Below are 72,089 nucleotides of genomic sequence, written 5' to 3' on the forward strand. Positions count from 1 at the left end.
TTCAGATTCATCAGGGAATCTCCATGACTGTGACACATGGAAAAACTGGACACACTTCTCAACCTTCCCTATGTAAATATCCACTTGGCCTGTGCAGTTCCCTACTCAAGAGACTGGTCTAGTTCTATATCACCTCATCTGAGCTGCCATTAAGAGTTCTTTGGCCACTAAAATATACAAAGGCAAATATGTATTAGCTCCATGTAGAGCTTGGATTACTGCCTCCATCTGTCCTGCAAGTCTGAATTTGTCATGGGGAGCTGAGTTGAATTGATGCATGCCTCCATGAGAATGAGTAAGTTCAGCTAGGACCATGGGAATCTCCCAAGAGAGACCAGTCTCTGTGAAGCCACGAAGCAAGCATTAAATAAATAATTCAAAGAACCTACCAAGTTTTAAGTTGGCTAATGGTTCAGCAACAACTACCAAATAAAATAACATTTAGAGGGGATGCCCTGTAATATGGTATGCACTACTTTATGATCTGAGTCCAGTTTTGTCTGCTACAGTTTCATGCTTATTTCTCCATGTAGCACTATACATGACAGTAATGTGTACTTATAATTACCCATATGTCCCATGCCCCCACATGTCTATGACATTCCTGGCACACACAGGTCTAGGTGTCATCTGCTCCAAGCTTTTTCTTAGCCTCCCTGTGTTTACTTCTTACTTCTCACCTGCAAAGCATTTACCATGCAATTTTTAAAGTACTAATTCACTTGACTCTACTCTAAATATCCTGAGACTGGGCACTGTAGATCTTTCTGGATTCTCTACATGCTCCCTAATATATAGTAAATGATTATTACTAATTATTTAATGAATAAATAAAACACCTACATAAAATATACCATTTATACTTTTCAATTTTTCATAAATTTGAAAGCCAATCTGCAAAGAAATCCACTATTTTCTAAATTAGCTTCTTCTAGGACTCACATGATCTGGAACAAAAATTAAATGATTAGAAGGAACTTCACTGGAGCACTGTCTCTGGAATAGCTCTGTCCATCTCTTCTCAACACCTTTCTCATTCCAAATATTAATATGTATGCATCCAAATGATGTGGAAATAAGGTTTATCTTTAGTACTGGAGTCTCATATAGATGCCCAGGATTTCACTCTGTGCCACCAACAAACATACACTTGCTTCTCTAGTGAGAATGAATGACTTTTACAGAAGAGTTATTCTGAAACAGGGAAAATTCCCAATGTCATCCATCTCCCCAGAAAGTGTCTGTCTCAAGTTTCTGGGTCACCATCTGTCTAATGAGTCACTTTCCTTCTCTGTGTTTACTTGTCCCATGGTCATACTTACTGATCAGAGCAACAGAGAATAAGGTTGTCAACAGCAGGAAATAGACTGTGAATGAGGTGAGGAGGACCTTGGAGAATCTGTGACAGCTTTCATGAGTTGTGGTCTTCTTTTGAGGAGCTGAAAGACAAACCAAACTCATGTCTTGCGCTCTGTTCCTATTTCCTCTTCTTTCTCCTATTCTTCTCTTTTTGTGCATCATAAACACTAATAACATGATGTTTAAAGTAGTTGGAAAATGCAAATAGGAAATAATTATATTATTTATGTATTACATACTATATTAATAATATAATGTATTATATTGTTAATTATAGAAACAATACAATGTGAATAAAATCACTCATTCCTGACATTGACAATGATTGTTGCCAATATTTTGGTATGTATTTTTCAAACAAGCTTAAAGCTTTTACATATGAATGTTTATTTTATAAAATTGGAACATCATAAATACTGATTAGGAACTATCGTTTTTTGACATTCTATCATAATTTTTCCTTATTATTTTTGTTTTATTTTGGGACAGGGTCTTGGTATGTACCCCAGACAGACCTTGAATGCATTATGTAGTCCAAGCTGGCCTCAAACTCACATACACCCCATGTCTCAACCTCCTGAGTTTTGTGACTACAGGCTTGTGCCAGCACATCTGGATGAACATTATTCTATATCATTATGTCTTCTTTATCAGTTTTATTATGATTGCATAGTATTTTATTATATACTCTTAAAGTCTTCCAGCTTGCTCCAACTTCAAATATGCAATAGTCAAGCACTTACATTTTGTGATACAGTCACCACCTTTCTAGTCACCACTTCTAAAATAGTTACAATACTTCCCAACCATGGGTAAGGTCCTGTGTTGTGTCCCCATCACAGGAGGGAGAGAGTGAAAGAAACTACTCAACACCTGGATGCCAACAGACTATGACATGTCACCAGATAGAGGGGGAAATCAGTATGCCATGGTTTAACTTTGAAACAATTTGTTACACAATTATATGTCTATTTATATGTAGAAAAGATACAATAACATGGGTTGTGGGATTTTTCTCTAAATGGTAAAAGACACCTTCTCTTCTCCATTGTACAATCCCACAATCTTTCACATCTGTCTACAGGCAAGACACTTGGTTGGTGCTCCAGTGACCCACAGGCATGGCCAGAGGTGAACATTATCTTTGTCCTTTACATCATCACTCACTAGGAGCAGCAGAAAATGTTTTCTTACCTGGAGGAGAGTCTGCATTGAGGTCTGAAGAATCAAATTTATTTTTGAAGTTTGTGTTAATATAAATGTTTTCTGAAAACATGTTGAGAAGAAATCTTCCCCTGCCCTCAGAAGATGTATGTCATCCCTTCTTTAAAACAGGTCCTGAACAAGAAACAAACGTGGCAGCAATTGTCCCGATACCAGCTAGAGATGAGAGGCAGTAACAGACAGCTGCCTTGAGCCTACAGCATGAGGTCCAGTCCCGTGACCTGCAAAGGGAGAATCACAGGCAGAGAATGCACCCAGGATCATTATACAATCGTAGAAATACCAAGAATTCAAAGGGCGAGAGAAGAAAACGGGAAGGAATGGAAAAGAGGAACCAGGCCATTAGAGAAGTCAAACTCCTCACAGAGTTGAGATTCGGTCTGAGCTGACGTCTACAATAAAGCCTGTAGTTCCCATCCTTGTGCTGTGATTCCTACTCCTTATCACTACAGAGCCGCCTCTTGGACTCTCTGGGGCTTTAACACCACACTCAAGTCGCCCCCATGGACAGAAGAGTTCTTCAACCCAAAGACACCTAGTATTCACCTTAGACTGTCCCACCTCATGGGCTCAGTGTTTTCACCCTGTTCAGTCTGTGAAAGCCCCGACAGCTCTATCTGAGGCATGGATACTCCCCTAAATCTTCCTGAGCTCTGACACCCAGTTCTTCCACACCCCAGCAAGGATTTCCTCACTCTCTTGAAAGTCACTGAGTTCCACCTGTGTTTTCCACTCCCACACTCTGTACCTTGCCTGGTTCCTAGAAACCTTGTTTACCCTCTGTGAGGAACTTCCCCTCAGTCTGCTGAAGCCCCAGACCCCAACTTGACTTGGAGCTAACACTGTGCACTAGGGCCCACCCTCACCTCCTTCAAGTGCTGAGGTGTCACACCAGGCTGACCTTGAGGACCCTCTGCTCACTCACTCATTCAGGGTTCTGACTTCCCACAAGAAGGGGCCTCAAGCATGGATGCCTTCTCACCCTGCTTCAGCTCAGAGGCTCTGCACCTGCCCATTATCAGACACAGCTGACCTTGTCACCTCTCAGGCTCTGAAGTCTCACATCAGGCTGCTGCTCCTAGCCTCACTCCCCATTCAAGACAAATTTCCCCTCACTGCTCAGGCTCCAATTCTGCTGTCAAGCCAGCCCTCTGCACAGACAGGTCATTGCTTCACCACACCCCACCCTACCATGGACGCCTCCCCTGCCTTGTTCTGTATAATACTTTGCTCAAAATGCATTATTTAATAAGGAAAGGGAAAATAGTATTTTTAAAGGACAGACGAAGAACAAGAGAATTAGTAGTTCTTCATTACATGGTGGAGGGTCCCTGTGATTCATGCACAGACACCCTCTCAACTGTATCCAGGTCAATCATAATTGTAGCTCCCAGGGTTCAGACCTAGACAAGACTGATGATTACCCTTCTTTTCCAGTAGCATAGATAGCACCTTCCAGCATTATGATAGTTAGAGAGTAGGGATGAAGTTTCTAGGTCAATGACAACTTGATTTTTTTTAATGTGGTCTGCAGTAACAGGGTCTTATCATAAAATTCTGGAGCATTGTTCACAAAGGCTGAGTTATAGAACAAACTCCAACAGCAGAGGAATGGATAAACAAAGTGTGGTATATGTGTACAATGGAATTTTCTGTCATAAAGAAATCAAAGTTATAACATTTTCAGGAAAATGTATGCTAGTAGGGATAATTATATTAACCGGATTGAACCAATCTCACCATGAAATACAGCATATGTTTCTCCTTTGTGATTCTAAGATTTTTAGACAGATGTATAAACTCTGGTTGCACACAGGACATTAAAACAGAAGTAAAAATCTTCTAGAGGAAAGAGGGATTGATGGGAGGCACTGGGGAGAGGAAGAGCAAAGTCAGGGAATATGTGGGAAATGAGCTCAGCGTCTATTCTGTAAGTACATGAAAATGTCCTACGTAATTGTACCACTTCAATGGATAGAACAATGAAACATGTCAAAAATGACAAAGTAAATTAAAACTAAGAAAAGCATTCTGCAGAGTAGTCAAGAATGATAGCAAGAACCTATGATGTTTGGGAGTCCACTGGACCTACAACTAAAAAGAAGTCATACATTCCTGCCACTGGACTTTTGTTTACTAGCCCTGTCTAGTGTGGAGATATTTTTCCTTATAGGGTAACTCCATTTTAACTCTGTGTGTGTGTGTGTGTGTGTGTGTGTGTGTGTGTGTGTGTGTCTGTGTCTGTGTGTGTCTGTGTGTGTGTGCATGCATAGGTATATTTAAGAAATCCCCTATGGTAATATGTTTCCATATGACTTTTTCCAAAGGTCTTTAGTATTATTTATCCATTCTATATTACTTCACTTACCTATCCTCCTCTCCCTGACCCCAATATAAACCTTCCTGTTCCATTATTCCCTTTCAACCCTTTAGACCACTGCATTCTATTGCTCTGCCTATGAAAGACCCTTCTCCTGGCCCATTAAAAATTTCCTGACCTTTATAGGTGTTACAAACACAACACATATCTGAAGATTCAAAGCTAACATCCACAACTGAAGAAAAATGTGCAACATTTGTCTTTCTGAGTCTGGCTTTCCTCATTCAGAATGAATGTTTCCACGTCATTCACTTACCTGAAAATTTCATAAGTTGATCTTTCTAAACAGCTGAATAATATTCCAATGTGTAAATATATATTTTCACTATTCATTCATGAGCTGTTGGACATCCTGGCTTCTTCCTTTTGGCTATTGTGAGCAGAGCAGCAATGAACATGGATGAGCATGCATTTCTAGATTAGGATAAGGAGTCGTCTGGGTAAATGCCCAAAGAGGTACAGCTTGATTGTGTGGCAGACATTATTTTTAGCTTTCTGAGGAACTCCACACTGATATTTACAGTCGTTACTCCAGTTTGCACTCCTGCTGGCAATGAATAAGTGTTTCCCTTTCCCACATCCATCTCAGCATTTGTTGATGCTGGGTTTCCTTGTTGATGTTTTGTTTTTGTTTTGCATTAATCACTCTGACTGGGGTGAGAAAAAATATCAAAGAATTTTTAAATTGTCTGGCTAAGGATTTTTCTTAAGTTGTTTTCTTTCTTTTTTATTGGGTTGTTCATTTCCTTTCCTTTTAGGGGAGTACTTTCCTTTTTCTAAAGCTCTTTGTATATTCTAGATAGTAACTCTCTATCAGATGTATAGTTGGTAGAGGTTATTTTCCTCACTCTATGGACAGCCTTTGCTCTTCAGAAGACTTTAGTTTCATGAGGTCCCATTCATTAATTGTTAGTCTTAATGCCTGGATGATTAGAGTGGTTCACAAAGTCTTTTCCTGTGCCATTGAAGTCAAGCATATCCCTAATTTCTGACTCATCAGATTCAGGGTCCAAAGTCTTATGTGAAAGTCCCTGATCCACTTGCAGTTGTGTTTTGTGCAGGATCTGTAATAAGGATCTAGTTTTGTTCTTTTGCATCCAGTGTGATCAGCACTGTGTGTTAGAGATGCTGTCCTTTCTCCAACCTGTGTTGTTGGTCTCTTTGTCAGACTGAGGTGGCTTTTTTAGTCTGCTTTTATTCCAGTATTATATTTTCTTTTTTACTGTAGCTCTGTGGTATAACTTTAAGTCTTAGACAGTGATATCTCCTGCAGGGTTTTGTTTTGTTTTGTTTTTATCTTTGGTGTTCAAGATTGTTTTGGCTATCCTGGGTCTTTTGTATCTGCAGATGAAAGTTAAGATTATTTATTCAACTTCTGAGAAAACTGTGTTAAAACATTAAGGGTTACACATTGACTTGGGAGATTGCTCTTGATAGGCTGACCATTTTCACAACATAAACCCTGCTAATCCTCAAGCAGGAGAGATCTTTCTGTCTTCTGGTTTCTTCCTCTACTTCTTTCTTTGGTGTCTTAAAGTTTTGAAACAGACATTAAGAAACAAGATTTTAAAGGCCAGAGCAGTTCAGCCAGGGCTGGGTTGAGTGCATGGGTGATTTAGTCATAAAGAGGAAAGGGAGAAGTGGTTATGCACATTACCATGTGTTTCCATTTCCTTCCTCAGAGAGGAAGAGATGCACACTGAAGACTGAATCATCTGATTGTGCAGAGAGAGAAAACACTCCCCTCAGCTGCACCAGAGAAGCAGCTTAAGGCTGCCTTTGCTTTTCCTCATCTGTGTGAGCTCTGCCTGTGCTGTCTGCTCTGGCTCACTGGGAACCCTAAACTCCACTGTCAGCTTCCTTCCATCCTTCTGTCCTGTGTTTCTAGATTATGCTCCATATCACCTTGATAAAGCGATGAGGTGATAGAACAAAGTCCAACAGGAGAAAAGCCCCGGATAAAATATAAAATCAAAGATGACAAAGTGATAAGGGAAAATGGAAAGCTCAGTGAACAGGCACAATCATGGATAGGTCCAAGTCAAGTGTGCAGATGAATAGAAAACATTTTAGCCTTTCCAGGGAGCTAGATGTAAAACTGAGTCCTTAGTGCACGATCCCTCTGTAGGACTTTGAAAGCAGATTTATCCTGCTCTTTATAGGAGGATTGGTATAGAAAAGACAGACCTAACATAACAGGAGGAAGAATAGTTTGATGTGTGACCTTGATTGTCCTTCTTTCCCATTCTCAGAGGCTGGAAAATTGTAGCCATGGTGTGGGGAGCTGAAACCAGTCAAGATGATAAGCCTAGGCTGGCAGGGCCGCAGACCCTCTTCATGTTCTAATGTAAGCTCTGAACTTTGATGGATTTTCTTTAATAAATACTTTAAAGCAAAAATTATAAATAGTACTTTTGAAAGATTTAGTTCCTTAATATAAACAGTGTGATTTGGTCTTGCACCTCTCCCAAAATGAATCTCTTTTCTAAGTTTTCTGTAAATATTAAAACCCTTTGTTAAAGAATAGAACAATAATTTTGATCTCAAATCACCTCACTAATCACTATTATTTGTCCTAAGGTTGAATTGGAACCTTACAACCTAGACATAAAGGCCAACCAGAATCAGATGGGCAGTTCCAGATCCAGCAGCTCAACTTGAATCATCTAAGCTTGGTTTAAGTGGCTGAGGAGCACTGGAGCCCTCAGCTGCCTTGGGGGAGCAGAAGTAACTCCCCTCTGAAAAAGATCAGTAGGCATCAAACTCCTCCTGCAAGACTCAAAGTTAGCAGAATGAAACCACAACACAAAGTTTTAAAATATGTGGAGTTTTTTTTTTTTTTTTCAGATCTACAATTTGAAAGAAGTATGTTTAATGTGGCATAAGATAAAATCAATATTGGGAATTTCTGTGAAGTACTGGAAATTCTTTAAAAGCAAATAGTGAAAGTTAAGATTGAAGAATGCGGAGTCTGTTATCTAGTACTCAGTGGCTGGGTCATGCAACCTGCAGTCATCCTGAGATCCTTGGGACACATCTGCCAAGTGTGGAAGGCCAGAGCCCGCAGGCTTTGCAGACTCCGGGTTCTGAGCGGTGCTTTCCTGTGAACACAGCAACAGCGGTGGAAAGCACTGGATCCAGACTCCATGCTCAGACCTAAGCCAGTCAGAGGTTCATGGAGGAAGAGGCTGCACCTTCCTGCACAGGAAGAGCTGTTGGGATGCCAGTACAGACTGCTCAGTCCGCTGCAGCCACCCGATCCAGCGAACCCTGAGCTGGGTGCAGAGGGCTAGCAGGGTGAGGGACAGTGTACACAGTCCCTGAGGCCGCAACAGGTACAAGTGAGAGCAGGCACACATGGCCACAGGATCCTGGCCTGGACAGAGGGAAGGGCTTCAGGCATGCAGATGCCTTTGCCCTCCTCTGCTCAGCATCTCCCTGAGGGCGCTACACCAGCTGTTCTTAATCTTCCTAATGCTGCCACACTTTAATACAGTTCTTCATCTTGTGGTGACGCCAAACTGCAAAATTATTTTGGTTGCTAATTCATAGCTGTAATTTTGCCACTGTTACGAATCGTAACGTAAATGTCTGTATTTTCCAATGTTCTTAGGCGAACCCTGCCAAAGAGTCATTCAAGCCTCCTATTGATCGTGACCCACAAGTTGAGAAGCCATGCCTTACACAGACCAGAAGATCTGAGTTTTGCTGGGGAGGAGGGTGACCACGCCCTTCTCCACCTGGTTCACCACTCTCCCTGCTCCCACCCAGCAGTCCTCTTCAGGACAGAGGTGCTGATGTGGTGGCGGCCTCATACCTGATCTTCACACAGTGCCCTTCCTGAGGTGCCTGGGGAGCTGGAAATGGAGCCCCAGTGGTACAAAGGGAACAGCTCAGGTGCCCAGCAATTTCCCATCTCACTATGCATGCTGCTCATCTCCTCTGTGGTCTGAGCAGCTATTGCTGCTGGATGCCTTTTCAGGCATCAGGTCCAGCTGAGGCTATGCAAGAGACAGAAAGCCAAGTTTCAGTATCTGACCCCAGACACTCACAGGGATGCTTGGAAATACTGGCTATTCTGCAAAATGTGCAAATAGCTGCAAAGGAAGGTCGAGAGATTGCAGAGGCCTCCCCAACGCACAGCAGTTCAACCAATCAGACACCAGTGCACAAGTATTGACAGTAAGCTGAGCAAACATTTCTTAGAACTCTGGTAACAGAAAAGGAAAGCCTGGCCCAGCCTCTCCCACAGATTATTCCAGAGAAGTAGGTCTAGGAGCTAAGACACTCAACAGTGCCACTGTCCTAGCCTTCCTTTGGAGGCTTGTCCTTTCCCCTGGGTTTGTTCTAGCAAGTGTCAGGGCTAAAACAGGACATCATCTGCAGATAAACCCAAGCTCCAAATATTTCAGCCAGGTGTAACAGCTCCCACACACACACCCTGGAAATAGCTACTGTGGGGAGGCAACAGCAACATGTGACAGGAGACTGGGCTCCTGGGATGGGCTCAGGTGATCAGAATCCTCCTGGCTCCTGGCTCTTTGCCTCCGAGAACACAAACAGCTCCTCTCTGGTCCATAGAGAAACTTCCCTGCCCTGGCATTGTGGGAACTGTTTAGGAAAGGCTGGATTAAAAGGGTTCCCTGTTGCCCCAGTGTGGTTTAAATTACAAACCACAGGCAGCTCCTCTCCTGACACCTCTGCTCCACTTCAGAACCAAAAGTGACACTTGTTTCCCATTACTTGGGCAGCACCTGATCCAAGCACTGAAGACCTAGAGCAGGACGATCATGATATTAAGGGGTATTTGGTACATTAGAAATTGATGAACTCTGTAGAAATAGAAGGTGATTGAATGTGCTTTGTAGAATCTTAGTTCAAAGCATGTAATACAATTAAAAACTTGTTTCAGTTGAGGGGGCTGATGAATTATCCAAACCCTGAGGCTTAAAGTAACAGCTGATTCAGTGTTTCTTACTGGTTCATTCATTGACCTGGGCTCATCTGGTAGTTTTCAGTTTAATATCACCCTGCAAACACAGACCTTATTAATTTTGTGACATATCTGTGTATTAAAAAGTGCTCTGATGCTTTGAAAGACCCTTTGTGGATGCAGAGCCTTTCTGCAGTCTTCTGTCAATAGCCTTCCTTCCATTTTGGAGCCTGAGCACCGGCTTCCTGCATCTGGGGAATGAGTCCCGCCAGAAAGCCAGCAGTCATTGTGTAGCACTGGACGGGGATCAGGAGGCCTGACTTCTAACACTGCTCTGTCACTAGCAAGCTCTGTGATCTTTAAAGCTTAAGTGACAATGGTACACGAAACAAGGAAAAATTCTAAAACCCAAGTACCTGAGCAAAAATCTCGAGTTGATTGGTGTCGGACTAAAAGAAGTATCTCACAGTTATATGATAGTGATGAAGAGTTTGATAGTGATGAGGAACTTGAACTTGGTACTGATGAAGAGCTTGATAGTGGTGAAAGTATTGATAGTGATGAAGAGCTTGATAGTAGCAAGAAGCCTGGTATTAATGAAATACCAGAAAAAGAAACAGAGCTTAAATTAACCAAAGTCAAAAGTGAGGGAAGCAACAGTAAACTTCTTATGAACCCTGGCAATAGTTCAACAGATGAAGAAAAAATGAACAAAACCAAACATAATGACTTACCAGATGATGAATATCACCCAGGTCAAGAGGAGGAGGATGTCAACAAGCACACCAAACAAATCACAGAGGAAGATGTGGAAGATGAAGACATCAAGCCAGGAAAAAGAAAAAGGCTGTCTTCTGTAATGTATGACAGTGATGACATCGATGACAGTGATATTCTAGTTAGAAAAGTAGGTGGTAAACGTCCACGCAGGGTGGTCGAGGAGGAGTGTTCTTCACTGGAAATGGAACAAGAAACCCCTGAAAAATCAATAATTGCTCAAAAGCGAGAACACCACCAAAAGCTAAAGGAACTCTCAGAAAAATCACGCCAGAGACAGAGATGCAATAGTGGTAGAAATTTTAAGGACTCTGAAAAGGAATCTTGTTCAAGTACTGATGAAGATGAGGATGAGGATGACTACAAATCTGACGAAAATGGAGATGATTATATGATTGATGATTTTGTAGTGCAAGATGAGGAAGGTGATGAAGACAATAAAAATCAACAAGGAGAAAATTTGACTACATCACAACTGAAATTAGTAAAACAGAATTCTATTTGTAAGTTAAATGTGAAGACAGTGGTTTGTGTCTTGTTCAAATCATTATATAAAGCATCAAAGCCTATCAATATCATCTTCTAAATTATTGGTTAAGAACTATGGTTTTATGTTCAGGTATTTTAAATTTGACAATAAATTTATTCCAGTGGTAAAAAAAAAAGTGCTCTGAGGAAAATTAAAAAGCACATTATATACAGAGTAGCATGAAGCTGTACAACACTGAGTACTAGGGATATGCTGCAGTTCAAGTTCACTCTACTGTGCAGTCAGGAGCTTAGTGAAGTGGACCTTTCTGCCTCCTCCACCCCGTCTCTGTTGTAGAAACAGTAATGGGGAAAGTTCACTTTAAACAAAGTAAAAGTCCCCCAGATGTCAGGCGGTGATGGCCCACACCTTTAATCGCAGCACTTGGAAGACAGATCTCTGAATTTGAGGCCAGTCTGCTCTGCAGAGTAATATCTGGGACAGCCAGGGCTACTCAGAGAAATCTTGTCTAAGGAAGAAAATAAAAAGTCCCCCCAGAATTATTGTGCAACTTCTTCTCTGGGAAGTGAACTTTTAAATCTGAAAACACATGAAACCGAAACCTGCATAGAAAGAACTTGAGTTTGATTGTGGTCAGGAAATGAGCAGCTAATGAAAGGCACAGTTGCAGGAACTCTGGGGGTCACATTGGGATGGCCAGGTGTAGATAAGATCCCACTTATGTGGGATCTTCACAAGTAAATCTCACAGGAAGCAAGTCAATAGCAATTTCAAGGAGCTGGGTGTTGGGAGAAATAGGATGATGATGGTGAACTGAAAATTTAGATCCAAGAGAAGTTCTGGAGACCAGTGTGCACCGTGGTGACAACAGTCAATAGTATTACAGCATGACAGGAATTTGTTTAGGAAGACCTTAAGTGTTCTTTCTGCACAAACACAAATAAATGGCCACTGCCTTCAGTAATGCATGTGTTAGCTAACTGGTAATCATTTCCTAGTATATACGTACATCAGATCAGCACATCGATATCTTAAGCATACAAAAGTTTATTAGTCAGTTATACATCAACAAAGCCAAAGAGGAAAGACAAGCAGCAGATGGGGGCAGAACCACAGCATCCAATCAATGAGTAAAAGCTTAGCATCAGACAGACCTTAGCAGAGAGACACAAGTGCATTCTGTGTGGGCACAAAAGGCTCTCTAGTATAGTGGCTGGCAGGGAAAAAAAAGCTTCTTTTATGAATGAAAATGGATGAATAAGAGCAAATGTGAGCCAATGTTCTCATAAGTAGAAGAATCTCTGACACAGCTGCCTAAAATTCTGCAGACATGGAGAATTTACTAGGGTCTGGGTGCAGGGTCAGATGCTTTTAATCCCAGCACTCAAGAAGGAAAGGGAGGAGGTTCATTGTGAATATGAGACCAGCCTGGTCTACATAGTGAGTTCTAGAACAGCCAGAGCTACATAGTGAGACCCTGACTCCAGAGAGAGAGAGATAAAGGGAGAGAGAGACAGACAGACAGAGACAGAGACAGAGATTATTAAGACACTGGCTTACTGATACAATGCCAAGCACTTACGTTTGATTCCCTAAGAGGACCAAAGAAGGACCTCTATATCTATCTCCATAATTATGGATTCTACTCCAACCATGTCATGTGCCCATAGAGAACATTTGATTCATAAGACAGCTGCATCATCTCTCAAACTGACCTATAATAACCATCATAAGAGATGTCACTCAAGCCCCATCCTTTAACGTTTGGGTGATAATTTAGCACAACACAAAATCCCTTCTTGCCACTGGGTTCCTCTGAGTGCCAGAGTCTAAAAGAGAAAAGGATGAGGGTAATTCTCACAACAATACTTTGAAAAGAGATAGAGGCAATAGGGGTCTGAAAGCAGAGAGTAAACTTTGTGGAAATCAAGGTCATGGGTGCCCAAGTTACCCCTCCCCAACTAAGCATGCAACAGCTTCTCCTCCACTTGAATCTTGGCTTCCCTTGAAAACTGAGCCCACAGCACCTTATTGTATTATGTAATATGCAGGCAAGTATCCCAAAGGCTCACCTTTATTTGATGATTCCTACACCCTTTCTAAGGCTTCCATATCTGATGAAGATACTTCACATCAGTACTATGGACCTATAGTTCTAACCTTTTCTAAATAACACTTTTTATTTACTCTTTGAGACCTTAATACAATATATTTTGATCATATTCTTTCCCGTCCTCACCTTCTTCTGGATCTTCCCGAAGCTCCCTATCCACCCAACTTCATGTTCATTTTCTCTCATTAAAAGAACAAAAACATGGAGCCCATTTGTGTTTGTCGACTGCTCCTGAGCATGGGGCCTGCCCTGGAGTGTGGTTGATGTACCTAGTGACACTCCACTAGGGAAAGCTGGTTTCCCTCTTCCAGAAGCTATCAATTTGGAAGAGCATCTCTGCTAGGGGTGGGACTCTGTGCCCAGGTCCCCTCCCCCATGCTGGGATTTGGTCTGGCTTGAGCTTGTGCAGGTCTAATGTATGCTGTCACAGTCTCTGTGAGCTCATGTGTGCATCTGCCCTTCTTAATAGAATGATTTAGAACCTGAGGAACTAACTAAAATATACACACCTTCTACTTATTATACCTTGGACAACTAATTTAACATCTCTGGTACTCTCAGTTCCTCATCTTAAAATTTGGGACTATAGCACCATGGCAATAATTTGTCATAACAAACAATTGTGTAAGAGATGAGAGATTTCCTGCTGGGATATACCACATGAGAATGAGAAACCACAACACAGAATCACTCAGGTCACATACAGAGATGCAACATCTTAAAACAAGAAAATAAGAATTGTAGGGTTCAAACGTACTCAGCACGATATCTAAGTATTATAAAGAGGGAACTCAAATGGGATGAAAAGTCATAGAAAAGAGGGGGAAGAGGAACCACATTGTGAGAGAACTCTGTCCTAAGACACTCTGCAGCAAACATAAATTCATGTGCTTCTGTATGCAAACATGGTTTCTGGCAAACCGGACAACGTGAGCAACCACTTAAGGCATGACAACATCCATTTTGACTGAACAGGTGAGTTCTGACACCACATTCTAGAGGACCATTGGCCCCTCACCATTGTGTGGGCTCCCACTTCCCACTCAGCTGCCTCCAGCAGGTGGGAAGGCAAATCTCACATCCTGGTCCTTCTGAAGCTGCTCCTCTGAGCTCTCTGCTTCCCACTGTCTTCATAACTCACTCATGGGCACTCTTCACTCACTGGGCCACTGGCCACATCCTGACACAGCTCTGGTTAGCAGCTGTCGGAGGAGGCTGTCTCTCTCCTTATGCCTGTCTTCCCTTGATCCCTGCACTGCTCAGCTGGAGTCTTGTGGGTTCACAGCACTGTGGGAACAGTTGGGAGAATTAATGGAGCACAATATACCAGAGGGGAACTTAAACTAGTTCCTAATAATGGGATCGTTTGAGTCCCTCCTGCAGATGTGTTCCTGCTGACTCCCACATGCTCAGGCTTCAGCTCTTCTTCAGATCTCCTCTTGTTACTCCCATGTTCATACACATAACAAGAAAAACGGCCCGTGGTGTGCTGCCTTGAGGACCAGGCTCCAGCAGCACAGGGCTTGGGGGGGATCCTGCCGAATCAAGGGACTTGGACCTTTTTATCTGAGGTTAAAATTTAACTCTCTGGAGCCTGCTACAGAAGAAAACACACATACACAGAAATAGACACGACACACACACACACACACACACACACACACACACACTTTGTTCGTGTTTCTAGATATTCTCTTGCTTTTGTATTCAAACATACTGAAAACCGAGGGTTCACACTATTACCTTATTTTAATGTAATGCCACCACTGGTCTCATTTCTTTCCCAAATGTCAGCATTTCTAACCTAGTACTGTGGGTGAAAAATCTGTGTTCTTTATCTTATTAAAAGCTCTCAAGTGATAGTAATCTCTTGGGTGCTGCCCATCACTAAGCTGCCTGTCTCTCCAGGATGGGCTCTAGCCCTCAGGTCATACCTGTGTGCCCTGAAGTACTGCCTTCATCCCTTGAGTTGGATATTCCCTCTCAGGGCCAGACACCTTGCTGAAGTACTCATGTCATGAATAAGGAAGGACTCCTACACAAAGCTGGTGCTCTGATTCCTGGTGCTAATCCTTGAGGAGTCTTCACTTACCCTTGAGGCACTGGAACTCCACCAACGTCATCTTCTTGCATAGAAGCCCTCATCCCCCTGGACAGTACTGAGTGGCCACACAGAGCTATCCCACCAGGTAGACAGCATCCTTGCCTTGCCAGTCTCTGAAACCCATACCAGTTCTGCCTTCTGCACAGACACTCTCATCGACCTATTTGACCACTACACCCAATGCCAGGACATCCACAACCAGGCAAGGATGCTCTCCTTACCCTACTAGACACTCAGATCCCATGTTGATGTCCACCATAGAGACACCGTTTACCCATGCCTGGTCTGCCCTCTGCAAGGAAGATCCTTTCAACCTTCTGTGTCTCTGAATCCAACCTAGTATAGAGCCAACACTATACACAGGGGCTCTCCTCACTCTACACAGGTGTGCTCTTCACTCTACACAGGTGCACTCCTCACTATACACAGGTGCACTCCTCACTATACACAGGTGCACTCCTCACTATAAACAGGTGCCCTTCTCACTCTACACAGGTGCTCTCCTCACTCTACACAGGTGCCCTCCTCACTATACACAGGTGCCCTGCTCACCTCTCCAAATACCCAGTTCCTCCATCAGAACCCTCTCCTCTCCTATTTGCAGGTCTGACTCCCCACAGGAAGTGACCTAGTGAGTTCATACTCTCCTCACCATGCTGGAGCACAGACTCCCTACAAGTGACCATTCCATAGCATAGCTGCCCTCCTCACCTCTCAGGCTCTGAGGTCTCACACCAGACTGCTGCTTGGAGACTCTCTCTTGAATCCAGACACTTTCTCACCAGCATGCTGACATTCCCCTCACTGCTTGGGCTCCAGTTCTGCTGTCAAGTCAGCCCTCCTCACACGGTTACCCAGACCCTGAACCAGACCATTGTTGCCCCACACCTGACCCTTCCACAGATACCTGTCTTGCCCTCCCATTCTTTATTTGGTAAGTTACTAAGTAACTGAGGTGCTGCAAGGAAAGAAACCAGATATGACAGAATATGAACTCTTGTGTGATTATTGAACCTATCAAGTATTTCCATGGTAATAAATATGCATACACACCACTTCACTCCAGTCACAGAAGCTCAGGGGTTTTCAACTCTCAGCAAAATATATTTCTAAACTTATCATATCCCCCATATACTAGAATAAGTCATGCACAATATTCATGTATCCAATAACAAGTATTTCTCATTTGCATATGTCCTAAGGGTTTGATTATGGGTCACTGAAATGCTGTTCAGCTTCTTTCCACATTTATCATTTGGGAGCCATGTCAGAGAGAATCACAACTTCTTGTACATGTAGTAGTCTACTGTATTTAGAGAATCAGATTCATTCTCATTCTATGGGCCACTGAAAGTCACCTGGACAAACCAGCCAAATCAATTTGCAAGCATACTCATTATAAAGGAAGATGGATCAAAGGCATTGAAACAATCCTTTTACAGAGGGGTATGAAAGTACTTGTGGGAACCAGCATAACATCTACACCTAATCCCTTTACTGTTTACTCATGAATTGTATGTTATTGGGTTTTAAAATTTAACATTAGTCCCATTGGTAGAAAAGAGGTACCATTGCAACAAAAGTATGAAATACTAAAACTTGCTGGAGAGATGGCTCAGTAGTTACGAGCACTTATTACTCTTCCAAAAGTCCTGATTCAATTCCCAGCAACCTCACTGTGGCTCACAACCATCTCTAGTGGGAACTGATGCAATCTTCTGGCATAAAGTCATGCATGCAGATAGAGCACTTCATACATATTAAAATAAATAAATAAAATACTCAAACTTGTGCTTTACTGATCTCTGATATTGAACTAAATCAGTGTCGTATGGGTTTAGTGTTGGGTGTCTGTCATGTACACTATGGGGTCTGTCAGGAAGCAGTGTGCTTATGTCCGGGATGGTGATAAAGAAAGACTTTCTCTGAACTTCTAACCCAGTCGTGGGAGGTTACCTCTCTAATTTTTTGGAATCCCTGGAGCTATTGGAAAGTCTATTTTATCATGGTAGGCCATGAAACTTTATGCTCCTCAGCTCTTTTATAGTTCATGCTAACAAGATAATTCATGGTGGGAGCTCATCATTTCAGAAACACTGACCATGTGATTAAAGTGTGGAGCTTTGAGCCATGAGAACTCACCCTGGCAGGGAAGTAATGCTGAAGACTGGGTTCACTCTCTTATCAACCAAATGCTCACACCTACATAATGAACCATGGTAATACTCTGAACACCAGAACTCAGATGAGTGCCTCCTGATTGTTTTATTCTGTATACTGCCACTCATAACATTCTGGGAAGGAGATGCTTCCATGAGGGTCAATGGAAGTTCCCTTTATGAGCCCTCCCTGACCTCAAGTGATATGTCCCTCCCTTTAATTCAGATTTGTATCATTCTATATTAAAAAAAAACTATAATTCTAATAGAGCAAAATCATTAGTTCACTGTGTCATCCTAGCAACTCATAAATCTGCAGGTATCATGGGATCCTGGAACTCTGAAGACAGTTGACTTGAAGTAAGGCATTCCTTGGGAACTCCTGAACATGAAGCTTGAGTCTGAAATTATGACAGTCTTGTGGAGGCATGGCCTGAACTTGTAGAATAATTGAATTAGTAATGAAATGGTTTTGTCAATGGCTTAGAAAAATAGCCATAAACATTTTGGAGATGGCTGAGGAAATACAGGCAAGATCACACATCATATCAGAAAAGAATTATTAAATTTTCTAAGAGAGATAGTTGTATTGTTTTGTTGTGCAATGACAATTTCAGATAATATATACTCCCTCCAGTACCCTATCAAGTAACATGTACATATATATGCATACACAAATATATATGTATATATAAATATAATTATCAAAATGTCAACAATTGACATTACCATCTAGTCAAATTCTGTTTCAAAATACTCTTAGGAAGAAGTTGAAAGGGCCTCCAAAGTGTTAAGCAGCATGCAGGCTCCATGGGACATGTGGCTCTCCTCAATGTCATCCACAGGGCACAGGTTGTCCCTAATGTGGCAGGTACAGGGTGGGACACCAAGAACAACAGGTGGTGCCAGTAGAAGGTTGGCTGTCATCTTCTTAGACTTGCTCTGAGGAAGGTCACCCAGACAGGATCAGCCACCATTAGAGGCCCACATCAGCCTCACGGCACCCACAGCACCTGACACACTAGCCATGGGGACCAAGATCCTGAATGGTTCCTGGTAGTGCAGATATTGGGAGACACGAGAAAATGCTGATGGAAGGGCACAAACTGCCAGAGAAAATGTGAGTAAGCACTGAGGATCAAAGTGACAATAGGTAACAATGTCACCCTGTCTGTCTAAATTTGCTAAAGAAGATCTTAAATGTTCTAACACCACACACACAAAAAACAGACAACAATGTTAGATAATAGAGGGTGTTGTTAACCTGATTGTGGTAGCCATTGACCAATACATTTCCATATCAAGTCAAGACAGTATAATGTAAATATACATGACTTATTTGTCAATTATACATCATTAATCTGAAGACAGAGAGATAAGGGGAGAGAAACTGGTAGAGGGTCCACACCATAAAATGCTATCATCAAAAGAGACTTTAGGAATCTCAGAATGGACACAAAGGCTGGAGTGCTTCCACATATGTACAAAAGGATCCTGTAGAGTCTCTGATATATGGGAAATTCTCATTTTGTATATAGGGTTAAGGATGAATAAATAACTATATATGGGAACCAGTATAATCATATGGATAACTTATGGCTGCCTACCTAAATTTCTGTGGTCATCTCTTCTACAATAAGATCTTTGCAGGTGTCTGTGTAATACTGGATAAAAATGCAATCCATGTCCATGGAAAAAGCTTGATTCTTAAATATATCTTCTTCATCTGACAAACTGACTTCCACATAAAACTGCAAGGGTTGTCATTCCAGCCCCAACTAGAAGAAGGATGACGTATTACAACCCATTCTTCATTGTTGTTGCTATTGTTGGGTTCACCTGGGTGGCAGGACCTGGAAGGGAAAAGAGAGCATCAGAGCATTTCCCAGAGTGATGCTGGGAAAGAGAAAACAAGAGTAAACAAGCCTCAGGATGTGGTGAGAATTTGTGGAAATCAGATTCAGGTGTGTACAAATCAACAGTCTCAACCATGCATGTCTGACGTGTCCCTGGAAAACAGGGCCACCTCTCTCAATATTCTCTTAGCTTGTTACTCAACTGTTCTCTCAGAACACATCCCTGAGCCTACTTCACCCTTAGGTCCTGGTACCCAAGGACTGTCATTCCATGTGATTATTTGTATGATGAAAAGGTCTCTCCTTATTCTTGTGTTTTAATAAAGGGATTATTTTCCACTTTACAAAAGTCTTATTTTACAGACTGAAGAACTGTTTACAATATCTAGATAATCTACTTATTTCTAATATCTAGTAAAGTAAGTTAATATCTTCAATTCCTACTTTTCTTCTCTGAAGACTAAGAATGAAAATAACATTACTGCCTATATATCACAACAGATAGCAGGATAGAAAATGGGAACATTTCTATATTTCTATAAGATATTACAGTTTCATTTAATTATATAAATGTGAAACATAACAATAACAGAATGAGGTTTTTTGATTTATGAGAAATAATCAGTTATGGTCTTGACATTAATTTTTTAATAACACTATAAATGAAAGCTGGGGAGAGGACTCAGAAATTAAGAGTGCTGTGCATTTTCAGAAAATGGGAGAGTTCTGTTCCAAGCACACATAATGGCACAGTCACACCGCCTGTGACCTGAGCTCTGGGGAATCCAACAACCTCTCCTGGGCTCCATGGGCAACACATACACATGGCACACACTCAAGAGAGACACAGATATACACACAAATGAAAATAAAATAAATCCTATTGTTAAACATAGAGAGAGACTGGTATCAAAAGAAAATTCACCATGATGTAGCACCTTGTTTGGGTGCCCTGGGTACTTATCATGCTACACTCTTCAAACTCAATTTCCTCATCTATCCTGGAGTATCAGTGACATGTGTCACAGGACTCCTTGATGAGGAAATGGGGATAAAGTAACTCCATCCCCAGCACTCACACCAGGAGTGAGCTCTTTTAGTTTCATAACCAACAGCTGGAACACCCTAAAGTCTTCTCCTGCTACAGGACCCAGGACTCCTCTAGGTAACTCTGGACTCATGTGGCACTTTAATTGTATGGTGTCTGATCAACCCAGCGCCATTGTCGATGACCTGGATCTGAAAGGCTAATATAATAAGCAGCTTTAGGATCCAGGATCTTGGTGATGAAATCCTAAGAGGAAAAAAAAATACAGCATTCAGCCTGGATGGAGTGCTTCTTTTTCTGTTACAGAATTTTTATTAGATCTTTTGAAAATTATTTTAACTATACAAAATTATACTTTCAATATGATGCACACATACAAATATTTAATAATCAAATCCTATTTCATCTCTCTAGGCCCTTCTGTAGTTTTCAAATTATAGCTTAATAGTCATTAATTATACAATTTAGAGGTACATTGTAATATTTGATTGACTTTCTTCTGGTCACACACAGATGAGAAGACAAAGAAAGGATCAAGGAATAGAAGAGCCACCCCCACCCAGGAGTGCCATCTTCTCTGGCTGACCAGGACACAAAGTGATCACTCAGAGGCCTGATTTCCATGACACTGGAAACAATCTCTGTCCATGATCATAATGAATTCTCATCTCAGACTCACTCCCCTCTTTTCTTCCTGAGCACCATTCTTAAAAGTTGTGCATGAGAGAATTTAGCGGATGTAAGCATTCTCCATTCATAACCTCAGATATTTCATTTCTGATGGTTGACTGTGATCTCTTGATTTGATCCCCTTTCCCTAGTCAGCTCTGCGCCCTCCTCTGTTAGGCAGTGGGTACTACAGGAAGCATTAGAGTGCTGAAATCACAAACTGCTCTTTCCAACAGAAACATTTCATCCTTCCCTCCACCTTCAGAGGTTGCATTTCTGTTGCCATGGTTCCTTGTGGGTTGTTCAGCTTCACTGAAGCAGGGGCAAAGTGTAGAATGCCAAGGCTGAAGCAACCTTTCCAGCTTCCTAATGGAAAGCCTTCTGCCACATCAGCAACACCCATGTCAACAAAACTCCCTCTTAGTAAAAAGAGGCAGAGAGCAGGCCAGGGCCAGGCCCCACTCTCTCCCAGGATGCACCTGCTCTTCCTGGCTGTGGATCACCATCAGATGAGCACCCATGCTGGAGCACTTCTTCTCACTCTCACTCCAAGATGCTAGGCCAGTTGCAGTGAAGTAGCAGTAGGAACTAAATGGCTTCCAATCCTTTGGGCAACAGCTCCAGACTTTGGGGGAAGAAGGAAATGTAAGTGCAATGTCATAAAGTCGTTTTAAAACCTGCATGATGTGGAAGCCACATGGAAGCTGGGACTCCCCATGTCTCCAGATACAATAAGGAGCTCCTCTCCCCTCAGAGGCCAAGCAACTCCAGTCTACCTCTGTGGACACCAACTTCAAGGCCCCTTTGTCCTACTGGGGCGCTATGAGGAAAACAGAGCATAAGGACATTCAGACCCTGAGGACATGATGCCAAACAGTCTGTTCTCTAAAGAATAGAACTCATCATACCAAGAACCAGAAAGTTTTCATATTACATAAATATGTACATATTTATACATGAAAATAATAGATGACATTAACCAAGGCAGCAAAATTTCAGAGTTAGCAGACAGATATTTTAATTAGTGATGATAAAAGTGGGAGACAATATATTACAGCAAGCAAGATAACAAAACTATAGGTTTATCTAAAAACTTTAAAATGTCCATGATAGATGTTTCAAGAAGAAAATAAAATCATTCTGGAAACAAGTTTTAAAAACATGTAAATAATCAACAAAAGAAAGTTATAAAGAGCTGAATGGAAAGTTTATATCTGAAAAATATATTTCAAGTATTCCGGGGTGTGAATTGCATCCTGAAAGCAACAGAGATATCAGTGAACCCTCAAGGAGGAAAAACTGAAATGAAACAGAAAAATAAAGAAAAATGTAAAAATCCTGAATGTCTACAGATGAATGCAATCCCCATAGAAATTCCAATTTCTTCATAAGATAAATGAACAAAACAATCTCAAAAATCATATAGAAGTGCAAAATACAATGGAGAGTCAGAGCACCCATCAAGGAAAAAGAATAAAGTTGGCTGTGTCTCCAGACCTCACTTCAGGCTACACTATAGAACATGGTACCACAACAAAAGTAGACACATTGACCAATGAACACAAAAGAGAACCACAAACATAAACACACACAGCTACAGCTACAGGAATTTTCGCCAGAAATACATATCAGAGGAAGATAGGCTCTTCAATAAACTGTACTGTGAAAATTAGGTACCAATGTGCAGAAGAATGAATCTAGATCCATAGCCATTCTGTGTGAACATTGACTCTAAAATAGATTCTAAATGGATTAACACCTTACTGTGAGACATGGAACTCTGAAATTGTTACAGGAAAAAAAAATAAAGACAACATTTCAAGTTGTAGGCATAGGCCAAGACTCCGTGAACAGCACTGAAGGCTTCTTTACAGCAAAGGATCCAGTGAGTGAGGAGAGAGAGATCTGCTGAGAAAGGCAGGAAGCCCAGACAAGCTCAAATGGTCTAGGGAAACATGTATTTTCCAAAAGGTATCTTGTCAAAGACAATAAATGAACAGCCTATTTAGGGCCAGATTGAGTATTCCAATGACATCTCAGTTACAGATGTCAAAGACAGTTGAGAAACTGCTTACACGGGGGCAAAGTGATGGATACATAGGCTTAAGCACTCCCCTCTTTTTCTTAAATCTAAGTAACACACATTCATCAGTCCACCTTCCACTTTAGTTTATGAGAAAAACAAATTCTCTATTCAAATCTTGTATTTCAATTGTAAATTACACTTTGTAGATACTGTAACTGAGAAAGCCACAAGATTACACACAGACAGGCACGTGAACACACACACACACACACACACACACACACACACACACACACACACACTTACAAAAACACTTGAGGGACTATGGAAATGGCTCAGTGGTTAAGACTGTGTACTATTCTCACAGAGGACTGGAGTTCAGTTCCCAGCACCCACAACCTGTGACTCACAACCACATCTAACTCCAGTTCCAGGGATCTGACCCCCTCTTCTGCCCCTGCAGACACTGCACTCATGTACACCAACCCACACACAGACACGTGCATATATATGAATATTAATTAAAAATGAAATCTTAAACACACACCCTTGAGTATGACTCCCTGGAGACGCTCACATTCACATCATCAGATATGCTTTATTCTTTCTGGAACTCCTTTCTGTTTCTAATAAAATTCTACTCAGTCTGGTATTTCCTTTCCCTCCCTAAAACTCTTCTTCATTGACACAAGGCTGCCACATATCCCAATTATGCTCTTTGGAGACCTCTAAAAAGGACTCCCCAGGAAGCTGGTACTGAGTGTGTTTCCATAGTACCCATTGCTGATGGATCAACCCTAGAATCGTGTTGGAAATGCTGATTTTAGGTACATTAAGTTTTACCTTTCAATAGTGAATGCTGTTTTGTACACTCCAAGTCAGGGTGATTCAGTTCTTTTGTAATTGTGTTTTCATCAAGAAGCTGAGAGTGATTTTTAAACAAAGCTGTGAAACAGAATAGAAACAATTCATTTTCCTGGTGGTGCTAAGACTTTTTTTTTTTTACTTTTACCTTCTTACATTCTTTGTAGAAACAAAACCTTTAAATGTCCAGTTACCAGAGTCATTAGAGTTTGCCTGGGACAGATTCCCCATCACTACAGTGTGGAGGCTGTGGCCCTAACACTTGGGTATTAGAATGAGGAAGAATGGAAGTTTCAGGTCATCCTTAACTATGCAAGTTAGTATAGTTGGTTGGTTGGTTTAGCTAGCTAGATAGTTTAGTTTAGTTTCCTGGTTGGTTAACTTAGTTGGTAACTTAGTTAGTTAGTTAGTTAGTTAGTTCGTTTGTTTGTTCATAGCTAGTCTGGGCTACATGAGACCTTACCACAAAGAGAGACAATTTTACATTGCCAAACAGTCAGTATTTCCCTACTCCTGGTGATTTATGACCACAGCTATCTTCAGGAAGAGCTAGAAGGACAGGACAGAACCATGACCCTGGGGACTCTTCAACATTTCATGGAGGACACACTGAAGACTACATCTTAGGTGATAAGTTCTATTAAGTATGTGCATAGCCCAGGAAACATGAGGGAGAAATGAGCTAATCCAGAGCAGTTTCAGGTTACCTGAGCACGGAAGTTATAAAAGCCCGACACTGATCAAAAGGACTTTGTTTTAGTCCTCTTCTTTCCTGTCTCTCCCTCCACCCCAGCTAGCTCTGACTTCCCAGTGTCCCCACACGTTCATGGAGTTCCTAACTTAAAACTAACTCACTTTCCTCGAGAAATTGAATTTTCTTTCTTCTCTTCCTCATCTCCCACTTGTTCCTGGAGTCACTAGATTCTGGCTTTCCCTTCTGCTCATTTACCAAACATTCCTGAACTAGATGTCAATGGCTCCTCGTGTCCACTGATCAGTCATCTTCCTGTGGGACTTCTCACATTACCCTGCCTGCTTCTCTTCCTCCTTAACTGTTGGGAGACAGTGACTCCATCTGGTTTTGCCTTGTCCTGCTTGCTGATATTTCCTGTGCTCTTTCCTACCTGTTTCCTTCTACACCCACCTCTCTTAAAATGGAACATTGCATCCAATTCCTTCTGCATCTCTCTTTCTCCTTCAAATTCCTTGTCCTTAGTGATATTCATTGTCCTGGGTTGGTGGGGGTGGGGAGTAGAAGTGTTTTTTTTAGTCTGTTTTTGTTATCTGCTGCCTATAAGGAGAGGTCTTCTAAAATATATGCCTCTTTACTAAACCATGTTAATATGCATCCAACTAAATTGTGCATCTGAGATTTAGGTGAATATAATCAAAACTTAAGTCATCATATTACAACTCAAACCTGTTGCTCATCTTCCTCCTCTTCAAATTACTTCATGACTGCTGTGTAGGGCCCTGGCCCCCCATTTGTATAGCTATTGCCTTGCTTGCTGACCTTGACCAGATGTCCTCCCTATACAGATGTCCTGCCGGTTTGCTTCCTCCTGAATGCTCACCGCTCAGGGAGGTTCTTTGTTTTTGTATCCTGCATTTGGTGTAAACAGCTTAGCTGCAAGAATATAGAACATCTGTAGCAAACTTCTGCCCTCTGGGGATCTCCCATTGTGCTGTAAGCCTGTATTTAAGGTTTCTTCCCTCCTTCAATAAATGGTATTCAGCATTCTGCTGAGAAGAATGACCCACTGTTCTTGTCTCTGTTTTTTGATACACAGCCCCTCGCTCGGACATGGTGAACAGGTGGTGGTAGGGCGGGCATTACTGCTACAAGTGGAGGTTTCACCGAGATCCGAGAACGAAAAGACACTGCTGATGGACACCTGGAAGTAAGGCTGGCCAGCGTGTTAAAGAGAAGAAAAGGTGAGGTGAATTGTTAGGTATGGGTGCAGCTAGCTCGCAGTCACTCCTCGAGGAACAGGTAACTGGACTGCTGAAGCAGCAGGACACCGTCGTTAAGAGCAGAACAGCTAACGATTTTCATTCAAGTCCTCCACAATGTTAGTTAGTCCTTGTCGTCTGGTCTCTGGGGATTTAATATGCCAGATTAAAGGGAAAGAGAGAAATTAAAAAAAGGAAATCTTCCCAATAGAGAAGAGGGAAGGAAAGGAAATTCCCCGTTAGAAAGGGGAGAAAAAATTTAATCAAGAAAAAAGGATTTTTCCGGTAAATAGGGGAAAATTTTTGAAACTAGGCCTAAAGATTTTGGGGCCCTGTAGAGGAAGGATGAAGGAAAGAGAAAAGCCCCTTCCCAGTGGTAATGGAGGAAGAGGGGGCTTTTTCCAATATAAAAAATTCAGGCTGGCTGAAGCTCTGAGCTCTTTCTGCCTGCCAGCACAGAGCAGCAGCATCTGAATTACAAAGAGTCAGCAGGTGGGCCTCACTATTGCTGGCTGAACAAGCAAGCAGGCCCAGAGGTTGAAGATTTTGCTGTCTGTTTGCTTAACTTTGGTTTAAATGTTTTTTCCCCCTCAGAGTGGGAATAATTCAATATTTAGGATCCCTTCATGGGAAATGTTTTCTGTTTTTCTCTTATGGTGGGAATAACTCTTTATTAGTGGTTCCTTCATGGGAGAAAGAGGAAGTTTAAACGGGCCTAACTTCTGTATGCTTGCATAGAGAAAGGCCTGATTCCATACCCTTGGCTACCTTCTCTTTGTGGTGCTTGGTTAAAGATGCATTGTTTAGTGATAATGTCAAAGTTCAAGAACAATTAACTAAAGATAAAACTGTCCTGGCCTGAGGCACCCAGCAGGCATGCACGGTGGGAGTGGGCCCAGCTGACAAAGGCAGAGAAGGTCCAGACCAGAGGGCAGGCAGGTAGGTGATGGCAGGAGGTGGACCCACAATGGAGCATGGCCTGGGTGGGTGCCAGCACTAGAGCCTGAACACCAGGCAGAGCTGAAGCCGCAGCCTCAGCCTGCACCAGGCCAAAACAGAGGCTCAGGGAGGGACAGGCATCCCGGGTGGCAGGTCCTGCAGTGCCCTAAATTGGCTCAGTGTTCCCAGGGGTCAGCTAGCAGCGAAAAAGCTGGGCCCTGGGGCTGGGAGACAGGCCCACACGTGGTTACCCGGACCACTCCATGATGTCGTGTCCTATTTGCATTAAAATTTTTACCTGTTTCTCATTTGGGAGTTAATCCCAAGGACTTTTACCTAATCATGTGTGGCAAATGGACATCACACATGTGCCTTACGCTTTTGCTTACATGGGACTGCCAAAATGCATAAAGACTGATAATGGTCCCACCTACAGTAGTACGTGATTTTCAAATTGTTAATAAGACTGGTGTTCCTTATAATCCTCAAGAACAGGCTATAGTAGAACTCTGCCATCGTACCTTAAAAACATATTTTGCTAAAGTAAAAAGGGGGGAGCTAGGGACTCATCGTTCCTCTCCACATTCTATTCTTTCCTTTGTTTTATATATTTTAAAATTTTTTATTGGTGGATTCTACTGGAATATCTGCTGCAGATAAGCACTGGAGGGCTCCTGTTGCAAATCATCCTCTGGTGTGATGGAAGGATTTTTCTACTGGCACTTGGAGGGGACCCGGATCTGGTGTTGGTGTGGGCCTGGGGTTCTGTTTGTGTCTTTCTGCAGGACAATGAGGTTCCTCTTTGGGTTCCTGAGTGCTGTGTGCGCCCTGTGACTGTTGCCAAATCCCAACATGGCAGAGACCTATTGGGCCTTGGTGAAAAAGTTTCCACTTCTGATGCCAATGGGTATTGAAACCCCAATACGACCAGCCTTGGCAAGCATTAATGTAAGTCTAGGAGCTGTAGCCATGAGATTGGATACTTCAGAAGGTAATATGTGGTAACTGCTTTTTCAAGTATGTTTGAGAATGTGTCACCCAGGCACCTTGGAGATTAAGGATAACTGTGGTGGTAATCTAATTGTACTGAAATGTGATTTTGATTGTATGTTAATAAATAAAGTTGCCCGGGGGTCAGAGCTATTAGAGCCATAGCAAGAGTGTGGCGGTGGTGGCACACGCCTTTAATCCCATAGATCTCTGTGTGTTCAGGGATACAGCCAGCATTGGAGACATATGCCTTTAAGACCTAGGGGGCTGTACATTCAGACAGTGACGAGGCAGTCACGTGTTTGGGTTTACAACCAATGAGAAGGCAGAACAAAATACTATAAATAGACGAACAGACAGGAAATAGGTCTCTTTCGGGAAGCTGGGACACCACAGGCGGAAGGATGAGATTTTAGCTCTGAGCTCTGACCTCTCGGCTTTCTCTTTTACATTGTTTCTGTGTTTCTTATTTAATAAGACGATTGGTTACATCAATAGATAACCCTGAAGGTCACTGACCTCCATTTGTTAACAGTACGATGCCAGCTAAGCCTTTTCATTTTTACAATCCTCTTCAAGCTGGTATAGTACCTACCTTTTCAGAAGTGGCTCTGTGCAACATTTATCGACCTCCTGAAATTCATCTAGCCTCCTTTGAAGATACCTTAAAATTTGTGAGCCTGGATGTAGCCATTATGAGACCATTAGTTCTGCTCCTTGTGTGCTGTCTGTTTTTTCTTTATGGTTCTTAGTTGTTCTTTTGCAGAGCTGCCAGCTTAAGTCATGCTGGGATCAAGAAAAATGGGCCTTGGTGGTTTGTGTTTCTAGAGTTGTGTCCATGCCAGTGGACACAGATGGTGCTCACATGCTCCAGAATAGAATTTGACATTGCTGTTGCTGTTGTTGCTATTATAGCAGTGGGGCCACTGTTGCTACTGTTTCTGGGATTACCATTTCATAATTCTTTACTACAGCTAGCACAGTGGAGACCCTGGCTACTACAGTTAATTAATCTTTTATTCTATTTGGCATGATAAGTTTAATTCAGCAGTTATATACATTTTGATTGGCTTTGAAAGTTATAAAATTTATAAACTCAAGTTCCACTTGCTTTTGGGTTCCCATCTTACGAAGACTCCAATTTGCAGCAAGGCTCGTTAAGGAAGGGAATGGCTCAATTGCCTTTAGACTACTGGCTATGGGTGGGTTAGGACTTTTGTTGGTCTTTTCTGTGTCAGACTTACAGATTGCAAGTCCAGTGGCACTTTGAGATCTTAGACAGCTGTAAACTCTACAACTCACACATGGTTGAGCCTGTATGATAATCAGTATTCAGAGACAGGTAATGCCTGGGGGTACTCACCAACCTAAGACAGAGAGCCTATGTGGCCTGGAAGGTGTCTCCATGATGGGTAAGGTGACCTGCTGATGTCCCATGCAACCTAAGTCAGAAGCTCATTTTTTTTTAGTAAAAAGGGGGGACCCATAGGGACCTGGCACCCCATTTTGGGTAGCTGTTGCCTTGCTTGCTGAACTTGACCAGATGTCCTCCCTATACTGATTCCCTGCCATTTGCTTCTTCCTGAATGTTCACCACTCACGGGAGATTCTTTGTTTTTGTATCCTGCATTTGGTGTAAACAGCTTAGAGGCAAGTATGTAGAACATCTGTGGCAAACTTTTGCCCTCTGGGGTTCATCCATTGTGCTATAAGCCTGTATTTAAGGTTTCCTCTCTCCTTCAATAAATGACATTCGGCATTCTGCTGAGATGAATGATCCGCTGTTCTTGTCTCTGTTTTTTGATCCACAGCCCCTCACTCTGAAATGGTGAATATATTGACCAAAATGTCACCTCCTTTTGGTCAAACTTATCTCCTCTCCTGTGTATCATGATCCTTGGATCAAGCCCTTAGTACTGCTCAAATGGATTCTGAATTAGCGGCCTAATTTATGCTTCCCTTCGTTTTCACACCTCTGTAAGAGCACACTTCTCCAAGTCAGTTTTAATTTTATCATGTCCTGCTTCTCATTCTGCAGGGGATCTCCATGACTGTGGCACATTGAAAAACTGGACACACTTCCTAACCTTCCCTATGTGAATATCCATTTAGACTATGCCTTTGCAGTTCCCTACTCAAGAAAAAGGTCTATTTCTACATCACTTCATCTGAGTTGCCTTTAAGAGTTCTTTGGCCACTAAAACACACAAAGGCAAATGTGTGCATGCTCCATGTTGGGCTTGGCTTACTGCCACCATCCACCCTGAAAGTTTGAAGTTACCATGGGAAACTGGGTTGTCTCTTATTGATTTATAACTCCATGAGAACGAGTAACTTCACCTAGGACCATGGGAATCTCCCAAGAGAGATCAGTCTCAGTGATGCCACCAAGAAAGAATTAAACAAACAGTTCAATTAACCTACTAAGTTTTAAGTTGGTTAGTGATTCAGCAACAGCTACTAAATAAAATAACATTAACAGTGGATGCCTGTGTAATATGGTATGCACTGTTTTGTGATCTGAGTCCAGTTTTGTCTGCCCCTACAGTTTCATGCTTAGTTCTCCATTGTTGGAGCCCATGTAGGTTTCCTAGCAACTTTACCCAGCAGTCTGCATAAAGAGGATGATTGGATCACAGGCCTGAGTACCAGGTGTCTGAGATGGTCTGCACTTGGCTGTGCTATCTTTTGCTCCACCTAGTGGAATTCCTTTAAAAACCCTAGGGCAGGACAGCCAGGGGGGCCAATGGATTAAGATCCAGGCCCACTGGAGGATATCTTATATTTTCTATCTTTTTCTCTCCCCTCTATCCTTCTAATATTTCCTGCTGCTTCTACTCAAGAGTACACTGGGGAAATGTGGGGGTGTGATGACCCCCACACTCCATGTAGCACTATACATGACAGTAATGTGTACTTATATTTGCCTGAATTTCCCATGCCCCCACATGTCTAGGACATTGCTGGCACACACAGGTCTAGGTGTCATCTGCTCCAAGCTTTTCTTAGCCCTCTGTGCTTACTTCTTACTTCTCACCTGCAGAGCATTTCTGGTGCAATTTTTTAAGCACTGCTTCACTTGACTGTTCTCCAAATTTCCTGAGACTGGGGACTGTAGTTATTTCTGACTCTCTGACATGCTGCCCAATATATAGTAAATGGATATTACAAATTATTATGTGAATGAATAAAACATCTACATAAAGATATAGTGTATGTTTTTTAAATTTTTGATACATTTGAAGGACAATCTACAAAGAATCCACTATTTCTAAATTAGCTTTCAGGTATCACACAATATGGAACAAAAAATAAATGGTTAGAAGGAACTCCACTGGAGCACTGTCCCTGGAATAGCTCTGCCCATGTCTTCTAATCCCTCTACTCCTTGCAAAATATAGATGTCTATGTGTCCAAATGCTGTTGATGAGGAAATACAGGTTCATTCTCATTATTGGATCCTAACATAGACGCCCCAGGATTTCACTCTGTGATACCAACAAACAAATTCATGCTTCTCCAGTGATAATGAAGGACTTTTACAGAAGAGTTATTCTGAAACAGGGTAATTCCCAATGTAATACATCTCTCCAGAGAGTGTCTGTCTCAGGTTTCTGGGTCACCATCTGTCTAATGAGTCCCTTTCCTTCCCTGTGTTAATTTCTCCCAAGGGCATACTTACTGATCAGAGCAATAGAGAATAAAATTTTCAACATCAGTAAAATATTATGAAGGAGCAACTTGAAGAATCTGTGAAAACTTTCATGACTCATGGTCTTCCTTTGAGGAGCTGAAAGACAAACCAAATTCATGTCTTCAGCTTTGTTCCTATTTCCTCTTCTTTCTCCTATTCTTCTCTTTTTGTGCATGATAATCACTAAAACATGATGTTCGAAATAATAGGAAAATGCAAGTAGAAAACAACAGGTTAATTATGGAAACATTATAATATGTACAAAATTACTCATTTCTGACATTGAAAATGATTGTTGTCATATTTTGGTGTGTATCTTTCCAACAAGTTTAAAGCTTTTACATACAAATGTTTATTTTCCACAATTGGAAAATATTGAACACTGATTTGCAACCATCATTTTTTTACATTATATCAAGACTTATTTCCCTTATGAATTTTTTGTTTTATTTTAGAGACAGGGTCTTAGTATGTACACCAGGCAGACTTTGAATGCATTATGTAGTCAAGTGGGACTCAAACTCACAGGAAACACCATGTTTCTAACTCCTGAGTTTTGTGACTACAGGCTTGTGCCAGCACATCTCAATGAACATTATTCTATGTTATCATGTCTTCTTTATCAGTTTTATATTGATTGCATAGTATTTAATTATATACTCTTAAAGTCGTCCAGCTTGCTTTCAACTTCAAATATGCAATAGTCAAGAAGTCATATTTTGTGATACAGTCACCACGTTTTTAGTCACCACTTCTAAAAGAGTTACAACACTTCCCAATCATAGGTGAGGTCCTGGGTTCTGTCCCCATCACAGGAAGGAGAGAATGAAAGAAACTATTCAACACCTGAATGCCAACAGACTATGACATGTCACCAGATAGAGAGGGGGAAATCAGTATGACATGGTTTAACTTTGAAACAATTTGTTACACATATGTATGTGTGTTTATCTGTAGAAAAGATACAATAACGTGGGTGGTGGGATTTTCTCTACAAGGTAATGGGTAACACCTTCTCTTCTCCATTGTACAATCCCACAACCTTTCACATCTGCCTACAGGCAACACACTTGGTGGACACTCCAGTGACCCAGAGGCTTGGCCAGCAGCTAAGATCATCTTTGTCCTTTACATCATTACTCACTAGGAGCAGCAGAAAATGCTTTCTTACCTAGAGGAGAGTCTACATCCATGTGTGCAGAATCAAGTTTATTCATGAGATTCTTGTTAATATAAATGTTTTCTGAAAATATATTGAGAAGAAATCTTCCCCTGCCCTCAGATGTATGTCATCCCTTCTTTAAAATAGGTCCTGAAAAAGAAACAAATTCCGATACTAGCAAGAGATGAGAGGCAGTAACAGACAGCTGCCCTGAGCATACACCATGAGGTGCCGTCCCTTGGCCTGCAAAAGGAGAGTCACAAGTGTAGAATGCACCCAGGATCTTTATACAATCATAGAAACACCAAGAACTCAATGAGGGAGAGAAGAAAACAGGAAGGAATGGAAAAGAGGAACCAGGCCATTAGAGAAGTCAAACTTCTCACAGAGTTGAGATTCTGACACTCGGTCTGAGCTGAACTCTACAATAAAGCCTCCATTTCCCGTCTTGTGCTGTGATTCCTACTCCTTATCACTATAGAGCCGCCTCTTGGACTCTCTGGGGCTTTAACACCACACTCAAGTTGCCCCCATGCACAGAAGCATTCTTAAACAAGAACACACCTAGTATACACCCTAGACTGTCCTACCTCATGGGGAGAGTGTCTTCACCCTGCTCAGTGTGTGGAACCCATGGCAGCTCCATCTGAGGTGTGGATACTCCCCTAAACCTTCCTGAACTCTGACACCCAGTTCTTCCACACCCCAGCAAGGATTTCCTCATTCTCTTGAAAGTCACTGAGTTCCCGACTCGTGTTTTCCACTCCCACACTCTCTACCTTGCCTGATTCCTGAAACCCATGCTTTGTTTACCCTCTGTGAGGAACTTCCCCTCAGTCTGCTGAGTCTCCTGACCCCAACTTGACTTTCAGCGAACACTGCACTGGGGCCCACACTCACCTCCTTCAAGTGCTGAGGTGTCACACCAGGCTGGCCTTGAGGACCCTCTGCTCACTCACTCATTCAGGGTTCTGACTTCCCACAAGAAGTGGCCTCAAGCATGGATGCCTTCTCACCCTGCTTCAGCTCAGAGGTTCTGCACCTCCCCACTCTCAGACACAGCTGACCTTGTCACCTCTCAGGCTCTGAAGTCTCACATCAGGCTGCTGCTCCTAGACTCACTCCCCATTCAAGATACATTTCCCCTCACTGCTCAGGCTCCAATTCTGCTGTCAAGCCAGCCCTCTGCACAGACAGATCATTGCTTCCCCACACCCCACCCTACCATGGACGCCTACCCTGCCCTGTCCTGTATAATACTTTACTCAAAATTGAATTATTTAATAAGGAAATGGAAAATAGGATTTTTAAAGGATAGAAGAACAAGAGAATTAGTAGTTCTCCATTATATGGTTTAGGGACCCAATGATTCAATCACACACACCCTCCCAACTGTAACCACTTATTGCCCAGTCTCTATTATCCAAACTCCTTATATGAAATTGAGTTCTAAAGTTACCACTATGTCCCTAGGGAAAAAATCACATTGTGCATGAATTATGTATACTGTGTCAACAACCATTCCAGTACCTAACTGGTTTACAACATCAAACACTTACTTTTTAGTCACATTTTTTTTTTGTGCTTAGGGTCTGCCTAAGGGTGACTAATTATGCTTAGATCCTTTCGTGCATTTCCTCATTCTGGAGCCAATACCACAGAGTAGTTGAGCATGCAATGTACTCTGCTATTTTAATATGGTTGTCAGGGCTAGTAATATGGCTTAGCAGGTATAGGTGTTTGCTACCAAGCCTGACCACCCAAGTTCAATCCCTGAACATAAGAGAGAATCATATCCTACAGGTTGTCCTAACGTCCATGTCCACTACACACACACACACACACACACACACACACACAAATGCACGCACACGCGCGCGCGCACACACACACACACAAATAATAATGTAGAGGTCATTAAAAAGTCACTCTTATAATACTTTTCAATGGCAGTCACTTGCACAAACCTATAAATAGGTAGAAAGATACACTACCTACACTGTAGTTCCCACAGGAAAATGTGTCGAGAGCATTAAAGTTTAATCCTTCCACAGAGAATTACCCAAATAATTATTGGGATGGAGAAACAGCTTACAAAATGGGGAAAAAATCTTTCCCAACAGGAATCATGAAATGAACAGAGAGTTTTCAAAGGATGTAATACAGATGGCCAATAGATACGTTAAAATGTGTTCAAAATACTTAGCCATAAGGGAAATAAAAATTTAAACATTTTTGAGATTCCATCTCACACCAGTGAAAATGAGATGGGGACAAGATTCCCTTGAAGAATCTTCAGCATATACCCAAAGGATGCTCAATCATCCCACAATGACACTTGCTCAACTATGTTTATAGCAGTGTTATTCATAATAGTCAGAACCTGGAAAGAACCTAGAGACAGGGTTTCTCCCATGATAGGGAAGTCTTTGGTAAGACTAGGGCTTGTGCATTCTGTAACAACCACTGTGTGTCCATATATTCATATAGTGCCCTGCTCTATCTAAAAGACACTGTTTCCTATTGGTCATCCATCACATATGACTCCTAAACTTTATCTTCTCAGTTTCACAATGTTTCCAGAGTTTGGGGTGAAGAAAGTTGTGGTATATAGTCCCATTTAGGGGTGAGCATTCTGTACCTTGGCTAGTTGTGAGTCTCAGTGTTAATCATCGTTTTACATCATATTGAAGCTTCTCAGTAGAAGGTTGATACATTGATATAGGTTTAACGATAAGTCTTTAAAAGTCAATATACTATGCCCCTTGAGGTAAATAACAGTAATAGATTCTCCCCTATGGCCTATGATCTGTCTAGCCATAGGTTCTTAGCCCAACAATGGTTTCAGGTGTGTGCTTCATCTTGTGGAGCAAAACTTAAATCTAATCAGAGAGTTGTTGGTTGCTGTCGTGATGTTGCAGCCACTATTGCACCAGCAGGCAGGTCCTGCCAGGTCAGTCATAACTGTAGCTCCCAGGGTTCAGACCTGGATAAGATTGATGATTACTTTTCTTCTTCAGTAGCATGGATTGCACCTCCCAGCATTATGATAGCTAGACAGGAGGGATGAAGTTTCTAGGTCAATGACAACTTGATTTTTTTATGTCCTCTGATCAAATATGTGGCCTGCAGCAATAGGGTTTTATGAAAATCTGGAGCATAATTCACAATAGCTCAGTTAGAACAAACCTAGATATCCAACAGCAGAGAAATGGATAAACAAACAGTGGTATATGTGTATAATGGAATTTTTCACCCATAAAGAAGTCAAAGTTATGGCATTTGCAGGAAAATGTGTGCTAGGAGGGATAATTATATGAACTGGATTAAACCAATCTCACCATGAAATATTGCATATGTTTCTCATTTGTAATTTCCAAGATTTTAGACAGATGGATAAACTCTGGTTGCACACAGGACATGAAAATAGAATTAAAATCTTCTAGAGGAAAGAGGGATCGATGGGAGGCACCAGGCAGAGAAAGGGCAAAGTCAGGGAGTATGTGGGAAATGAGCTCAGTGTGTATTCTGTAGGTACATGAAAATGTCCTATGCAATTGTGCCATGTCAATGAATAGCACAGTGAAACTTTTCCCAAATAATAAAGTAAATTAAAACTAAGAAAAACATTCTGAAGAGTATTCAAGAATGATAGCAATAACCTATGATGTTTGGGAGTCTACCAGACCTACATTGTTTCCCTATTATACGATAACTCCATTCTCTCTCTCTCTCTCTCTCTCTCTCTCTCTCTTCTCTCTCTCTCTCTCTCTCTCTCTCTGTGTGTGTGTGTGTGTGTGTGTGTGTGTGTGTATGCATAGCTATATTTTAGAAATCCTCTATGGTAATATGTTTCCATATGACTTTTTCCAAAGGTCTTTAGTATTATTTATCCATCCTATATTATTTCACTTACCCTACCCTCCTCTTCCTGACCCCAATAGAACCCTTCTGGTTTCATTATTCCCTTTAACCCTTTATACCATTACATTTTATTGCTTCTCCTCTGGAAGCCCCTCCTCCTGACACCTTAGAAATTTCCTGGCCTCTATGGGTGCTACAAATAAAACACATATCTGAAGATTCAAAGCTAACAACTACGACTGAGAAAAAATTATGCAACATTTGTCTTTCTGGGTCTGAATTACCTCATTCAGAATGAATGTTTTCTGCTCCATTCATTTACCTGAAAATTACATAATTTCATCTTTTTTAACAGCTAAATACTATTCCATTGTGTAAATATATATTTTCCTTATTCATTCATCAACTGACGGACATCTAGGCTTTTTCCCTCTCTTGGCTACTGTGAGCAGAGCATAAATAAACATGGATGAGCATGTGTCTCTAGATTAGGATATGGATTCCTTTGGATAAATACTCAAAAGAGGTACAGCTTGATCATGTGGTAAATAGTATTTTTAGCTTACTGAGGAACTTACACACTGATATTTACAGTCATTACTTCAGTTTGCACTCCTGCTGGCAATGAATAAATGTTCCCTTTTCCCACATTCATCTCAGCATTTGTTGCTGCTGGGATTCATTCTTTTTTTGTTTGTTTGTTTTATTTTGTATTAATCACTATGACTTGAGTGAGATAAAAATCTCAAAGAATTTTTCAATTGTGTGGCTAAGGATTTTTAAGTTGTTTTCTTTCTTTCTTATTGAGTTGTTCATTTCCTTTCTTTTGAGAGAATACTTTCCTTTTTCTAACGCTCTTTGTATATTCTAGATAGTGACTCTGTGTCAGATGTATAGCTGGTAGAGAATTTTTTTCTCATTCATGGACAGCCTTTGCTGTTCAGAAGCCTTTGGTTTCATGAAGTCCCATTTACTAATTGTTATTCTTAATGCCTGGACCATTGGAGTGGTTCACAAAATCTTTTTCCTGTGCCACTGAAGTCAAGCATATCCCCATTTTCTGCCCCATCCCATTCAGGGTCTGAAATCTTATGTGAAAGTCCTTGATCCACTTGCAGTTGAGTTTTGTGCAGGATCAGTAATAAAGATCTAGTTTTGTTCTTTTGCATCCAGTGTGATCAGCACCATGTGTTAGAAATGCTGTCCTTTCTCCAACCTGCATTGTTGGCCTCTTTGTCAGAACTGAGGTGGTCTTTTTAGTCTGTTTTTATTCCAGTATTATATTGTCTTTTTTTACTGTAACTCTGTGGTATAACTTTAAATCTTGGACAGTGATGTCTCCTGCAGGGTTTGGTTTGGTTTGGTTTTTATCATTGATGTTCAAGATTGTTTTGGCTATCCTGGGTCTTTTGTATCTGCAGATGAAAGTTAAGATTATTTATTCAACTTCTGAGAAAACTGTGTTAAAATATTAAGGGTTACACATTGACTCGGGAGATTGCTCTTGATAGGCTGACCATTTTCACAACATTAACCCTGCTAATCCTCAAGCAGGAGAGATCTTTCTATCTTCTGGTTTCTTCTTCTACTTCTTTCTTTGGTGTCTTAAAGTTTTGAAACAGACATTAAGAAACAAGTTTTTAAGGTCAGAGCAGTTCAGCCAGGGCTGGGTTGAGTGCATGGGTCATTTAGTCATAAAGCGGGAAGGGAGATACGGTTATAACACATTACCATGTGTTTCCACTTCCTTCCTCAGAGAGGAAGAGATGCACACTGAAGACTGGATCATCTGATTGTGCAGAGAGAGAAAACATTCCCCTCAGCTGCACCAGAGAAGCAGCTTAAGGCTGCCTTTGCTTTTCCTCATCTGTATGAGCTCTGCCTGTGCTGTCTGCTCTGGCTCACTGGGAACCCTGAACTCCACTGTCTGCTTCCTTCCATCCTTCTGTGCTATGTTTCTAGATTATGCTCCACATCACCTTGACAAAGGAATGAAGTGATAGAACAAAGTCCAACAGAAGAGCAGCCCCAGATAAAATACAAAATCAAACAGAGTAAGTGGTAAGAAAAAATGGAAAGCTTGGACAACAGGCGGGTCATGAGTTGGTTCAACTCAGGTGTGCAGTTGAACGGAAAACATTTTAGCCTTTCCAGGGAGCTAGATGTAAAACTGAGTCCTTAATGCATGATCCCTCTGAAGGACTTTGAAACCAGATTTATCCTGCTCTTCATAGGATGATTGGTGTAGAAAAGACAGACCTAACATAACAGGAGGAAGTGTAATGTGTGACCTTGATTGTTCTTCTTTACCCTTCTCAGAGGCTGGAAAATTGTAGCCATGGTGTGGGAAGCTGAAGCCAGTCAAGATGATATGCCTAGGCTGGCAGGGGCTGCAGACCCTCTTCATGTTCTAATGTAAGCTCTGAACTCTGATGGATTTTCTTTCATAAATACTTTAAAGCAAAAATTATAAATAGTACTTTTGAAAGATTTAGTTCCTTAATATAAACAGTGTGATTTGGTCTTGCACCTCTCCCAAAATGAATCTCTTTTCTATTTTTCTGTAAATATTAAAACCCTTTGTAAAAGAAAAGAACAATCATTTTGATCTCAAATAACCTCACCAATCACTATTATTTGTCCTAGTATTGAATTGGATCCTTACAGCCTAGACATAAAGTCCAACCAGAAACAGGCGGGGCAGTTCCAGATCCAGCAGCTCTACTTGAATCATCTAAGCTTGTGAAAATGGATTTAGGTGACTGAAGAGTATTGGAGCCCTCAGGTGCCTTGCAGAGCAGAAGTAACTGCCCTCTGATAAACTGTTAACAGGCCATCAAGCATTTCAGGCAATAGTTCATAGTTGATGGAATACAGTGACAATACCAAGAGATATGATATGTATATATTGAAAAATACAAAGAAGTAGTAAGTGCATGGAGCTCAATGTATAGGAGTTTTTTCTTCCAGATTTACAGTTTGAAATAGGTCTGTTATATGTGCCATGAGATAAAATCAATATTGAGAATTTCTATGAAGTACGGGTTTTTTTTTTTTTTTTTTTTTTTTGTTTTTGGCAAGGAAGCATTTTGTGTTTATTTACTTTCATAATTCAAATAGAGGGGCTAACATGATTGGGTGTGATTTTTTTATTTTATTTTACAATACTATTCAGTTCTACATAACAGCCACAGATTTCCTTGTTCTCCCCCTTCCTGCCCCCCTCCCCTTCCCCCCAGCCCCCCCTTTCCCACCACCTCCAGATCAAGGCCACCCCCGAGGACTGAGATCGACCTGATAGACTCAGTCCAGGCAGGTCCAGTCCCCTCCTCCCAGATTGAGCCAAGCATCCCTGTATAAGTCCCAGGTTTCAAACAGCTATCTCATGCAGCGAGCCCAGGACCTGGTACCACTGCCTAGATGCCTCCCAAACAGATCAAGCCAATCAACTGTCTCACCTATTCAGAGGGCCTGATCCAGTTGGGGGCCCCTCAGCCTTTGGTTCATAGTTCATGTGTTTCCATTCGTTTGGCTATTTGTCCCTGTGCTTTATCCAACCTTGGTTTCAACAATTCTCGCTCATATAAACCCTCCTCTTTCTCGATAATTAGACTCCCAGCGCTCCACCCTGGGCCTACCAATGGATGTCTGCATCCGGATTCCTCAGTACTTGGATGGGGTTTCTGGCACAACTATTAAGGTGCTTGGCCATCCCATCACCAGAGTAGGTCAGTCCCGGCTGTCTCTCACCCAATGACGGAGAAATGGATGAGATCTACATGAACAACCTGGACATGAGTGGGAGCAATGAACGGCGAGGGTCGAGGGAAAGAGAGCGGGAGATCCCACCTGGATCAAGAACAGAGAGGGAGAAAAAGGTATAGGAGACCATGGTAAATGAAGACCACATGAGAAAAGGAAGAAACAAAGTGCTAAAGAGGCCCACAGAAATCCACAAAGATACCCCCACAAAAGACTGCTGGCAATGGAAGTAAGGGATATTTAAGTTAAGTTTAAGTTAAAGGTTGAAGAATGCAGTGTCAACTATTATGTACTCAGTGGCTGGGTCATGCAACCTGTAGTCATTGTGAGATCCTTGGGATGCATTTTTTACACCTGACCTGCCAAAGAAAGATTTTCTCCAGACTTTTAAACAGGTCATGAGTGGTGACCACTCTAATTCTTTGGAATTCCTGGAGCTACTGGGAAGTCTGTTTTATCATGGTAGGTGATGAAGCCTTATGCTGCTCAGTTCTTTCATAGTTCATGCTAACAAGATGAGTCATGTAGGAAATTCATCATTTCAGAAACACTGACCATGTGATAAAAGTTAAGTCTTTGAGCCATGAGATGCTTAACCTACCAGGGAAGTGGTACTGAAATTTGAGTTCATTCTCTTATCAGCCAAACACTCAAACCTATGTAATAAACCCTGATAAGTCTTTGAAGATCAGAGCTCAGATGAGTGTACCCTAGTTGGCTTACTCTGTATACTACCACTCATAACATTCTGGGAAGGAGATGTGTACATGGGGTCAATGGAAGTTCCTTTTAAGGGACCTCCCTGACCTTGCCTGATTTGTCCCTCCCAATTATTCTGCTTTGTATCTTCAAAAAAAAACTACAATCCTAATAGAGCAGAATCATTAGTTCACTGTGTCATCCTAGCAACTTATAAATCTGAAGGTATCATGAGACAGTGGGACTCTGCAGACAGATGACTTGAAGTAATGGCATCCTTGGCAACTCCTGAACTTGAAGCTCAAGTCTGAAATGAGGGCAGTCTTGTGGAGGAATGGCCTGAATATGTAGAATAATTTAATTAGTAAATGAAATGTTTTTGGCTATGGCTTAGCAGAACAGCCATAAGAAAAATTTTGAGGATAGCTGAGGACATACAGGCAAGATCACATATCATATGAGAAAAGAATTGTTAAATTTTCTAAGAGTGATAGTGGTATTGTTTTCTTGTGCAATGACAATTTGAGATGATATATACTGAAATATTGACTGAAGTGTTATGTATCAAACTAACTCTCAAGTGCCTTATCAAGTAACATGTGCATATATATGCATATACAAATATGTATCTACATCAAGTTATTAAAATGTCAACAATTGATACCATCCAGTCAACTTTTGTTTCAAAATATTAATAGGAAGAAGTTGAAAGGGCCTCCAAAGTGTTAAGCAGCATGCAGGCTCCATGGGACATGTGGCTCTCCTCAATGTCCATCCACAGGGCACAGGCTGTCCCTAGTGCACGGCAGGCAAAGGGTGGGACACCAAGAACAACAGGCAGTACCAGTAGAAGGTTGGCTGTCATCTTCTTAGACTTGCTCTTAGGAAGGTCACCCAGCCAGGATCAGCCACCATCAGAGGCCCACATTAGCCTCACGGCACCCACAGCACCTGACATACTAGCCATGGGGACCAAGATCCTGAATGGTTCCTGATAGTGCAGGTATTGGGGGACACATGAGAAAATGCTGATGCAAGGGCACAACTGCCAGAGAAAATGTGAGTAAGCACTGAGGATCAAAGTGACAATAGTTAACAATGTCACCCTGTCTGTCTGAATTTGCTAAAGAAGATCTAAATGTTCTAACACCACACAAACAAAACAGACAACTATGTTAGGTAATAGAGGGTGCTATTAACCTGTGGTAACCACTGCATAATTCATTTCCATATCAAGTCAAGACACTGTAATGTAAATATATATATATATATACTTTATTTGTCAATTATACATTAATAAATATAAACACAGTGATACAAGGAGAGAGAAAAATGGGTAGAGGGTCCATACCATACAATTCTATCATCAAATAAGACTTAAGGAAATTAAGAATGGGAGGAGAACCTGGGGTGCTACAACATATGCACAAATGAATCATGTAGAGTCTGTAGAATATAGGAAATTCTCATTATGTAAAGAGTTAAGGATGAAAAATATGTATACATGGGGACCAGTATAATCATATGGATAACTGTTGGCTGCCTGCCTAAATTTCTATGGACATCTCTTCCACAAGAAGATATTTGCAGGTATCTGTGTAATGCTGGACAAAAATGCAATCCATGTCCATGGAACAAGCTTGATTCATAAATATATTTTCTTCATCTGACAAACTGAATTCTCTTTACTACTGCAAGGGATGTCATTCCAGCCCCAACTAGAAGAAGGATGATTTACTACAACACATTTTTCGTTGTTCTTGTCGTTGTTGGGCTCACTTGGGTGCCAGAACCTGGAAGGGAAGAAAGAGCATCAGGATGTTTCCCACAGTAAAGTTGGGAAAGAGAAAACAAGAGTAGGCAAGCCTGAGGATGTGGTGGGAATTTGTGGAAAGCAGATTCAGGTGTGTACAAAACAACCGTTCTCCTCCACCCATGTCTGACGTGTCCCTGGAAACAGGGCCACCGCACTCAATATTCTCTTAGTTTGTTATTAAACTGGTCTCCCAGAACACATCCCAGAGTCTACTTTATTCTACTTCATCCCTAGGTCTTAGTACCCAGGCACTGTCCTTCCATGTGCTTACTTATATGATGAAAAGGTCTCTCCTTATTCACATGACATAATGAAGTTTTTATTTTCCATTTTACAGCAATCTTATTTTAGAGACTGAATACCTATTAAATATATCTAGATAATCTACTTTTTTCTATCATCTAGGACATGTGACTTAATATTCTGGATTCCTACTTCTCTTTCTGAAGACTGAGAATGAGAATAACATTACCACCTATTTCTCACAAAAGAAAACAGAATAGAACATGGGAATATACTAAGATATTAGAGTTTTCAAAAATTAGATTGATACAACACTTAACAATATCAGAATGTGGACATTTGAATTATGGGAAATAATCAGTTATTATCTTGACATTAATTTTTTATTGTAACTCTATAAATGAAAGCTGGAGAGATGGCTCAGATATTAAGAGCACTTGCTGCTTTTCCAGAAAATGTGAGAGTTCTATTCCCAGCAAATATATTGACATGGTCATAAAACCTGTGACCTCAGCTCTGGGGAATCCAACACCCTCTCCGGGGCTCCATGGGCACCCAAATACACATGGCACCCACTCACAGAGGGACACGGATATACACACAAATAATAATAAATTAAATCCTATGGTTAAATATATAGAGAGACTGAAAGCATAAGAAAATTCACCATGATGTAGCACCTTGGTTGGGTGCCCTGGGTACTTATCATGCTACACTCTTCAAACTCAGTTTCCTCATCTCTCCTAGAGTATCAGTGACATGTGTCACACAGGACTCCTTGATGGGGAAATGGGGATAAAGTAACTCTGTCCCCAGCACTCACACCAGGAGTGAGCTGTTTTAGTTTCATAACCAACAGCTGGAACACCCTAAAGTCTTCTCATACTACCGGACCCAGGACTCCTATAGGTAACTCTGGACTCACGTGGCACTTTCATTGTATGGTGTCTGGTCAACCCAGCGCCACTGTCGATGACCTGGATCCAAAAGGCCAATATAATAAGCAGCTTTAGGATCCAGGATCTTGGTGATGAAATCCTAAGAGGAAAGAGAGATACAGCATTCAGCTTGGTTGGAGTGTTTCTTTTTCTGTTACAGAATTTTTATAAGATTTTAAAAAGTATTTTAACTACACAAAATTATAGTGTTTTGTACGATGCACCTATGGAAATACATAATAATCAAATCCTATTCATCTCTCTAGCCCATTAAATAATTCTAAAATTATAGATTAATACACATTAATTATATATTTTAGAGGTACACTGTGATATTTTGACTGACTTTTTTCTCGTCACAATGAGATGAGAAGACAAAGAAAGGATCAAAAATAGAAGAGCCACCCCCACCCCCAGGAGTGCCATCTTCTCTGGCTGACCAGGACACAAAGTCATCACTCAGAGGCCTGATTTCCATGACACTGGAAACAATCTCTGTCCATGATCATAATGAATTCTCATCTCAGACTCACTCCCCTCTTTTCTTCCCCAACACCATTCTTGTAAGTTTTGCATGAGAGAATTTAGCAGATTAAATCATTCTCCATTCATAACCTCAGATATTTCATTTCTGATGGTTGGCTGTGACTCTCCTGATTTGATCCCCTTTCCCTAGTCAGCTCTGAGCCCTCCTCTGTTAGGCAGTGGGTACTACAGGAAGCATTAGAGTGCTGAAATCACAAACTGCTCTTTCCAACAGAAACATTTCATCCTTCCCTCCACCCTCAGCATTGCATTTCTGTTGCCATGGTTCCTTGTGGGTTGTTCAGCTTCACTGAAGCAGGGGCAAGGTGTAGAATGCCAAGGCTGAAGCAACCTTTCCAGCTACCTGATGGAAAGCCTTCTGCCACATCAGCAACACCCATGTCAACAAAACTCCCTTTTAGTAAAAAGAGGCAGACAGCAGGCCAGGCCCAGGCCCCACTCTCTCCCAGGATGCACCTGCTCTTCCTGGCTGTGGATCACCATCAGATGAGCACCCATGCTGGAGCACTTCTCCTCACTCTCTCTCCAAGATGCAGTGTCAATCGTAGGAAAGTAGCAGTGGGAACTAAATGGCTTCCAATCCTTTGGGCAACAGCTCCAGACTTTGTTTTTGGGGGAAGAAGGAAATGTAAGTGCAATGTCATAAAGTCATTTTAAAAGCTGCTTGATGTGGAGACCACATGGAAGCTGGGGCTCCGGACTTCTCCAGATACAACCCTCTTTGTCAGGTGCCAAACAACCCCAGTCTACCGCTGCCGATACCAATGTCAGGGCCCCTTTGTCATACTGGGATGCTGTCAGGAAAACAGACTATAAGTACACTCAGACCCTGAGGACATAATTCCAAACAGTCTGGGTCTCCAAAGAATAGAACTCATCATACCAAGAACCAGAAAGTTCTCATATTACATAAATATATACATATTTATACATGAAAACAATAGATGTTATTAACCAAGGCAGCAAAATTTCAGAGTTAGCAGACAGATATTTTTAATTAGTGATGATAAAAGTAGAAGTCGATATATTACAACAAGCAAGATTAAAAAAAAAACTATAGGTTTATCTAAAAACTTTAAAATGTCCATGATAGATGTTTCAAGAAGAAAACAAAAACTTTCTGGAAACAAGTATTAAAAATATGTAAATAATCAACAAAGAAAGATATAAAGAGCTGAATGGAAATTTTATATCCGAAAAATATATTTGAAGTATTCCAGGGTGCATATTGCATCCTAAAGGCAACAGAGATATCACGATCCCTCAAGGAAGAAAAACTAAATGAAACAGAAAAATAGTCTCATGTAAAGACCCTAAATGTCTGCAGAGGGATACAATCTTCATAGAAATTCTGAGATTATTCATAAGATAAATAAACAAAACAATCTCAAAAATCATATAGAAGTGCAAAAAATGCTGGATACCCAGAGCAACCCTGAAGGAAAAAGAATGATGTTGGAGGTATCACCAGACCTGACTTCAGGCTACACTATAGAGCATGGTACCACAACAAAAGTACACACATTGATCAGTGAACACAAAAGAGAACCACAAACATGAACCCACACAGCTACTGTCACTGAAATTTTCACCAAAACTATATATTGGAGGAAAATAGGCTCTTCAAAAAATTGTAGTGGGAAAATTAGGTACCAACATATAGAAGAATGAAACTAGGTCTATAGCCATTCTGTGTAAAAATTGACTCAAAATAGACTCTAAATGGATTGAACACCTTACTGTGAGGCCTGGAACCCTGAAATTGTTACAGGAAAAAAAAATAAAGACAACAATTCAAGATGTAGGCATAGGCAAGGACTCCCTGATAGGACTGCAGGCTTCTTTACAGCAAAGGATCCAGTGAGTGAAGAGAGAGAGATCTGCTGAGAGAGACAGGAACCCCAGACAAGCTCAAATGGTCTAGAGAAACACGTGTTTCCCCAAAGGTCTGTTGACAAAGACAATAAACAAATTGTGTATTTAGGGCCAGATGGTGAATTCCAAAGACATCTCAGTTACAGATGTCAAGGACAATCAAGAATATTTGCTTACTCAGGGCCAAAGTGATGGATAGTGTTAAGCACTCCACTCTCTTTCCTAAATTTATGTAATACATGTTCACCTTCCACCCTCAGGGTTAGTTTGTGAGAAAAACAAATTCTGTATTCAAATCTTGAGTAAAAGACACTGTACTGAGAATGCAACAAGATCAACACACACGGACACAAACCACGCATGAACATGTGCACACACATGTACACACACACACACATTTATGAAAACACTTGAGGGACTACAGAAATGGCTCAGTTGTTAAAAGTGTATCACAATAGGCTGCCACACATCCCAATTACACCTGATGGGAGACCTCTAAAAAGGACTCCACAGGCAGCTGGTACTGAGTGTTGGGTTTGAAGTTGTGTCCCCATATGCCGAATGCTGCTGGATCTACCCGAGAATCTTGTTGGAAATGCTGATTTTAGGTACATTAAGTTTTACCATTGAAGAATGAATGCTGTTTTGTACACTCCAAGTCAGTGTAATTCAGTTCTTTTATGATTGCATTTTCATCAAGAAGCTGAGAATGATTTTTAAACAAAGCTGTAAAACAGAATAAAAACAATTCATTTTCCTGGTAGTGCTAAGACTCAACTCTTCACTTTTACATTCTTATATTCTTTGTAGAAACAGAACCCATAATTATCCAATTGCCTGAGTCATTAGAGCCTGCCTGGGACAGATTCCCCATCACCAAAGATTGTGGAGGCTGTGGCCCTAGCACTTGGGAATTAGAATGAGGAAGAATGGAACTTTCAGGTACCTTAACTATACAAGTTGGTTTAGTTGGTTAGTTAGTTTAATTAGGTTGGCTGGTTGGTTAACTTAATTGGTTGGTTGGGTAGTTATTTAGTTAGTTCACAGCTAGCCTGGGCTGTATAAGACCTTATCACAAAAAAAAAAAAAAGACAATTTTCCATCACCCCACAGCTAGTATTATGAAGCTCCTAGTGATTTATGACCACAGATATCTTCAGGAATAGCTGGAAGGACAGGACAGAACCATGACCCTGGGCACTCTTCAACATTTCATGGAGGACACACTGAAGACTATATCTTAGGTGATAAGTTCCATTAAGTATGTGAGCACCCCAGGAAAGGTGATGGAGAAATGAGCTAATCCAGAGCAGTTCCAGGTTACCTGAGCATAGAAGTTATAAAAGCAGGATACTGATCAAAAGGACTTTGTTTTCAGCCTCTTCTTTCCTGTATCTCCCTCCACTCCAGCTAGCTCTGAGTTCTCAGGGTCCCCACAAGTTCACGGAGTTCCTAACTTAAAACTAACTCACTTTCCTCAAGAAAATTGAAATTTCTTTCTTCTCTTCCTCATTTCCCACTTGTTCCTGGAGTCTCTAGATTCTGGCTTTCCCTTCTGCTAATTTACCAAACATTCCTGAACTAGATGTCAATGGCTCCTCATGTCCACTGATCAGTCATCTTCCTGTGGGACTTCTCACATAACCCTGCCCCCTTCTCTTCCTCCTTAACTGTTGGGAGATAGTGACTCCATCTGGTTTGCCTTGTCTTGCTTGCTGCTGTTTCCTGTCTTTCCTACCTGTTTCCTTCTACACCCACCTCTCTTAAAATGGAACATTGCATCCAGTTTCTTCTGTATTTTTCCTTCTCCTACAAATTCCTCTTTTTTAGTGATATTCATTGTCCTGGGTTGTTGGGGCTGGGGGTAGAAGTGGTTGTTGTGTTTTTTAGTCTGTTTTTGTTATCTGCTGCCTATAAGCAAAGGTCTTCTAAAATGTACACCTTTTTCCTAAATCATGTTAATATGCATCAACTAATCTGTGCATCTGAGATTTAGGTGAACATAAACAAAACTGAAACCATTATATTCCAACTCAAACCTGCTACTCATCTACTTCCTCTTCAAATAACTTCATGATTTCTGACTATGAAATCAGAATATTAAAGTCATATCTCACTCCTGTGTCCTCTAATTCTCAGCTATTTGTATTGACCAAAACGTCACCTCCTTTTGGTCCAACTTATCTCCTCTCCTGTGCATCACTAGCATGATCCTTGGATGAATCACCTAGGCTACACAAATGGATTCTGAATCAACATCCTAATTTCTGCTTCTCTTCATTTTCACACCTTTGTAAGAGCAAACTTCTCTAAGACAGTTTTAATTTTATCATGTCCTGCTTCAGATTCATCAGGGGATCTTCATGACTGTTGCACACAGAAAAAGTGGACACACTTCTCAACCTTCCCTATAAGAATATCCATTTAGACTATGCCTTTGCAGTTCCCTACTCAAGAGACTGCTCTATGTCTACATCACCTCATCTGAGCTGCCGTTAAGAGTTCTTTGGCTACTAAAAAACACAAAGGCAAATGTGTGTGCTCCATGTTGGGCTTGGCTTACTGCCACTATCTGTCCTGCAAGTCCGAAGTTGCCATGGAAAGCTGAGTTGAACTGATGCATGACTCCATGAGAATGAGTATGTTCACCTAGGACCATGGGAATCTCCCAAGAGAGACCAGTCTCTGTGAAGCCACCAAGCAAGAATTAAATAAACAGTTCAATTAACCTACTAAGTTTTAAGTTGGTTAGTGGTTGAGCAACAGCTTCTAAATAAAATAACATTAAAAGGGGATGCACGTGTAATAGGGTATGCACTATTTTGTGATCTGAATCCAGTTTTGTCTGCTCCTACAGTTTCATACTTAGTTCTCCATGTAGCACTATACACGACAGTAATGTGTACTTATATTTGCCTATATTTTCCATGCCTCCACATGTCTATAACATTGCTGGCACACACAGGTCTAGATGTCATCTGCTCCAAGCTTTTCTTAGCCCTCTGTGCTTACTCCATACTTCTCATCTGCAGAGCATTTCACATGCAATTTTTTAAAGCACTGGTTCACTTGACTTTTCTCTAAATTTCCTGTGACTGGAGACTGTAGATCTTTCTGGACACCTTGACATACTCCCAATATACAGTAAATGGGTATTATTTAATTATTGAATGACTGATTATAACATATACAAAAGGGGTATTGTTTTCAATTTTTGATAAATTTGAGGCCAATTAACAAAGAAATCCACTATTTTCTAAATTAGCTTTCAAGGATAAAACAATCTGGAACAAAAAATAAATGATTAGAAGGAACTCCACTGGAACACTGTCCCTGGAATAGCTCTGTCCATGTCTTCTATTCCCTCTACTCATTCAAAATATACATGTCTATGCTTTCAAATGCTGCTGCTGAGGAAATACAGATTCATCCTCAGTACTGGAAATTAACACAGATGCCCCAGGATTTCACTCTGTGACACCAACAAACACACACATGCTTTTCTAGTCAGAATGAATGACTTTTACAGAAGAGTTATTCTGAAACAGAGAGAAATTCACAATGCCATCCATCTCTCCAGAGAGTGTCTGTCTTAGGTTTCTGGGTTACCATCTAATGGGTCTCTTTCCTATTCTTTGTTTACTTCTCCCAGGGACATACTTACTGATCATAGCAACGGATAATAAGATTTTCAATAGCAGTAAAAATATTATGATTGAGGTGAGGAGCAACTTGGAGAATCTGTGAAAACTTTCATGATTCATGGTCTTCTTTTCAGGAGCTGAAAGACAAACCAAATTCATGTCTTCAGCTCTGTTCCTATTTCCTCTTCTTTCTCCTATTCTACTCTTTTTGTGCATGATTAACAATAAAACATGATGTTCGAAATAATAGAAAAATGAAAACAGAAAACATCAGGTTAATTACAGAAACATTACAATATGCACAAAATCACTCATTCCAATGAGAATAATTGTTGTCAGTATTTCGGGAAAATATTTCAATTAGGTTTAAACCTTTACATATAAATGTATACTTTCCACAATTGCTACATCATAAACACTGATTTGTAGCCATCATTTTCTTTTACATTATATCACGATTTTTTCCTATGAGTTTTTGTTTTGTTTTTGAAGCAGGGTCCTGGTATGTCCCCCAGGCAGACTTTGAATGCATTATGTAGTCCAAGCTGGCCTCAAACTCACAGGAAACACTATGTTTCTAACTCCTGAGTTTTGTGACTACAGGCTTGTGCCAGCACATCTCAATGAACATTATTCTATATCATCATATCTCCTTTATCAGTTTTATTATGATTAGATAGTATTTTATTATATACTTTTAAAGTCATCCAGCTTGCTTCCAACTTCAAAGATGCAATAGTCAAGAAGTCACATTTTATAATAGAGTCACCACATTTTTAGTCACAACTTGTAAAAGAGTTACAATACTTCCCAACCATGGGTGAGGTCCTGGGTTCTGTCTCCATCACAGGATGGAGAGAATGAAAGAAACTACTCAACACCTAGATGCCAACAGACTATGACATGTCACCAGATAGAGAGGGGGAAATCAGAATGCCATGGTTTAACTTTTAAACAATTTGTTACACCTATGTATGTGTGTTTATATGTAGAAAAGATACAATAATGTGGGTGGTGGGATTTTCTCTACATGGTAGAAGACAACACCTTCCTTCTCCATTGTACAATCCCACAACCTTTCACATCTGTCTACAGGCAACACACTTGGTTGAGACTCCAGTGATCCATAGGTTTGGCCAGTGGCTAACATCATCTTTGTCTTTTACATCATCACTCATTAGGAGCAGCAGAAAATGCTTTCTTACCTGGAGAAGAGCCTGCATCCATGTCTGAGGAGTCAAATTTATTTTTGAGATCCTTGTTAATATAAATGTTTTCTGAAAATCTTCCCCTGCCCTCAGAAGATGTGTGTCATACCTTCTTTAAAATAGGTCCTGAACAAGAACAAACAAATTATCCCAATACCAGCTAGGGATGAGAGACAATAACAGACAGCTGCCCTGAGCGTGCACCATGAGGTGCAGTCCCCTGACCTGCAAAGGGAGAATCGCAGGTGGACAACGCACCCAGGATCATTATACAATCATAGAAATACCCAGAATTCAGTGGGGGAGAGAAGAAAACAGGAAGGAATGGAAAAGAGGAACCTGGCCATTAGAGAAGTCAAACTCCTCACAGAGTTGAGATTCTGACACTCGGTCTGAGCTGACCTCTACAATAAAGCCTCCATTTCCGTCTTGTGCTGTGATTCCTACTCCTTCCCAGTCCCTGTAGAGTTGCCTCCTGACCTCTGTGAGGCTTCAACACCACACTCAAGTTGCCCCCATGGACAGAAGAGTTCTTCAAACCAAAGGTACCTAGTATATACCCTAGACTGTCCCACCTCATGGGGACAGTGTCTTCACCCTGCTCAGTCTGTGGAACCCACGACAGCTCTATCTGTTGCATGAACACTCCCCTAAACCTTCCTGAACTCTGACAGCCCAGTTCTTCCACACCGCAGCAAGGATTTCCTCGATCTCTTGAAAGTAACTAAGTTCCCACCTTGTGTTTTGCACTCCCACACTCTGTACCTTGCCTGGTTCCTGGAATACATGCTTTGTTTACCCTCTGTGAGGAACTTCCCCTCAGTCTGCTGAGTCCCCTGACCCCAACTTGACTTGGAGCTAACACTGCACTGGAACCCACACTCTCCTCCTTCAAGTGCTGAGGTGTCACACCAGGCTGACCTTGAGGACCCTCAGCTCACTCACTCATTCAGGGTTATGACTTCCCACAAGAAGGGGCCTCAAGCATGGATGCCTTCTCACCCTGCTTCAGCTCAGAGGCTCTGCACCTGCCCACTCTCAGACACAGCTGACCTTGTCACCTCTCAGGCTCTGAAGTCTCACATCAGGCTGCTGCTCCTAGACTCACTCCTCATTCAAGACACCTTTCCCCTCATTGCTCAGGCTCCAATTCTGCTGTCAAGCCAGCCCTCCGCACAGACAGATGATTGTCTCCCCACACTCCACCCTACCATGGACGCCTACCCTGCCTTGTCCTGTATAATACTTTGCTCAAAATTGAATTATTTAATAAGGAAAAGGAAAATAGTATTTTTAAAGGATAGAAGAAGAACAAGAGAATTAATAGTTCTTCATTATATGGTTGAGGGTCCCTGTGATTCATGCACAGACTGTAACCCACTGTAACCACTTATTCCAGAGTCTCTATCATCCAAACTCCTTATACAAAATTGAGTTCTAAAGTTACCTCTCTCTCCCTAGGTAGAAAATCACATTGTGCACAAATTATGTATACTGTGTCAACAACTATTCCAGTACCTAACTGGCTTACAACATCAAACACTTGTTTTTTAATCACATTTTATTTGTGCTTAGGGTCTGCCTAATGATGACTAATTCTGTTAGATCTATCCGTGCATTTCCTCATTCTGGGAGTCACGCCCACAGAGTAGTTGAGCATGCAATGTACTCTGCTATTTTAATATGGTGGTCAGGGCTAGTGATATAGCTTGGCCAGGATAGATGTTTGCTAACAAGAGTGACCACCCAAGTTCAATCTCTGAACATGGTAAGAGAGAAACATATCCTACAGATTGTCTGAAATTCCATGTCCATCTATACACACACACACACACACACACACACACAGAGAGAGAGAGAGAGAGTAATATAGTGATTATTAAAAATTACTATTATAGTATTGGTCAATGGCAGTTAGTTGCACAAACCTATAAATAGGTAGAAAGCCAGACTACCTACACTGTAGGTACCACAGAAAATGTGTCAAAAGCATCAAAGTTTAATCCTTCCACAGTGAATTATGCAAACACACTTGATCAACTTCTAATCACTTTACATTATCTAGCTAAAGGATTGCTAAAAGCATCCTCAAAAATATGGTATAAACAGAAAAAGAAACAATTAACAGGATGGAGAGTCAGCTTATAGGATAGGGGAAGAAAGTCTTCCCCAATAGGACTCATGAACTGAACAGACAGTTCTCATAGGATGAAATACAGATGGCCAATAGATGGGTTAAAATGTATTCAAAATACTTAGCCATAAAGGAAACAAAAATTTAAACATTTTTGAGATTCCATCTCACACTAGTGAAAATGAAGTGGAGACAAGATTCCCTGGAAGAATCGTGGGCATATACCCAAAGGAATATCAATCATCCCACAAGGACTCTTGCTCAACTATATTCATAGCAGTGTTATTTGTAATAGTCAGAACCTAGCGACAGGGTGTCTCCCATGATAGGATTTGGTATGACTTGGTCTTATGCATTCTGTAACAACCACTGTAAGTCCATATATTCAGGTGTCCTGCTCTATCCAGGAGACACTGTTTCCTTACAATCATCCATCACCCTTGGCTCTTAAACTTTCTGTTCCCTCTTCCACAATGTTCCCTGAGCTTTGAGGGGAAGTAAGTTGTGTTGTATATGTCCCATTTAGGGGTGAGCATTCTGCTTATTCACTGTACCTTGGCTAGTTTTGGGATTCAGGGGATCAGAGACCAGAACAGCCACTAGGTTAGACATAGAAGTCAGGCAACAGAGACCCCGCCAGCACTGATTCTACTAAGAGGTGAGTCTTTGTTCTCGTAGCCAACACCCCAGTCTCTAGGTTTTGGGCCCAAGGGCACAACCCTGCACCCCTACACCACCATCCTCTGCAACCCCAGTTTCAGGACAGCAGATAGGTATCCTGTGGGCAGGTCAGACTACCACCATCCCCCACCAGACCTTGTAACCCACAAGCTCCACCTCCCCCCAAACCAAGCCACCCTCTGAGACTGCAGCTGCTCACTGAGACAGAGCTCTCTAGCACCGATTGGACTAAGAGAACCTGCCAGTGCCAATTGGCTAAGAGCTGATCCCTGAGACACAGAATCCATCAGCACCGATTGGACCAAGGGCCCTGATTGGACCCATCAGACTAAGAAGGGCTCCCTCAGACACAGACACTGCTTGCACTGAGTGGAGGAAGAGATGGGTAGATCCCAGTGCAAAAATACAGTCAACAACATAAAGACCTATATGACAACATCAGAACCTACTGGTTCTACATCAGCAAGACCTGAACATGTCAGTGCTGAAGAAGCAGAAGAGATCGACCTTAAAAATGATTTTTAAGAACATGATAGGGCTCTTTAAAGAGGAAATGAAAAATTCCCTTAAGAATTGAGGAAAAGACAAACAAACATTTGGAAGAAATAAATAATCCCTTAAAGAAAGCCAAGAAAAAGCAATTAGACAGGTGAAGAAAACAGTTCAAGATTTGAAAACTGAAATAGAAACAATGAAGAAGACACCAACAGAGGGGATGCTAGAAATGGAAATTTTGAGTAGATGAACAGGAACTGCAGATACAAGCATAAGTAGCAGAATACAAGAGATGGAAGAGAGAATCTCTGGCATTGAAGATACAATAGAGGAAATAGATTTGTCAGTCGAAGAAAACACTAAAGCCAACAAAATCATAACACAAAACACCCAGGAAATTTGAGACACCATGAAAAGGCTGAACCAAAGAATAATAGGGGTAATAGAAGGAGAAGAATACCAACTCAAAGGCACAGAAAATATATTCAATGAAACCATAGAAGAAAACTTTGCCAACATAAAGAAGGAAATGCCTATGAAGATACAAGAAGCTTACAGAACACCAAATATACTGGATCCAAAAAAACAAAAAAAAAACAAAACAGTCCCCTTACCACATAATAATCAAACCTCTAAACATATAGAATAAAGAAAAAGCATTAAGAACAGCAAAGGAAAAAGGCCAAGTAACATATGAAGGTAGACCCATCAGAGTAACAACTGACTTCTCAATGGAGACTCTGAAAGTCAGAAGGTCCTGGACAGATGTTATGCAGACACTAAGAGACCATGGATGGCCAAGGAACAAAATTAGAACTTCTGTTTACCATTGTTTATGATGGTCTGTATTTCATTAATTCATAAAAGAATAAAAAGTTAGTTGCAAAAAAAGAGAGAGAGAGAGAGAGAGACCATGGATGCCAACCCAGACTACTATATCCAGCAAATCTCTCAATTACCATAAATGGAATAAACAAAATATTCCATGATAAAACCATATTTAAAGAATACTTATCACTCTAGGACCCAGTTGACTCTGCCGCAGTTGATGGCCAGCAGGGAAAACTTCTGCAGGAAGCCCCACCACCACCAAAACCCCCCATCAGACCCAGCAATCTACAAGTTCCACATCCTACCCCAATACCCATCCATCTGTGACACCAGTAACTTCCTGAGACATAGAAACCAAGCCTCCAGTTCTGATTGGACCAAGAGGTGAGTGACTCTTCTCCTACCCAGAGAGTCCTGCCTCCAGGACCCAAGCCCTGGGAAACATCCAGTCCCCAGAAACCCCCACCCAACTCTGCCCCAGTTGCCAGCCAGCAGGGAAAACTCCTGCAGGAAGGCCCTCCCAAAAAACACCCTCCATCAGACCCTGCAATCTACAAGTTCCATGCCCTACCCCAATACCCATATGACTGTGACCCCAGTTACTTCCTGAGACACAGAAACTAAATTGCCAGCTCTAGGTGGACCAAGAGTGACTTTCTCAGACAGAATCTTGCAGCGCTCATTGGACCAAGAGAGGTTTCCTGAGACACAGAATCTGTCAGCTCTGACTGGACCAAGAGCCCTAATAAGACCAAGAGCAGTTCTCTGAGTCACAGATTCAGCTAGCTTGGATTGTACCAAGAGCATCTCCCATAAAAACAGAATCTCCCAGCTTCAAATAGATCGAGAGCTAAGACTGGACCCAGAGAGACCCCCGGAGACACAGACACAGTAAACACAGACTAGACCAATAGCACCTCGCTCAGACATAGGCACCTCTTACACCTATTGGAGGGAAGAGATGGGTAAATACCAGTGCAAAAATGCATACAACAACATAAAGAGCAATATGGCATCACCAGAACCTAACCCTTCTACAACAGCAAGACCTGAACATCACAATGTAGAAGCAGAAGAAAGCGACCTTAAAAATAACTTCATGAAGATGCTAGAGGCCTTTAAAAAGCAAATGAAAAATTTCTTTAAAGAAATTGAGGAAAAGACAAACAAAAAGTGGGGGGGAAAGATCAATAAATCCCTTAAAGAAGCCAAGAAAACCATGAAAAAGCAATTAAATGTGTGAGGGAAACAGTTCAAGACTTGAAAAGTGAAATAGAAACAATGAAGAAGACACAAACAGAGGGAATACTAGAAATAGAAAATCTGATTAAATGAACAGGAAACACAGATGCAAGCATAACCAACAGAATACAAAAGATGGAAGAGAGAATCTCTGGTGTAGAGGATACAATAGAGGAAATAGATTCTTCAGTCAAAGAAAATACCAAAGCCAAAAAAATCCTAACACAAAATGTCCAGGAAATCTGGGACACCATGAAAAGGCTAAACCTAAGAATAATAGGGATAGAAGAAGGAGAATACCAACTCAAAGGCACAGAAAATAATTTTAACAAAATCATAGAAGAAAACTTCCCCAACATAAAAAAGGTAATACCTGTGAAGATACAAGAAGCCTATAGAATACCAAAAAGACTAGCCGCCCCCAAAAAAGTCCCCTCGCCACATAATATTCAAACCATTAAACATACAGAATCAAGAAAGAATATTAAGAACAGCAAAGGAAAAAGGCCAATTACTTATAAAGGCATACCCATCAGAATAACATCTGACTTCTCAATGGAGACTTTGAAAGCCATAAGAACCAGGACAGATGTAATACAGACACTAAGAGACCATGGATGCCAGCCTAGATTAATATACCTAGCAAAATTTTCAATCACCATAGATGGAGTGAACAAGACATTCCAAGACAAAACCAGATTTAAACAATATCTATCCATAAATCCAGCCCTGCAGAAGGCAATAGAAGAAAAATTCAAACCTAAGGAAGTCAGATACACCCATGAAAACACAGGAAATAAATAACCCCAGAGCAGTAAATCCCAAAACAGAAATGCACACACACTAACACCAAAAGATAACAGGAATTAACAGTCATTGGTCATTAATATCCCTTAATATAACTGGACTTAATCCACCTATAAAAAGACACAGGCTGACAGAATGAATATGAAAGCAGGACCCATCTTTCTGATGCACACAAGAAACACCTCAACTTCAAAGACAGACAGTACCTCAGAGTGAAAGACTGGGAAAAGTCTTTCCAATCAAATAGCAAACAATTAAGGCAAGACAACATCCATTTTGACTGAACAGGTGAGTTCTGACACCACATTCTAGAGGACCATCCGCCCCTCACCATTGTGTGGGCTCCCACTTCCCACTCAGCTGCCTCCAGCAGGTGGGAAGGCAAAGCTCACATCCTGGTCCTTCTGAAGCTGCTCCTCTGAGCTCTCTGCTTCCCACTGTCTTCATAACTCACTCATGGGCACTCTCCACTCACTGTGCCACTGGCCACACCCTAACACAGCTCTGGTTAGCAGCTGTCGGAGGAGGCTGTCTCTCTCCTCATGCCTCTCTTCCCTTGATCCCTGCACTGCTCAGCACCAGCCTTGAGCCTTTCGGGTTCAAGCATTGTTGGCAACAGTTGGGAGAACTAATGGATCACAATATACCAGAGGGGAACTTAAACTAGTTGCTAATAATAGGATTATTTGAGTCCCTCCTGCAGAAGTCTTCCAGCTCACACCCACATGCTCAGCCTTCAACTTTTCCAAACACTTCCCTTCTTGAAATCTCCTCTGGCTACTCCCATGTTCAGACACATAACAAGCAAACAGCATCTGGTTGCTGCCTTGAGGACCAGCCTCCAGCAGCACAGGGCTTGATGGGGAGCCTTCAGATCCAGGAGACCTGGACTTTTTATCTGCTAGAGATAAAACACACACACACAAACACACACACATACACACACACACACACACACACACAGAGAGAGAGAGAGAGAGAGAGAGAGAGAGAGAGAGAGAGAGAGAGAGAGAGAGGATCTATCATCTCTCTCAGTTCTTCATTTCTTTTCTTACCTCTATCCATAAATGTCCCTTGGGTCTCTCTTGATGTCTTCATTCTGACTAACTTGATTTTTTCCCTTACAGCTTATAATACCCCAGCAAAATCTTTCAGGCAATATAAAAATTACAATGTGGTTACATTCTATTATTCAAGTGAATGATCACAATAAATAAGGTAAAAACATGCTTTTCATCTCCCTTACATGATTAAACCAAGTCATCCCAAGAACCCACATGCATTCACCTCTAAGTAACTCGTTATAGATTAACAGAGTGTAAGCAATCAGGGTATTTTCTCAGCCAGTTCGTTTACTGGCAGGCTGCATTTTGCAGTTACAAAGAAAGGACCAATCATTTTATTATTTGTCTCAAAAGATAATCTTAAAATAAATCTTAGAAGAACCACAAATCTAAATTTTTATATTTGAAAAACAATCAATCATCTCAATTTTAAATCCTCAAGGTGCATTCAGCAACAGGTTTTTGGTTTTTTGTTTTATATTGGGAAACTGAGGGCAGAAACGGGCATAAGGAATTAATCACCATCTTTGATCACCAACCAATCCAATAAATGTAACCAATTATTACATCAGCTAGTAATAATTGGGCTAATTTGTTTTTGTTCCCCTAATTTAACGAGTCCATCACTCAACTATGCGCCTTTCTAAACTTTAGATTAGTTTCCTAGGGTTTTCTACCACAAAGCTATTCATAAAAACATCACAATCTAACCTTAAATTATTTTTTAAGGCTTTGTTTCAGCTATGATGCACTCTGAAACCTGTGAACGCATCTCCCAACATTAATATTAGAAGAATTTAAGCTAGCTGGGCTTTTGGAACTCAATAGCTTTAATTAATTATTAACCTAAGCCACAGTCTATAAGGTTCCTCAATAGAAACTCATGTGTTCTAGCTGTGAGACATTTCCTTGTTCTGTTTTTTATACTCTGCGGCTTCTGCTTTATAAGAGGCACAGGCAAAATTATATCCTTCCTTTACCTATGTTAATTTTCCCACTAAACTAACTTCTATCATAATCACTTACTATATTTAATAAAACTGCTCAATCATCAAAATCTTATTTAAACTAACACTATTATTATATAAAATAATTGCTTAGGAGGAAATGATCTCCATAATAATCCACAGGTAAAACTTGACTCTCTGAGGACAACTGTCCAGTAGATCCGGATATTACCAAGAGATGATCACACTGCATTAAGGGCAGTGGGGACTCCCCAGGCCCATTCACACCATGCCAGACACCAGAGGAAGATGGCAGCAGCAAAGGTGGAAATGCACAGCAGTAGCAAGAGACGTTCTGGGGCTGAGGTTCTCAGGGCTATGCCTATCCCAGATTCACCATGAGCATTGTGATTCCTGGTGAGTCGGCTTCCTGGACCTTAACTGTCAGCTGCTGCTCCTCTGACACGGCCACGGGCACACATGCATGCAGTACACACACACACACACACACACACACACACACACACACACACACACACACTTAGTTTGTGTTTTTCTTGTTTCTAGATTTTCTCTTGCTCTTCTATCCAAACACCCTGAAAACCGAGAATTCACACTATTATCCCATTTTAATGTAATGCCATCATGGCTCTCAATTCTCACCCAAATTTCAGCATTTCTACCTACTTCTGTGAGTGGAAAATCTGTGATCATTATATCTATGGAATGCTCTCAAGTGACAATCTCTTGGATGCTGCCCATCACCCTCCCATGTCTAAGCTGCCTGTCTCTCCAGGATGGGCTCCAGCCCTCAGGTCAAGCCTGTGTGCCCTGCACTGATACCTTCCTCCCTTTAGCAGAACCAGACACCTTGCTGGAGTTCTCACACCATGGCTGAGGAACCTCCTTCACCGGTCTTCTGTGCTGAGTCCTGGTGCAAATCCCTGAGAAACCTCCCCTTACCCCTGAGGCTTTACACTCCACTAGGTCACCTCCATGTGCAGAAGCCCTCATCCCCCTGGAAGGTACTGAGTGGCCACACAGAGCTATCCCACCAGGTAGACCGCATCCTTACCTTGCCAGTCTCTGAAACCCATACCAGCTCTGCCTTCTGCACAGACACTCTCCTAGGCCTCTGACCACTACACCCAATGCCAGGAAATCCACAACCAGGCAAGGATGCTCTCCTTACTCTACTAGACACTAAGGTCCTACACTGATGTCTATAATAGAGACACTTTTTACCCATGTCTGGTCTACCCCTTGCAAGGAAGATCCTTTCAACGCTCTGTCTCTGAATCCAATCCAGTATGGAGCAAAGACTATGAACAGGTGCCCTCCTCACTATGCCTGGTGCCCTCCTCCCCATGCATCGGTACCGTATTCACAATACACAGGTGCCCTACTCATGATACATGGGTGCATTACTCACCATGAGAGGGCACATGTGCACTCCCCAAGCTACACAGGTGCCCTTCTCACTATGCTTCGGTGCCCTCCTCATCCTACACTGGGGTCCTCCTCACCATTTATGGATGTCTTCCCCGTCCTGTATGGGTGCCCTCCATACCAAGCGTGAGTGCCCTCCACTACATGCACGGTTACCCTGCTCACCATGCATAGGTGCCTTCCTCATTCTACACAGGTGCACTCCTCACACTGCACAGGTGCACTCCTCACTCTACACAGGTGCACTCATCACTATACACAGGTGCACTCATCACTATACACAGGTGCACTCCTCACTCTACACAGGTGCACTCATCACTATACACAGGTGCACTCCTCACTCTACACAGGTGCACTCCTCACACTGCACAGGTGCACTCCTCACTCTACACAGGTGCACTCATCACTATACACAGGTGCACTCCTCACTATACACAGGTGCCCTCCTCACTATACACAGGTGCACTCCTCACACTGCACAGGTGCCCTCCTCACTCTACACAGGTGCACTCCTCACTCTACACAGGTGCACTCCTCACTATACACAGGTGCACTCCTCACACTGCACAGGTGCACTCCTCACTCTACACAGGTGCACTCCTCACTCTACACAGGTGCACTCCTCACTATACACAGGTGCACTCCTCACACTGCACAGGTGCACTCCTCACTATACACAGGTGCACTCCTCACTCTACACAGGTGCACTCCTCATTCTACACAGGTGCACTCCTCACACTGCACAGGTGCACTCCTCACTCTACACAGGTGCACTCCTCATTCTACACAGGTGCACTCCTCACACTGCACAGGTGCACTCCTCACTATACACAGGTGCACTCCTCACTATACACAGGTGCCCTCCTCACTATACACAGGTGCACTCCTCACTCTGCACAGGTGCACTCCTCACTCTACACAGGTGCACTCCTCACTCTGCACAGGTGCACTCCTCACTCTACACAGGTGCACTCCTCACTATACACAGGTGCACTCCTCACTATACACAGGTGCACTCCTCACTATACACATGTGCACACCTCACTCTACACAGGTGCTCTCCTCACTATACACAGGTGCACTCCTCACTATACACAGGTGCACTCCTCACTATACACAGGTGCACTCCTCACTATACACATGTGCACACCTCACTCTACACAGGTGCTCTCCTCACTATACACAGGTGCACTCCTCACTATACACAGGTGCACACCTCACTATACACAGGTGCACTCCTCACTCTGCACAGGTGCACACCTCACTCTACACAGGTGCACTCCTCCCTATACACAGGTGCACTCCTCACTATACACAGTTGCACTCCTCATGCTGCACAGGTGCCCTCCTCACTCTACACATGTGCACACCTCACTCTACACAGGTGCACTCCTCACTATACACAGGTGCACTCCTCACTCTGCACAGGTGCCCTCCTCACTCTACACAGGTGCACTCCTCACTCTACACAGGTGGCCTCCTCACTATACACAGGTGCTCTCCTCACTATACACAGGTGCACTCCTCACTATACACAGGTGTTCTCCTCACTATACGCAGGTGCACTCCTCACTCTACAAAGGTGCACTCCTCACTCTACACAGGTGCACTCCTCATTCTACACAGGTGCCCTCCTAATCCATCCAAATTCCCAGTTCCTCCATCAGGACCCTCTCCTCTCCTATTTGCAGGTCTGACTCCCCACAGGAAGTGACCTAATGAGTTCATACTGTCCTCACCTTGCTGGAACACAGATTCCCTACAAGTGACCATTCCATAGCATAGCTGCCCCCTCACATCTCAGACTCTGATATCTCACAGCAGACTGCTGCTTGGAGACTCTCTACTGAATCCAGACACTTTCTCACCAACATGCTGACATTTCCCTCACTGCTTGGGCTCCAGTTCTGCTGTCAGGCCAGCCCTCAGAATGGTCACCCAGACCCTGGATAAGACCATTGCTGCCCCACACCTGACTCTTCCACAGACACCTGCCTTGCCCTCCCTACACCATTCTTTATTCAGTAAGTTACTAAGTAACTGAGGTGCTGCAAGGAAAGAAACCAGATATGACAAAATATAAAGTCATGTGTAATTATTAAAATATTGACTAATTCCATAGTGATAAAAATGCATACACAGCACTTCACTCCACTCAGAGATGCTCAGGGTTTCACCCTCTCACCAAAATATATTTCTAAAGTTATCATATCCCACATACACTAAAATAAGTCATACACACTATTTAAGTGACTTCCAACAACAAATATTTGGCATTTGTGCATGTCCTAAGATTCTGTCTATGGGTCACTGTAATTCTGTTCAGCTTCTTTCCACATTTATTATTTGGGAGCCAGGATCATAGAGTATAGCACCTTCTTGTAAACTGAATGTGTAGTAGACTCCCATATTTAGAGAATCCGATTCATTCTCATTTTATGGGCCAATGAAATTCAGCTGGACACACCAGGCAATTGTGGATGAAAGCATGCTCTATATAAAGGAAGATGAATCAAAGGTGTTGAAACAGCCCTTTTTTAGAGGAGTTTGAAAGCTTTGGGACAAGCATAGCATCTACACCTAACCCCTTTCCTGTTTGTTCAGGAGATGTTTTGTTTGGGGTTTCAAAATGGACCATTAGTCCCATCAGTAAAAAGAGGTAATATTGCAACACAAGCATGAAATATTCAAAATTGCTGGAGAGATGTCTCAGTGGTTAAGAACACTGGCTGCTCATCCAAAGTTCCTGAGTTCAATTCCCAGGAACCACATAGTGGCTCACAGCCATCTCTTGTGGGATCTGATGCCCTGTTGTGGCAGGAAGTCATACATGTAGATAAAGCACTTCACATATATAAATAAAATTGTCAAACTTGTGCTTTACTTATCTCTGTTATTGAACTAAATTAGTGTCATATGGGTTTAGTGTTGGGTGTCTGTCATGTACATCATGGGGTCTGTCAGGAAGCAGTGTGGGAGTGCCTGGGACAGTGATGGTGCACATTCTCCTGTTCACCTACATCTGCAGTCATATCATTTTACACCTGACCTTTCAAATAAAGACTTTCTCTGAACTTCTAACCCAGCCACGGGAGGTAACCTCTTTAGTTCTTTGGAATCCTGGAGCTATTGAGAAATCTATTTTACCATGGTAGGCCATGAATCCTTATGCTGCTTAGTTCTTTCATAGCTCATGCTAACAAGATGATTCATGGTGGGAGCTCACTATTTCAGAAACACTGATCATGTGATTAAAGTGTGAAGCCTTTGAGCCCTGAGATGCTCACCCTGGCAGGGAAGTGATGCTGAAGACTGAGTTCACTCTCTTATCAACCAAACACTCACACCTATATAATGAACCCTGACAAATCTCTGAACATCAGAGCTCAGATGAGTGCCCCCTGGTTGGTCTATTCTGTATACTGCCACTCATTAACATTCTGGGAAGGAGATGCATCCATGGGGTCCCTGGAAGTTCCCCTTTATGGGTCCCTCCCTGACCTCACCTGATGTGTCCCTCACTTTAGTTCTGCTTTGTATCTTTCTACATAAAAAATTATAATTCTATAGGGCAGAATCACTAGTTCAGGGTGTCATCCTAGCAGCTCATAAATCTGCAGTTATGGGATCCTGGGACTCTGCAGACAGTTGACTTGAAGCAATGACATCCTTGGGAACTCCTGAACTTGAAGCTCGAGTCTGAAATGAGGACAGTCATGTGGAGGCATGGCCTGAACTTGTAGAATAATTTAATTAGTAAATCAAATATTTTTGGCTATGGATAACCAGTACAGTCATAAGAAACATTTCGGGGATGGCTGAGAAAATACAAGCAATATCACGTACCATATCAGAAAAGAGTTGTTAAATTTTATAAGAGTTATAGTGGTATTGTTTTCTTGTGCACTGAATATTTCAGATGATATATACTAATATATTGCCTGAAATGTTATGTATCAAACTAACTCTCAGGGCCCTATCAAGTAGCATGTGCATATATATATATATATATATATATATATATATATATATATATGTGTGTGCATATATATATAGTTATAGATATATAGTTATATATATAGTTATCAAAATGTCATCAAAACAATTTATGATACTATCCAATAAACTTTAGTTTCAAAATACTCTTAGGAAGAAGTTGAAAAGGCCTCCAAAGTGTTAAGCAGCATTCAGTCTTCCATGGTACATGTGGCTCCCCTTAATGTCCATCCACAGGGCAGAGGCTGTCCTTAATACAACAGGAACAAGGTAGAGCACCAAGAACAACAGGCGGTGCCAGTAGAAGGTTGGCTATCATCTTCTTAGACTTGCTGTTGAGGAAGGTCACCCAGCCCAGGATCAGCCACCATTAGAGGCCCACATCAGCCTCACGTCACCCATAGCACCTGACACACTAGCCATGGGGATCAAGTTCCTTAAAGGTTCCTGGTACAGCAGTTATTGTGGGGCATGAGAAAATGCTGATGGAAGGGCACAAACTGCCAGAGAAAATGTGAGTAAGAACTGAGGATCAAAGTGACAATAAATAATAATGTCACCCAGTCTGTCTGAATTTTCTTAAGAAGATCTTAAATGTTCTAACACCACACACACACACAAAACAGACAACAATGTTAGGTAATAGAGGGTGCTGCTCACCTGATTGTGGTAGCCATTGCATAATACATTTCCATATCAAGTCAAGACAGTGCAATGTAAATATATATAATTTATTTTTCAATTATATATCATTAATCTAAAGAGAGAGGACTAAGGAGAGAGAAGTTAGGGGAGGGACCACACCATACAATTCTACCATCAAATAAGACTTTAGGAATCTAAGAATGGACAGAGAAGCTAGTGTGCTTAAACATATACACAAAGGGATCCTGTAGAGTCTTGAGTCTCTGGCATAAGGGAAATCTCATTATGTAAAGAGCTAAGGATTAATAAATAAGTATATGGGCACCAGCATTATCATATGGATAACTGTTGATGCCTGCCTAAATTTCTATGGTCATCTCTTCCATAAGAATATCTTTGCAGGTATCTATTTAATGCTGGATAAAAATGCAATCCATGTTCATGGAAAAAACTTGATTCATAAATATATTTTCTTCATCTGACAAACTGACTTCCGTATACAACTGCAAGGGATGTCATTCCAGCCCCAACTAGAAGAAGGATGATGTATTACAACACATTCTTCATTGTCATTCTTATTGTTGGGTTGCCCTGGGTGCCAGAACCTGAAAGGGAGAAAAGGGCATCAGGGCATTTCCCAGAGTGATGCTGGGAAAGAGAAAACAAGCATGAGGATGTGGTGGGAATTTGTGGAAATCAGATTCAGGTGTGTACAAATCAACCATTCTCCTCCACCCATGTCTGACGTGTCCTTGGAAAACAGGGCCACCGCACTCAATATTCTCTTAGCTTGTTACTTACCTGTTCTCCCAGAACACATCTCAGATGCTACTTTATTCTACTTCATCCCTAGTTCTTGGTACCCAGGGATTGTCATTCCATGTGCTTACTCACATGAAGAACAGGTCTCTCCTTATTCTTGTGTTTTAATACAGGGTTTTATTTAATTTTACAATAGTTATTTTAGAGACTGAAAAGATGTTTAAAATATCTAGATAATCTACTTATTTCTAATATCTAGGACAGGTAATTTAACATCCTCGATTCCTACTTTTCTTCTCTCAAGACTGAGAATGAGAATAACTTTACTACCTATATCTCACAACAGAAATAAGGATAGAATATGGGAACAAACTATGACATTGGAGTTTTAAATAATTATATAAATACAACACATAACAATATCAGAATGCTGGCTTTTGATTTATGAGAAATAATCAGTTATGATCTTGACATTAATTTTATTATAATGCTATAAAGAAGAGCTGGGGAGATGACTCAGGAATTAAAATTGCTTGTGCTTTTGCAGGAAGCGTGAGAGTTCTGTTCCCAGCACACATACTGACACAGTAACACCACCTGTGACCTCAGCTCTGGAGAATTCAACAACCTCTCCTGGGCTCCATGGGCAACACATACACATGGCACACCCTCAAGAGAGACACAGATATACACACAAATAATAATAAATTAAATCCTATTGTTAAATATAGATAGAGACTGAAAGCATAATGAAACCCACCATGGTGTAGCACCTTGGTTAGGTGCCCTGGATACTTATCATCCTACACTCTTCAAACTCAATTTCCTCATCTCTCCTGGAGTATCAGTGACATGTGTCTCACAGGACTCCTTGATGAGGAAATGGGGATAAAGTAACTCCATCCCCAGCACTCACACCAGGAGTGAGCTGTTTTAGTTTCATAACCAACAGCTGGAACACCCTAAAGTCTTCTCCTGCTACAGGACCCAGGACTCCTCTAGGTAACTCTGGACTCACGTGGCACTTTCATTGTATGGTATCTGATCAACCCAGCGCCACTGTCGGTGACCTGGATCTGAAAGCCCAATATAATAAGCAGCTTTAGGATCCGGGATCTTGGTGATGAAATCCTAAAAGGAAAAAGAGATAAAGTATTCAGCCTGGATGCAGTGATTCCTTTTCAATTTTAGAATTTTCATTAGATCTTTTAAAAGTTATTTTAACTATACAAAATTATAGGTTCAATATGATGCACATATGGAAATATATAATAATCAAATCCTATTCATCTCTCCAGGTCCATCAACAGTTTTCAAATTATAGACTAAACTCACTAAGTATACATTTTAGAGGTACACTGTGATATTTTGACTGACTTTTTTCTGGTCACACACAGATGAGAAGACAAAGAAAGGATCAAGGAATAGAAGAGCCACCCCACCCCCAGGAGTGCCATCTTCTCTGGCTGACCAGGACACAAAGTCATCACTCAGAGGCCTGATTTCCATGACACTGGAAACAATCTCTGTCCATGATCATAATGAATTCTCATCTCAGACTCACTCCCCTCTTTTCTTCCCCAACACCATTCTTGAAAGTTGTGCATGAGAGAATTTAGCAGATTAAATCATTCTCCATTCATAACCTCAGGTATTTCATTTCTGATGGCTGGCTGTGACTCTCCTGATTCGATCCCTTTCCCTAGTCAGCTCTGCTCCCTCCTTTGTTAGGCAGTGGGTACTACACGAAGCATTAGAGTGCTGAAATCACACACTGCTCTTTTCAAGCAGAAACATTTCATTCTTCCCTCCACCTCAGAGGTTGCATTTCTGTTGCCATGGTTCCTTGTGGGTTGTTCAGCTTCACTGAAGCAGGGGCAAGGTGTAGAATGCCAAGGCTGAAGCATCCTTTCTGGCTTCCTAATGGAAAGCCTTCTGCCACATCAGCAACACCCAAGTCAACAAAACTCCCTCCTAATAAAAAGAGGCAGACAGCAGGCCAGGCCCAGGTCCCACTCTCTCCCAGGATGCACCTGCTCTTCCTGGCTGTGGATCACCATCAGATGAGCACCCATGCTGGAGCACTTCTCCTCACTCTCACTCCAAGATGCTGAGTCATTCGAAGTGAAGTAGCAGTGGAATCTAAATGGCTTCCAGTGCTTTGGGCAACAGCTCCAGACTTTGTCTTTGGTGGAAGAAGGAAATGTAAGTGCAATGTCAAAGAGTCATTTTAAAATCTGCTTGATGTGGAGACAACAACAACCTGGGGCTCCAGCCTTCTTCGGATACAACAAGGATCCCCTACTCCCAGGCAGATGCCTGGCAACCCAAGCCTAAATCTATGAATACCAATTTCATGGCCCCATTGTCCTACTTGGGTGCTGTCAGGAAAACAGAGTGTAAGGATACTCAGACCCTAAGGACATAATGACAAACAATCTGGGTCTTCAAGGAATAGAACTCATCATATCAAGAACCAGAAAGTTTTCATTTTACGTAAATATACACATATTTATACATGAAAACAATAGATCCCATTAACCAAGGCAGCAATATTTCAGAGTTAGCAGACAGATATTTTTAGTGATGATAAAAGTGGTAATCAATATATTATAACAAGCAAGATAACAAAACTATAGGTTTATCTAAAAAATTTAAAATGCCCATGATTTATGTTACAAGAAGAAAACAAAAACATTTTGAAACGTTTTAAAAATATGTAAATCATAAACAAAAAAAGATGTAAAGAGCTGAATGAAAATTTTTATCTGAAAATATATTTGAAGTATTCCAGGGTATTAATTGTATCCTGAAAGCAACAGAAATATCAGAGAACCCTCAAGGGCGGAAAAACTGAAATTAAACAGAAAAATAAAGTCTCACGTTAAAACTCTAAATGTGTACAGATGAATGAAGTCCCCATAGAAATTCCAAGACCTTTCATGAGATAGATGAGCAAAACAATTTCAAAAATCATATAAAAGTGCAAAAAAACGCTGGATAGCCAGAGCAATCCTGAAGGAAAAAGAATGATGTTGGAGGTATCACCAGACCTGACTTCAGGCTACACTATAGAGCATGGTACCACAACAAAAGGAGACACATTGATCAATAAACACAAAAGAGAACCACAAACATGAACACACACAGCTATAGCCACAGGACTTTTCACTAGAAATACATATCAGAGAAAGATAAGTTCTTCAACAAACTGTGCTGTGAAACCTAGGTACCGATGTGCAGAAGAATGAAGCTAGATTCATAGCCATTCTGTGTAAAAATTGACTTCAAAATAGACCCTAAATGAATTAAACACCTTACTGTGAGGCCTGGGACCCTGAAATTGTTACAGGAAAAAAATAACGACACAGATCAAGATGTGGGCATAGGCAAAGACTCCCTGATAGGACTGCAGGCTTCTTCACAGCAAAGGATCCAGTGAGTGAAGAGAGAGAGATCTGCTGAGAAAGGCAGGAACCCCAGACAAGCTCAAATGGTCTAGGGAAACATGTGTTTCCCAAAAGGTCTGTTGTCAAAGACAGTAAACAAACTACCTATTTAGGGCCAGATGGTGTATTCCAAAGATATCTCAGTCACAGATGTCAAAGACAGTCGAGAGTCTTTGCTTACTCGGGGCCAAAGTGATGGATAGCGTTAAGCACTTCCCTTTCTTTCCTAAATCTAAGTAATACATGTTCATCAGTCCACCTTCCAGTTAGTTTACTAGAAAAACAAATTTTCTATTCAAATCTTGAGTAAATTATACTTTGTAGACACTGTAACTGAGAATGCAACAAGGTCATCTCTCTCTCACACACACACACAAACACACACACACACACACACACACACACACACTTGTGAAAACACTTCAGGGACTTCAAAAATGCCTAAGTGTTTAAGAGTGTGTACTGCTCTCACAGAGGACTTGAGTTCAGTTCCCAGCATCCAGAGCCTGTGACTCACAACCACATATAAGTCCAGTTCCAGGGATCTGACTCCCTCCTCAGCCTCTGCAGGCACTGCACTCTCATACACCAACCCACACACAGGCACATGAATATATACGTATACTAATTAAAAATGAAATCTTAAACACACACTATTGAACATGACTCTGTGGAGACACTCACATTCACGCCATTAGATTTCCTGTATTTTTTCTGGAGCTCCTTTCTGTTTCTATTAAAATTCTGCTCAGCCTAGTATTGCTTCTCCTCCTTGAAATTCTTCTTTGTTGACACTAGGGGGCACACATCCCAATTATGTCTGATTGGAGACTTATAAAAATGACTCCACAGGCAGCTGGTACAGAGTGTGTGGTATGAAGTCATGTCTCCATAGTGCTCATTGCTGATGGAGCTACCTGAGAATCGTGTTGGAAATGCTGATTTTAGGCACATTAAGTTTTACCTTTCGAGAGTGAATGCTGTTTTGTACACTCCAGGTCAGTGTAATTCAGTTCTTTCGTAATTGCTTTTTCATCAGGAAGCTGAGTATGTTGTTTAAACAAAGCTGTAAAACAGAATAAAACAATTCATTTTTCTGGTAGTGCTAAAATTTTTTTTTACTTTTCCTTCTTTTTTTTTTTTTTTTTTTTTTTTTTTTTGGTTTTTTCGAGACAGGGTTTCTCTGTGTAGCTTTGCACCTTTCCTGGAGCTCACTTGGCAGCCCAGGCTGGCCTCGAACTCACAGAGATCCGCCTGGCTCTGCCTCCCGAGTGCTGGGATTAAAGGCGTGCGCCACCACGCCCGGCTTTTACTTTTCCTTCTTACATTCTTTGTAGAAACAAAACCTTTAAATGTCCAGTTACCTGAGTCATTAGAGTCTGCCTGGGACAGATTCCCCATCACTCCAGTGTGGAGGCTATGGTCCTAAAACTTGGGTATTAGAATGAGGAAGAATGGAAGTCTCAGGTCATCCTTAACTACACAAGTTACTATACTTGGTTGGTTGTTTTAGTTAGCTAGTTAGTTTAGTTTAGTTGGCTAGTTACTTAACTTAGTTGGTAACTTAGTTATTGGATAGTTTATAGGTTAGATAGATAGATAGATAGATACATAGATACATAGATACATAGTTATTTAGTTAGTTCATAACTAGCATGGGCAACATGAGACCTTACCAAAAAGAGAGATTTTTTTTTTAATCCCTCACAGCCAGTATTACCCTGCTCCTAGTAATTTATGACCACCCATATTTTAAGGAAGAGCTGGAAAGACAGGACAGATCCATGACCCTGGAGTCTCTTCAGCATTTCATGGAGGACACACTGAAGACTACATCCTAGGTGATAAGCTCTATTAAGTATGTGAGCACCCCAGGAATAGTGGGGGAGAAATGAGCTAATCCAGAGAAGTACCAGGTTACCCGAGCACAGAAGTTATAAAAGCGGGATACTGATCAAAAGGACTTTGTTTTCCTCCTCTTCTTTTCTGTATCTCCCTCCACCCCAGCTAGCTCTGACTTCTCAGGGTCCACACATTTTCAAGGAGTTCCTAAATTAAAACTAACTCACCATTCTGCTAGAAATTGAATTTTCTTTCTTCTCTAATGAGTCACTTTCCTTCCCTGTGTTTAATTCTCCCAGGGGCATACTTACTGATCAGAGAAACTGAAAATAACATTTTCAATAGCAGTAAAAGTATTATGAATGAGGTGAGGAGCAACTTGGAGAATCTGTGACAACTTTCATGACACA

The 72,089-nt window shown here is 41.5% G+C and overlaps 4 protein-coding genes across 8 annotated transcripts in view; 1 reads left to right on the forward strand and 3 right to left on the reverse strand.

The window, feature by feature from the left end:
- LOC114706496 (C-type lectin domain family 4 member A-like) overlaps positions 1–3,676 on the reverse strand; it is a 10,534-nt gene extending 6,858 nt beyond the window's left edge. Inside the window, exons 1-3 of one of the 3 annotated variants that reach the window (XM_037204154.1) lie at positions 3,566–3,676; positions 2,554–2,804; positions 1,323–1,439 (exon numbers count right to left, since the gene is read on the reverse strand). In XM_037204154.1, the coding sequence (XP_037060049.1) occupies positions 1,323–1,439; positions 2,554–2,635 (199 nt within the window). In that variant the 5' untranslated portion in view covers positions 2,636–2,804; positions 3,566–3,676. Of the gene's footprint in view, positions 1–1,322; positions 1,440–2,553; positions 2,869–3,565 lie in introns of those variants that run through there. The other 2 variants (XM_037204155.1, XM_028888889.2) reach the window with 2 other exon arrangements.
- Positions 3,677–10,058: 6,382 nt separating this feature from the next.
- LOC114706486 (coiled-coil domain-containing protein 82-like) lies at positions 10,059–11,299 on the forward strand. Its single transcript, XM_037203464.1, has one exon. It carries the CDS (start codon positions 10,273–10,275, stop codon positions 11,257–11,259), a length of 987 nt encoding a protein of 328 aa, XP_037059359.1. The 5' UTR covers positions 10,059–10,272; the 3' UTR covers positions 11,260–11,299.
- An 8,853-nt stretch (positions 11,300–20,152) lies between these two features.
- Positions 20,153–33,335, reverse strand: LOC114706472 (C-type lectin domain family 4 member A-like). Its single transcript, XM_037204330.1, has 6 exons — positions 33,331–33,335; positions 32,750–32,850; positions 31,567–31,674; positions 23,982–24,083; positions 21,592–21,737; positions 20,153–20,689 (listed from the first exon to the last, which is right to left on the reverse strand). Exons 1-6 carry the CDS (start codon positions 33,333–33,335, stop codon positions 20,585–20,587), a joined length of 567 nt encoding a protein of 188 aa, XP_037060225.1. The 3' UTR covers positions 20,153–20,584.
- Positions 33,336–42,359: 9,024 nt separating this feature from the next.
- The window catches only part of LOC114706470 (C-type lectin domain family 4 member A-like), a 31,264-nt gene continuing 1,534 nt past the window's right edge, over positions 42,360–72,089 (reverse strand). Inside the window, exons 3-7 of one of the 3 annotated variants that reach the window (XM_037204157.1) lie at positions 71,991–72,089; positions 70,802–70,903; positions 68,422–68,573; positions 44,050–44,162; positions 42,360–42,858 (exon numbers count right to left, since the gene is read on the reverse strand). The exon at positions 71,991–72,089 is cut by the window's right edge and continues 18 nt beyond it. In XM_037204157.1, coding sequence (XP_037060052.1) covers positions 42,711–42,858; positions 44,050–44,162; positions 68,422–68,573; positions 70,802–70,903; positions 71,991–72,089 — 614 coding nt within the window. In that variant the 3' untranslated portion in view covers positions 42,360–42,710. Of the gene's footprint in view, positions 42,859–44,049; positions 44,163–65,691; positions 66,232–67,406; positions 67,520–68,421; positions 68,574–70,801; positions 70,904–71,990 lie in introns of those variants that run through there. The other 2 variants (XM_037204156.1, XM_037204158.1) reach the window with 2 other exon arrangements.

Source organism: Peromyscus leucopus, chromosome 3 (genome assembly GCF_004664715.2).
Source record: "Peromyscus leucopus breed LL Stock chromosome 3, UCI_PerLeu_2.1, whole genome shotgun sequence".
NCBI lineage: Eukaryota > Metazoa > Chordata > Mammalia > Rodentia > Cricetidae > Peromyscus > Peromyscus leucopus.

Bases quoted from the DNA above. Each gene is read 5' to 3' on its own strand.
- LOC114706486 (XM_037203464.1), top strand. From the start codon at position 10,273: ATGGTACACGAAACAAGGAAAAATTCTAAAACCCAAGTACCTGAGCAA.
- LOC114706472 (XM_037204330.1), bottom strand. The intron at 24,084-31,566 runs GTAAGTATGCCC...TCTGTTTCACAG, and splicing joins ATTCTCTATTGCTCTGATCA to CTTTGTTTAAAAATCACTCT. The intron at 21,738-23,981 runs GTAAAACTTAAT...CTTCCCCCAAAG, and splicing joins ACAGCATTCACTATTGAAAG to TCTGGAGCTGTTGCCCAAAG.